Genomic DNA, 72,089 nt, shown 5'->3' on the forward strand with positions numbered 1-72,089 from the left:
GGGGTGTCATTTTTTTCACATTTCTTTGTGATAATATATTATGAATTATAAAGATGTAATATTTATAATCATTTTGCAAATTCTCTTGAAGGATGACAATATTTTTTAGGTCAGTAAGCCTATTCTTATAAAACCATTCCATCGATTTAAAGGATCACTGATAAAGGACTATTCTGCACATTACTTCTAATTTGAGAATACAGCACAACCTAGTAGCTTTATTATATCATGTACCACTTTGGAATGGCCCAATCAGAGCCCCGATCTAAATCTTATCAAAAACCTGTGGAATGACTTGAAGAGGGCTGTGCACAGATCTCCTCAACATTTGATAAATCTTTAAGAATTTTTGCAAGGAAGAATGGAATAAAATTGTTATTGTTATTGTAAGTTTTTTTTTTTCTTGTGCTCTTTCCCCTGTGTTTCTATTTGTTTTTCACCTGAATTTTGTTGGATGGTATATCACATTAAGGATGGAAAGAGATCTGATATGATATAACTTGGATTAATTTTTTGCATCACAAAAACCTGCAGTTTTAACAGGGTTGTGTAGATATTTATATCCGTTGCATATTTAACATATACCTCACTTTTTCTTGAATCTTTTCACAAAAAAATACTTTTTGTTTACCTCCATATTCAGAGCTCTGTTACTTTCTATCATGCCTGCTTATGGAATATTGCCCGTAGACTGTTTTTCTCTATTCTGCCTACGGAATAATCCCTTTGGTAATTGTTTGCCTGCGAAATTCTGGTTCTGACTCTTCACCCTCCTGCCATCTGTAAGAAGGTACTAGAGCATCTGTGCTGCCACCACCAGACTCTGCAACAGTTTCTTCCCTCAGGCAGTCAGATTACTCAACACACTGCTGTCTCCCAACTCTCACCTGGCTATTTAAACACCTAACCTAGTATGACTCAATGCCACTGCACACCTGAACTTTACAAAACTGTACCAGACACTTTTTATTTATGAGACTCTTTTTGCTGCCAATATTGCTGCTACATTTATTGCTGCTACATTTATTGCTGCTACACTACACAATAGTTTACAGTCCATTGTTACAGTAGCTTTCCTGCACAATACTTTTCTGTTGTACTGTCTGTTCATTGTTCTGTGTATTTATCGCTCTGTGTATTTATTGTCCCGCACTCATCTCACACTGCTTTTGCACTTTATGTAGTCTTATGTACTGTACTACTATGGTCAAGTCAAGTGGGTTATTTATTGTCATTCCTCTATATAGCTTGTATACATTGGAACTAAATGTTGTTTCTCCAGGACAATGATGCATCACATAACAGTACATAAGACTCCATAAAGTGCAAATACACAACAGTGTGAGACGAGTGCAAGACAAAAAATCACAGAACAATATGTGCAGAACAATAATTGACAGAGCAGTATATACACAGAACATGGACTGTAACAGTGGACAGACAAAGTGCTTGGTCGGTGGGAGTTGGGGTGGTCTTTCCTGCAGGCATGTTGTTCTTGTGCTTCAAATCTTGCAAAGAAATCATTCAGTGCATCTGGGAGTGTGCTGTCACCATCACAGACAAATGGTGTAGCTTTGTAGTCTGTGATGAGCTGAATGCTTTGCCACATACACTATGTGTCCTTGGTGTTTAGGAAGTGACTGAGGATACTTTCTGCATAATTGTGCTTCGTCTCTCTGATAGACTGGAACAGAATGGCCCTTGCTGTGCAGAGGGCTGCCTAGTCGTCAGACCTGAAGGCAGTGTCACTAGTTTTCAGTAGCGCGCACACCTTTGCAGTCATCCACAGTTTGTGTTTTGCATGTGTGGTGATGGTCTTGAAGGAAATCACATCACCTACTGATGTATTTAGTTACTGATGCAGTATATTCCTCCAAGTTATTATGTTGCACCATGGTCCTGGAGAAACGACATTTCATTGTAAGCTATATTGAGGAATGACAAGCTATATTAAGGAATGACAATAAAAACCTATTTGACTTGATTTGAAATATATTTTTGACTGTGTACATTGGATTTGTGTGTGTATTTTGCCTACCTCAATCTTCTACTACTGTATTTTTATCAATAAATCTTACAGTATATGCATTGATTCAATCGACATCATTTATTTGTCATCAATATGATTGACTGAACAGAATAAAAAGCTCACTTTTTATTAAAGAAAACCAAGCAGTATTTATTAACTGTGTAGAAAAAAAAGATTGCTTTCGCACAATAACTGGCACACCACCAGCAGCACTGATGGTAAACAACATGCTTTCTGAAGTTGTTTATTGGAATCTAATATCCTGTGGCATATTTTTAGTTCGCTCATCCATATCGAAGTAATTTTGCACTGGGAAACTTTGGGTAAATAAGCATGGGCTTCATGTTCAATTCATCTGTTCATGTAAAAACTTTCTTAATCATGGTGGAGCCAAGTTCTGGAGGCCAAAACTTTTTTCTGTATTTTATGCTTCGCTGTTGAGGGGACTTCTGATTTCAAGGTGAATTCAATGTGAATTTCTGAGCTCTGGAAAACCAGACATGGTCAAAGACAGGTTTCTTAAGATTGATTGATTGATTGATTGAGTGATTTAAATAAATAAATAAATAAATAAATAAATAAATAAAATAGAAAGACAGAAAGAAAGAATTTCCAGCATTTTACATTCATTTTGATTGCATTTATTTTAAGGGGTGTCTTTTTTTCCATGTTTCTTTGTGATAATATATTATGAATTATAAAGATGTAATTTTTATAGTCATTTTGCAAATTCTCTTGAAGAATGACAATCATTTTTAGTTCAGTAAGCCTATTCTTATAAAATCATTCCATGAATTTAATGATAAAGGATAAAGGATTATTCTGCACATTACTACTAATATGAGAATAAAGTTCAACCTGGCAGCTTTATTATTCCATGTAAAGGTTTTACACTTATCACATCTTGTTAAAATGTAGTATATTAGAGAGTGTATACCTGCATTGTCCATTCGTAGTTTAAATTAGTGAAGTATAAGGGTGAAAGACCTCTTGGAATACATGGCTATTTCAATAAACATCTCTAATACTAAATTAAAATGAAATAACAAATAACATACTGCTTTAATACTTACAGTGTCCAGCAGGACTTGTATGAAAACTGCTTGTGGTGATTAAATGCTGGATATTGCTGTGTGCATTCACACATGCATATTTAAGATAGCCCCAGCTGTGCGATATCTTCCTCCCACAATCATAATAAACTTGCAGCTATAGTGAGAGGAATATGTGAGCTGATAGGATTTCTTTGCATGTCTCTCTTGCTAGGCCATCATCTATCAATGTAAATATGCGAGACAGCCTGGGCTGGAGAGAGGTTGCTCTCCTTGTCAATGCAAAGTGGATTTCTGTCCACCTGGCTGACCTATGCAGAAAGCAATTTGGTCTTCATGCATTGGCAGTCGAACATTGCATCTCAGCAACAAATGGCCAAAATATAGTTCATCTCAAAAATGGTGTACTCTCGAAATTCTCCCTCTTTCTTTATAAATTGCCACCAAATTAAATAAGTACTTGATCTATGATTTTTTTTTTTTTTTGGTATGTGGCTTCCTGAATTTTTTAACTTATTGTTGAGAAAGCAATTGAAACATTTGCACAGTGCATTATCTATCAGCTCTATCAGATGATACCATGCCAGCTTCCCTTGCCTCTACATGCATTGTTCTGGGTTTAGTCTACTACATTAGCTGGGTTTCTGCCATTCTGCAGCTCTGAGGCTGGAGCAGTGGCTGAATTCCCTGGAAGCTAAAGACAGGCACCAGCAGCTACTGTATGTGTTTATTGCCTTGGCCATCTTAAGAACACAATGTCTGGCTCAGACATTCGCTGTTTTAACTGCAGATAATTCACCGATGTGCCCTTTAGACTCCCTATGGTACACTCACTATTTAGACCAGACAGCAGCCTCAGTCCAACTGTTCATCTGTGAGTGAAGAAAGTCTAAACACAGTCTTACCCAGTGGGTGATGGATATTATGACCAAGGCCTATAGATGGGCTGAACACCCAGCTCATACCATGACATTCCACTATACAAAGAGTGCCTCCTTCTCTTTGGCAATACATAAAATTTGTGCCACTTCAGGAAATCTGTTCTGCTGCCACCTGGGTGTCACTGTGCACATTCTTCAGTAAGGTTCTTCTAGAAGGTTCTACAAGGTTAACATCATCCCACCCAGTGATCACCTATGAAAAAACTGACAGTTGTCCTAAGGTATGCCGGTTCCTCATAACATTGTGGTATACGTTCTCCAGGTGATTCTCAACCCTGGAATTGAGGAGGCTCATCTATGGACTACCAATCAGATGGTTAAGACTTTGAATTCCAATATCACCAAGCTGCCACTGTTGGCACCTGAGCAAGGCCCTTAATCAGATTAAGTCACTTTGGATAAAAGAAGAAGCATTTATTTGTCACATATACATTACAGCACAGAGAAATTCTTTTCTTTGCATATCCCAGTTTGTTAGAAAGTTGGGGTCAGAGCACAGTCAGCCATGATATTCTGCCCCTGGAGCAGATAGGGTTAAGGGCTAGGTTAAGTGTCTGCCAGATAAATAAATGTAGGAGGGTTAAAAATTTAAATTTGCATTTTGGTAATTTTGCTGACATTTTTATCCAAAGCAACTTACAACAGAGACAGGATACAACTGAGCGTTTGAGGGTTAAGTACCTTGCTCAAGGACCCACCAATGGCAGCTTGGTGGTGCAAGGATTTGTACTCACAACCTTCTGGTCAGTAACTGATCAGAGCTACTACTTTCTTTATTGATATATGTAATTATTTATCTAAATATGATTTTATGAACACCAGATAACCACCAGGGTTCCTTGTCCTTCAGAACCAGCACCTACTCTGAGAGAACTTAGAAAGATGGCTCCAGGGGAAGATGGCTGTATGACGGCTGTCTCAGAATGCATATGCATGCGCACATGAAGACAATTCTCATCATCTCTGGGGCTTATCCGGCATTCACAGAACCACATGCGAAACTAGTGCCATTTTCTGTTAAGTAAACTGCAGTTATTTCCTTTGTTTTTTTTTTCACTGAGATTAAATCACGTCCACTGGGAGGCTCATTATTCAAAACAAGTTTTTAACAGAATTTCCCTTGACACTACATAAGGGTATGGTTATGCAAGGTTAACTCTCATCTATTAACCTAAATTAACCTTTAGCAACTATTGAAAAGATTGTTTCCTAAAGAAGTCCCATTCACTCTCAAAGAGGTCTGTGTAGAGAAGTCAAGGTTTGATGAGATTCACTGGTTAGATGAGACTGAACCAGTAAGCATTTCGGATGAACAAAGGGACTTGTTGAACTCCAGGGTTTACCTTGGCTTCTATTATTTTAATTTCCAGCATGTGTCAAGAGTCTCTAACAGAAGAAGTGATGAATTATTAAGTCAAGAAAACTTTTTTCACCTGGGATCCAAAGTGCTGAAAGCTACATTTAGCGCTTTAATCACTAGAGACAGACAGAATGTGATACTATAATGGCCCTCTATTTATATAATCAGACCATTGTAAAAAAAACATGTGGTCTACATTAAACTGAGATCGAAAGAGTCAATTTACTTAAAACCACAAAAAAGACCAAATTGTGAACTGACGAAAAAAAAAAAACACTGGACAGCGCATTCGACCTTGCTGACAGCGCTGCTTAACCCTACTGTAAACACTGAATACTCAAACCAAGTTATCAGAGACAGCGCATAAAAATTTCATTTATTTAGTGTATTAACAAACCCATGTTCTGTACATTTTTATTGACATTACCTCTGTAATATTTCACAAATAATATGTTTATAAATATAAAAGCACATGGAACATATAGTTAGGACATATGTCTTTTTTTAAACAAAATTATTCCTATAGTCATAATGCATTTGTACAAATATCTGAGAAATATTTCTACCATCAAACTCAACTGCTGCTGAAGCAGATAGTTATATGCGAGTGTTACAGGATTGACAGATAGAGCTGTACAGATGAAGAGGTCTGGATTTGTCTCAGAAGGATGGTCAGATTACACTGATTTACATGGGTACCATCTGTTATGCACAAGTGATGAAATAAAAACTATACTGTGAAGGGAAAGCTAAATTCCAATGATTTACATTTAATCTACTCTATTAATCATAATCAGCGGTATGAAAATTAAATTCAAGTACATTACTACTAAAATACTATAAACCATGAATGTAGTTTGAAATGAAAAGGCAACGCATGGACTTCAGTTGTCCACTGAAAGTCATAATTAATGTTCCTGAAGGAAAAAAAAAAGCATGAGCTGAATTCTTCAAAGTGTGATCTGGTTTATGCTTTAGTGTTAGGAACAGCATCAGTGTCTGATTAGCTACATAGTTTAGTGGTTTCATACTCCATTGAATTGGGCTGCTTAGCACTAAAAGCCTGTAAAGCAGCCTGAATTCGGACCACGTCATTCGTGGAGAGTTTGAGGCGATGGCGCAGTAAGCAGGAGAACAGGTCCAGGGGCTGCTGGCCTGGTGGAGACAGTCTGTTAACTCGGTCTCGTATCTCTAGCAGCTGCAGCAAGGCTGAATCCCGGGATCCCTGTGTGTACGGATAGTCCAGCTGGAGGATCAAGTCCTGGATTGCTTCAGGATCAAAGTGCATGCTGTAACCAAACAGCTGCATGCTGTTGATTTTCATATAACCCAGATTCCGTGAGGAGTCCATGTACTCCAATGGCTCATAATAGATTGTGCCGTTTCCATGGGCTGAGGCTGTTTTGATGCGACTCCTCAGGTATATGTGTACAGTCTCGAAAAATGTCTTCCACTTGTTCCCCAGAGTGAGGGTCCAGTTATAACAGTCAAGTGGAATATCTAACTTGGTCCTCTCCCAGTCAGGGTAATTGTTCTGGTCTATGGGCATGATCCAGCTCTCTGAGTGACTCCCTCCAAATGGGTTGATGTAGATAGACAACAAGGGCTCCAAGGTGCTGTTCTTAGTAAGGCAGATCTGAAGGGAAATCCCCAAAAGCATGTGTACATGACTGGACTTAAACTTGTTGCTTTTCAGCGTAAGGAGCATCCTCTTCCTCCACGAAGGGTCAAACCAGTTGTTGAGCCTCACATCATTGCTAATGAACATGGCGTGGATGTTGATTCGGCCGTCTCGCTTCTGCAGGAGATAGCGTAACTCTAGGTCTTGAAGATCCGTCTCAAAACCTATGTAATTATCAGTGGAGTCAGGGATGATGTTCCTGCACAGGCCTTGACTCAGGGTATAACCTGGGTTACAGCTGGCACACCGTGATCGGTTCTCATAGGAGCAGGAAGAGCAAAGTGGCCCCTCACCCACCATGCATGGAATGATACCTTGGCATGATGGGGTCTCATGCTGACAGGAGCAGGTCCTCCTCTCTTCCATATACGTGCCTAGCTGATTATTTTCGCTGCAGTACATAAGGGAAAGGATGTAGTTCAGCCAGTAGATGTAAGACCTGTGGGGAGAGGAAAATTCTTTTAAAAAGTGCCATATTTTTTGCAGAAACACTGAATGAATATGACACATGAATACTACTGAAATAATATAGAAACAGCCAATTAATACTATCTAAATCATTTTACGCATTATTTACAACATACATAACTGTCCTCCTGAATAAGCATAATCATAAATATTCACCATCAAATGTGCCAACCGGACACGATCAGCATAATATTTTTCATGCTGTAATATAAATAACAGCTGATCATCTCCTCACATACCCCTACCCAACCATCAACCCCCTTTTCTCTCATTGCTCACTGAACTGCAACCACACGTGAAAAGAGATTTTGGTATGTAGACAGTGCTCTAATGGGAAAGCTTATGGTTCTTCAGGGCACTGAACAGGAAAATCAGAAATGGTGGTCAGTGTTCTCACAGCACATATATCGCTGACTAGTTCTCTTCTGTGGATGCGCTACTGAATTGAATACATAAATCATTGGGTTTAGCCATTCTTGAGATCAATTAACTAGTGAATACTAATATTTCATTTATCTATTTAACCATGCTTAAGTAGATATGTATTATACAGAGTGTTTCAGTTTCAGTTTAATTTATTTATATAGCACATTTAATAACGACAAAGCCGACCAAAGTGCTGCACAGAGAAGTAGAGTTAAACTAATAGCAATAAAACAAAGAAGATAAAAGGAAACACAAGTAATACACAATACTAAATATACACACAATAAAATTGTATACAGCAGTTACTCCAGCCCATAAGCCTTTTTAAAAAGATATGTCTTAAGTAAAGATTTAAAAGCCTGAACAGAACAGTGTCCCAAAAGTCTCCATACATAGGGGAAATTAACCCTTTTTAACAAAATGTAACTTTATTTACAAAACGTCCTCTACATGATTGCCATTTCGTTGTAAACAAACACAGAATCGTTTCTATATATATATATATATATATATATATATATATATATATATATATATATATATATAGAAACGATTCTGTGTTTGTTTATTTATATATATATATATATATATATATATATATATATATATATATATATATATATATATATATTGAATAATTCAAAATAATTCAAAACGAAGGGTCAGGGAAGGTTATCATACTTATCAAATATACACAATATGAGTCCAGAGACACAGACAAGAGTCAAAACTACAGCCAGAAAACTTTGTATGAACTACTATCTAGACACAGACACCAAGAATAGCAGCTCTAAGCCAGCTTTACACTATGATATTACGCTATAATATGACTTGCTTTGGTGGTCTTAAAATGCACAATACAACTGTTTGAGATGACATGCTCACCGGTCCCTAACGTATTGCCACTGTGACCAACGACAAAGATGAGGCAGTGTCAGAAAGAGGAAATCTCCACTGTCTGTCAGCATATTTCACTCAGAGTGAAGTGGAAATGTGCAAAGCGACAAAACATGGTCTCATCTACTTAATCCAAATAAAAACAATTTCTCCAGAATTTCCTATTTCAAGAGTGTTCAGAAGTGGAATTGTTGCAAGTTAAAAGAACAATAACAGCTTAATCAGCAATATTGTTTTTCCTACTATCTTTCTATTTATTAGAAAAAAAACTGAAAATCCAGTTTTCAGTAAAAAAAATACAGAATTTTCCTTTCATTATTCTGTTGGATAGATTAGCCAATATTATCCTTTTTCACCATAATATCATTTTTGTCAGGGTTAATTTTATAATACTGAATTAAAAAAAAATAAAAAAAATACAGTGCTCGTTCTCTCTTTGACCTAAGGACAGCTCCAGACTTTTGGGCACTCTTGGTAAAGATTGGTAAATAGGTTATCAAAAAATCTATTTACAATTAATTAGCTTAATCTCACACTGAAAATATGAGAGAAATCTTATTTTTAATTGAAGCAAACATAGACATAGAAATGCCCATATCCACTGTTAGGGCTACAAATCAGAAGTTTAAAATAATGTAATGATGTAATGAACCTGACTGAGCAAGTGTATTTTGCGCTCACACTGAGGAAGATATACATTTATATTTTCATTTACGCCCTTATCCAGAGCAACTTACAGAAGTGCTTTGAAGTTTATATCAATAAATACATTCTGATAATGGTTTGCTATGTCACGTCTAAGAATATCATCAGTTCAAAAACTCTGGTGGGGAGGTAGGTCATTAGACTTTGTTTGAAGACTGCCAGTGACTCAGCTGTTCAGACATCTAAGGGAAGCTCATTCCACCACCTAGGTGCCAGAACGGAAAAGAGTCTTGATGCATGCTGCCTTCCTTGTACCCTGAGAGATAGTGAGACCAGTCGAGCAGTGCTAGAGGATTGGAGGGAGCGTGGTGCAGAGCGGGATGTGATAAGTGCTTTGAGGTAAGTGAGTGCTGGTCCGTTTTTGGCTTTGTATGAAAGCATCAGTGTTTTAAATCTGATGCAGGCAGCTACAGGAAGCCAGTGGAGGGTGCATAGCAATGGGGTGATGTGGGAGAACTTAGGAAGGTTGAAAACGAGTCGTGCATCTCACAATGTAGAAAAGCTAAAACTTCCTCCAGGATCACTGTTGGAGATTTGCAGAAGATGGTAGCATTTTGGGGTTGGCTCCAAATCTCCAAAGGGACTCCACCTTCTTGCCAAACTATTTGGAAGACATGGCAGTAGAAAGCCATTTCTTTCATCTAACCACAAATGTAATGCCTGGAGTTTCCTAGACACTACTGGAACCTGGGCAGGAACGGGGTTATGTGATCTAATGAGACTAAAAGAGAGGTTTTTGGCAGCACTCATAGTTAGTTTAGTGTTAAAATAAGGATGGTTATACAAAAAAACACCTAATCCTTATTGGGAAGTATAGTGAAGGATCTGCGATGCTGTTTGTTGTTTTTTCCTCCAAAAGCGCTGGAAATCTTGTTAGATTTAATTGCATCATGGACTCCATGAAATATTGGAAATGTTAAATTAAAATCTATCCACTTCTACCAAGGAGCTACAACTGTATCATTGTTAGATCTTCTACTAGTTGTAATTGCAGATCCAATAATGTCTCCAAGGATAATGTTAAAGATTTACAGAATATGGTAGTTTGGGGTCACCAAGTCACCAAATCTATTTTAAGACTCCACCTCCCGGCCAAACTGTTTCCCAGATGAAAGCCTTTTCTTTCATCTAACTACAAATGTAAGTGCCTGGAGTTTCCTAGTTTGTCCTTTAGTCTCTTGAGACAAAAATAAAGCTTTGTGGCAACAGGGGCATAGGTAAGGGCCACACTAGCATGAAGCATGGCCACCCTTCTGGCCACCCCTGTAAGATATTATTATTATTATGGTTATTATTATTAGTGCTGTCATGATTTGAAACTGAACACCTTGGTAAATCTTGTTGAGATGGCTTAGTTTCAATAATAACGGTATGCTCACTATAACGTGTCTGGGAAATTTCATTGGTTATGTCAACAATGTACAATGGAGAAGATTAAGCAAGTTTAGTTAGCTAACACAGAAGCAAATTATTCCCTGACTCACATAATTATAGTGTACTGCAGCAGTAGCTTAATGAAAGGTTAATGTTATGTTATGAATCATACAGAGTTGGATGCAAATGCAGAGTTTTATTATATATATATATATATATATATATATATATATATATATATATATATATATATATATATATATATATATATAATTGTATATATACAATTTTTTTTATACTAATATAACTAGAATGTTCTAATGAAACAGTAGAATAACTGGGAGCAAAGTTCTAATGAATGTCTGTGCTATATAACAGAGAAGATGACTATTCAGGTGCATGCAATATAGACTTCTGGAGACTATGACTGTGGATATGAGTCTTGTGACTCATCATGTGGCGGTGTTTGTAGTAGTGTATTGTAGGAAATGGTGCTCGTAGCAGTTGTGGAGGATTCTGGGAAATTAAGTTTGTGTTGAGAGCTGAAGATGACGTGACATATGTTAGCTATGCATTTTAAATAGCTTGCTAGATAACAAACAAATGTTGCCTAGTTGTTTGCCTTTTATGCTGGAGGAGGAGCATACCTGGGAAGTACACAGACAGGGGAAGTCACATTATTTCATTTTTTTATAGATGAAGATTAGTAATTTGTTCCACCCTAGATTGCCATCCCAGTAGAGTTAATGGGTCTAATCTGGCAACCCTACTGTAAAGGGTCTGGCTACACCCCTGCAGGACAACACTGAAAGTAAGTTTAATATAAAAGGAATGACACTAGAACCTAATCCCATCTGTTAAGTATTGGAGCATATGTGATGTTGTGGGGCTGTTCGTCCTCTAAAAGACCTGGGAACATTGTTAGGATACATGGCAATGCGTGCATTGTCAGAATGCTTGACATACTCTGCCAAGAAGTTACGACTGGGTTATGGTTGTACCTTCCAGTAGGACAATTATTCAAAAAATGCATCCAAATCCACACAAAAATGGTTTTGTGACTGTAGATTCAACCTTCTGACATGGCCATCCCAGTCCTTTGACCTAAACTCCATTGAAAGCTATTGAAAAAAGCCACTGAGCTGAAGGATCTGAGAGATTCTGTACTGAGGAGTATCATATTCCTTGCTCTGTATTCTCATGAAAGATGAACTGGGTGTCCTCATGAACAGGGTGTCCCAAAATCTCCATACATAGGGGAAATTAACACTTTTTAGCAAAATGTCTTCCAAAATTTTTCATACTTAGTTTATATTATATATTCTTTCAGATAGCCTTTAATAATGCCTTTGGCAAAAGAAGAATGTATTGAAATCATTTTCATGGCAGGATCAGGATACTGTCGCAAGGTTGCAACAGCAAACACATCACACATGACACACCACACATGACACACCACACATGACGCTGATGCCAAGCTTTTTAACAAATCCAAAAAGACTGGAAGTCTGGCATATATAGTCCTCTATGTATGGAGACCTTTAAATGCAGGGGTGCCAATTACTGTAAAAAAAAAATATATATATATATATATGTATATATATATATATATATATATATATATATATATATATATATGTGTGTGTGTGTGTGTGTGTGTGTGTGTTTGATAAGGGATTGTTGTCTTAGAAGGTTAGATTTATCTAAAATTAAGCTAATTGACCACAAAAAACTTTTACCCATCTTTACCAAGAGTGCTAATAATTGTGGAGACGACTGTATTTTTCTGGGCAACATTTCAATCTAGACATCATTCAACAATCAGAGACAGCCGTTCTGTCCACATCTTTTTTTTTTCAAACTTTAATGTGTCCATTGAGATTGCCTTTGCAATCCTGCCTTCTAAATTTGTCCAAATTAATTCTGTCCATATGCTGTTCTCCTGATGGACCAGCCTTTATATTAGGAAAGCACAAAATGCTGTGCAAAAACAGTGCTTGAAATGTCGTTGTGTGTGTGCCAAGTTATATGTGCCAAGTTATACATCAGATCAACTTATATAACATGCTTTCAAAGACCAAGGATACTCTATACACTGTTTACCTATAGCAGGAGGTATTCTGAGAAGGGTTTTGTTTAAGTCAACCATTTTAGTCAGATTCTTAGAATGTATTTAGTGAAACCAGGAAACTGTAATCAACATAAGTTATGTGATATGCTAAATAATGAGATTTTGAATGAAGATAATATGGTCTGTGCTGACTCAAATGAATGAACATGCATCTGAATAGATAATACTGTGCTTCAGTATAAAAGTGAATCCAATTATTTTATTAAGCTTCTGACTTTGAAGGTTAAGTCTTATAATTATTAGCTAGGCTCTTGCGTAAGTATGCTCTTAAAGGAAAAATCCACCCTGGATGACTTGCACATCCATTTCTAATCTAATGAGATTGTGGAAAATATTTATTTAGCTAGTGTGGCACACAACCGCTAAATTCTCACAGGAATAATGAAAATACAGCACCAACCAACAAATTAGCACCAGAATCACTAAACACATTACGAATACACTATATGGCCAAAAGTATTTGGACACCTAATCATCACAATCATATAAACATCCCATTCCAGATTACACTAGATTTTGGAGCATGGCTGTGGGGATTTGCCCATGCTCCCACAAGAGCATTAGTGAGGTCAGGAACTGATGCTGGGCAAGGAGGCCTGACACATAATTGGCATTCCAGATCATCTCGAAGGTGTTCAGTGGGGTTGAGGTCAGGGCTCTGTGCAGGTCAATCAAGTTCTTCCACTCCAACCTTGGCAAACCATGTTCATGGAGCTCACTTTGTGCACAGGGACATTGTCATGCTGGAACAGGTCTGGGGCCCCGTAGTTCCAGTGAAGGGAAATTGTAATGCTACAGCATTGAAAGACAGTCTATACAATAATGTGCTTCCAACTTTGTGGCAACAGTTTGGGGAAGACCCACATATGGGTGTGATGACCAAATACTTTTGGCCATATAGTGTATTTCAAAATAAACATGTCTAATGTGTCTCAGGATGGATTTATTTTCTTTAAACTTATATCATTCTACTGGTTCCCAATTGACCTCATTGGATCCATTTAATCAGTTACAATTCATTTAAGCTTAGATCTGATTCTTTCACTTTTACCATCTCCAACCAAGAGCATTCCATTACCTTATCCCGTATTTCAAAAGAAAAGATAATCCATCTTTCCTTCCTTACACTTTTACACACTCCCACTACATCAGTCTTTAGATGGAGAGATAAAACCTACTCATCCAGTTAAACTAGGAATTATTACCGATATCCTCCGTGATTTGAGTGAGACTAGGATGGAAGCCAAGACACAAGCTTTAACATGATTGTTCTTCCCATAACTGACCTTGGATATGACCTGAGCAAAGTGTTTAAACGCATTACCTAATTAATATGTTCAAAGGACTGACCTCTCATAACCTCTGCTATGAATCTTTGCAAAGACGAGAGCAAAAGTTTTTTTTTTTCCTCACAGCTTAAACATATGAATTTCATTTTCACATCAGTCTTTATTCTTTTTCACAGAAGAGACATTTCAAGCAGATTCAGAGGACAGTTAAAAATAGGCGAGTTTAAGCATCCTCACTCCTTTTCGTTACAATAATATATTTATTTCCCTGAGTGCTCAAACAGTGAAAGATAATTACAATCCCTTGTCAAGCAGGACTCATGTGGCATAAATTCATTGCTCTGACATTTCTTACCTCTCTTTGGGCACAGATATTTTGGGCTGAGTTCGACACCTCTTGCTGAGAGTGAAAAGCTTGCTGACAATCCGGTGTGCTTTGCCAAGGAGCTGTCGAGTGCTAGTCTCCAGCAGCTGAAAGCGCTGGTGTACAGCCGGGTCCATTTTCCAAAAGTACCTTATAGCAGATGTGTTGAGAGCGTAGAATGTCGGTAATCTTCGCACAAAATTCTGGAACTCTTCTAGAAACCAGACAAGTGAGGAGAATGAGTGGCTTGAAGGATTTCCACATGTTAGAAAAATGGAATCAATCTCATTTAAGGAAAGGAAAGAGGGTATTTTTTTAAGGCAAGATATCACAATTAATCTTTGCCAGTTGGTTGCTGACATTCTTACAAGTAATTTTTGCATTGGAAATTTGTCAACAATTTGCACTTATTCACAAATGAAGCTTCATCTAATTAAATGTGCTTTAATTTGCATACTTAAAAATTCTAGTCTCTGTATGGTGTTAGAATATAAATAGTATATAAATAATATAATATAATAATATATTTAAATGCACTAAATAGAAAGACTTCTGCAGAAAAAAAGAATACAATTTCTTTATTTATTTCTTTATACGCTATTTTTCTGTATAAAATCTAACTGCAATAAACAACATTTTGTGAAATTCCTATGTAATAACATTTCAAATTAGGGATAGGAATGAACATGTAAATATCATTAATGCAGATCATCTCCAAACAGATTTTCGCTTATAGATAAAAAATATAGAATATAGACAAAAAAGACTTTGCGGAAAATGGTGTAAAAATACAATGTGGTTTAAAGTTCATCCACTCTAGTCAATGTAGTTTATAAATGAAATAGACATGTATATCATAATGACACAAGAATTCATACATATATCAAGAAACAAGCTTTTCAGAAATATATGACATTATGTGATTGGGCAAAATGGGTGGAGTTTAAAGTCTACTTTAAAACTGATGTGTTTTGATCATTTTATTACTACAGTTAGAGAAGACATGTTATACATGCAATTAATCCAAAAATCTGAAAAAATTATTGTCAACAAAACTGTCGTTTCTATCTGTAGTGTCTTGTCTTGATAAAATAAGTCAACATTGAATTGGGCAATTGGGAGAGCCTTTTCTTTTTCAATTGAACAGTGGGGTATTGTCAATAAATAGCCCAATACTGTCATCTCTTAGATAAAATGTAGTCGCCCTTGGGCAAAAAACACTCAACATTAATACGGTGACAAGATGTATGAGTAAACACATTTCGGTTGATGGAAATTTATTTCCATTGGCAGCAAGAAAAAAATCAATAACTGCATCATATAATATCCCTCGATCAATGCTAGATAACATCTAAGGAGAAATTTGCTCAATATCTCTAATTAAAATCAAAGATTCTCATAAAAACCTGATAATATCCCCATGGTATCTAATTGGCTATTTTAACCACATCAGGTAATTGAAATAATGATACTTTCCACACTCTGATAGAGATAATCATGCGTAATACATTAAAGCTAAGAAGAAGGGACACAATGGAATGATTATTTTAGTAGAGATAGTAGCTATACATAGAATGAAGTCTCAGCAAAGAAGAAAGAAGTGATGGGTAAATCATTTCACTGTGCTGGGTGATTATTGCTTCTCTGTTAACTTCACAGTCATTAAGCAGAAGTTTTTCCAGCCTGTTGTAGCTACAGGAGGTGGAGCTCCAATGACTAAACCTGCCCAGTTCTGGCCCCATGCCCAGTGCAGGAAAATCAATGCAGGCCGTGTTTAAAATCCTGTCCTACAGCAATGATAATCAATCGCTGGAAGCACTTCCCACCATTTTCCTGTTATATCACAAATACAACAAGGTGACTCTTTATATTTAAATACATTAACAGGACTGAAAACTGCAAATGAATTAGCTCAGTCCTGGAATGGCATTTAGGCACAGTGGTTGCAAAATATCTTTAAAAAAATGCCAAAAATGGATGTTTGAATATTTATTGGATCTCTGTATGCCATGGGCATTGTATAATTATGGTATGGTACAGTGTTATGCACAAGTATTCATTCCCCTTGAACTACCACATTTTGTAATATTATAATTTGGAATTGACATGGCCTTAACTGAGATTTCTTCTATGTAGGATGCACCTATTTACATTTATTTCATTTTTAAGGTTTCAGAATTAATGAGTTTCAGATACATTGTGAAATATTCTTTTTTTTCATTAAAAAAAATCTTGCAAATCTTTGAATTCAGCTGTAACAAAAAGCCATATTATGTATTACTTTATCATGTGGCTAGAGGACTCAATAAACCCCTACTTGCAAGCACTTATTAATTTAATCTAGAGGCCCACCTGACTCCTGAAACTCATGGTTGGCTTGGGCCCAGGACTCTCTGATGTGCCTCAGGCTGTCCTGCATGGCCTCCAGGTTCTCAGTGGGACAGTTGCACTGGGGGAAATCCACACTGCACTCGCACCAGCAGTCATTGTCCTTGCACCTAAATTGGCCTTCGGAGTGGCAGCTGATATAGCTGAGGGCTGCCTGGACAAATCGACTCTTCAGGTACCGAGGCAGAATAGCCTGAAGCCCTGAGGGAAGGACATAAGTGCCTTTCATTAAGGACCAGAATCATGGGCTGTGTTCCACACATTTGCGAGAGCGACTAAACAGGTAAACAAATATCAGCCTATTTAGAGCATGGGTTCTCAAATCAGTCCTCAGGGCCCTCCACATTTTTATCTGAGTTGCATGAGTTGGGATACAGTATAAATGTGGTCCATCTGGATATTCAGTCAATGCAGAAGTTCAAAAGTAAGCTATTTTCTGCATGACACTCCCCTTTTTCTTCAAAACAGACAAGTTTAAAAGAGTCACAGTGTAGCCATTCAATTGTGAATGTAATACCTTGTAAATAAATCTTGTTCTCAGGACTCTGAACCAAAACCGAACTGACAGAATCGAGGTTGTCATAGTTACTGCATCCTAGAGGGCCTGTCCTTGTTTCTGTAACCTAAAGAGAAGAAAAGACTCATGACAATGTTATACATACACCTATAGAGAACAAGTTGATTCAATTTACATACAAGATGATATTAATTTACATTATATGGCAGACCCTTATCCACAGCAACTTACATTTATCTAATTTAACTGAGCAGTTAAGGGTTAAGGGCCTTGCTCATTGATTTGAACTCCTGATCTTCCAAGCAGTAGTCCAATATCATAACCAGTGAGCTAACACTACCCACATTCATGAATAGACTGATACTGTCCTTCTAAAATCATACATATAATGAGCCCATTCAACATTAAAAGAGGTCTGGAGAAGTCAGCGTGACATTCACAGTAGCACTGATGCCTCATAGTGTAGCTCCAGGGTCTCAGGCTCAATCCTGATCTGTATGTCTGGAATTTTAAGTGTGGGTTTCCTCTGGGTTCTACAGTTTCCTCCAAAAAACCTGCCAGCAGGTGGACTGGAGATTATAAACTGTGAATGAATGAATGAATGAATGAATGAAGTGTTGATTGAAAAGTGATTTGCATGCTGCAAGCATTTATTCTGATTACTTAGACTTTAGTTAGAAATATACTAAATGTTCCAGGTGGCGAAAATTAATGTGGAACAGTTGCACACACAAGAGAAAAATGTCAGATTCAAAAGTCACAGTTAATTGATTCATATCCAGTTTTTTTCCAAAAGACCTTTGCATTTTCGGTTCAGTAGTACTTTAACTTGTACAGTGTTGAATTAATATCCTGAGTCAAGAGCTATTACAAATCACAAAGCCCATAATGGTGTGTCCAAAAGAACATTTCAGGCAAGCACATTCTGAAGTGCAAAAAAGCATATAAATAGGATAAATAGCATCTTCTCAGTCAATGATATTACACATAACCTATTTTAAGCAAACTGTCACCAGGCCTCCTTGAATTGATGAAGTCAAGTGAGCTTGTAATGTGAGTTCAAGCTCACTTGCAATCTGAAAACTGCTGCACGGTGCAAAAATAAATTTAAAAAGTGGTTTGCTGATGCCAGGAAGGAAGTGAAGGTGTGCCTGAAAATTTGCATATCTATACTTTGTGTTTTAACTAATAATTTCAGCAGATCCCTTATAGGGTTGAGGGCTGGCATATCTGTAGAGAAAGCACTGGAAGGTAAGAAGAGAGAAACTACTGATGTAACACAATAAAAAACTAGATGAAGTCTCCCACAAACCCAGTGAAGGGTGGGATCCTCTCATCTTCACAGCCAGAGCCTGGAGAAAACAGTGAGAGGAACGGTGCAGCCTCAAGTATGCTCTACACCTGATTCCACTATAGTCTACACAAGTATTCATTCCCCTGTGACACTATTCGCCAGGCTTCTTGTCTAAGAATGTGAAGCAGGAAAAAATGGATGCACCTTTACACAGTGTAAAAGGCATTATTGTGGTGTATTTCTACTTAAAATAATTAACCAGTGTTTGTTTTTTTTTTTTTTGTTCTTTTAGATTTCATCACAAAGTAGGTTTACAGAATCTGGATCTTGATCTAAATCACCAATAAGCAAAGCAAACACAACAGTGGCAAAAAAAACCCCAAAAAAACCAAAAAAACATGGTGACAGTGAATGAAAAGGCAAACATGAATATGATGAAAACAAATAAGATGATGAGTATAAGTATATTGTGAATAAAAGTCTTGAGATGAGCATAATCACACCAGCAGTTCTTCGGATGTTTCTAAAATGTGATATTATCTACATGGTAGGAAGCTGAAGTGCAAATAGCACTAAAGTGAAGAAGGATGAAAAAAAAAAAAAAACAGCAGGAGTAGAGGAGTCAGGATCATGCAGCAGTATCGTCTCTGACAAGTCCAGAGGGGGAATGGAACCAGAGTACATGCAGTTCAGCTTCTGCCTGCACTATTCATTGTATTGTTTCCTCTGAAATGTCCACAGTGACAACCGAGGTCCATGGCTATATTTTGCAAACACAACATGCCAAAAATACCCTGACTTTCTGATGGATATTTTGTTATCTTTCACTGGACATGTCAAGCATACAAAATGCTTTTGACAATATAAATGTAAGCACAATCACAGCGTTAGCTCACAAAAATGAGCTAACTTTCTTTCTTTTATCTTTCGAAGTATATGTTATAGTATTATCCTTTTAAGAGTAGTGATTATGTAACTGGGTGTGATATCAGGTCATGAGGCTTATAGGTCCAGGTGTGCAGATCACCTGCATGCTGTTTGATAGTGACGTGGAACGTGCTATGCAGCGTCCTTCCTACTTGGTATAAGAAACTTTGCTCTATTTTGAAGTTCCAGTAAAGGTCTTCAGGGTAGGTTTATGGGTTTTCTTTTTGTTCCTTAATTCCTGATTCATCTTAATGGTTTTACCTGCCAATTGTGTCATTTGCTGCAATTTAGGATGTCTTTCGGAGGCTCCTCTATCGAGCAAGGGGAAACGGTTCTTGCCTTTCCAGTTGTGCTGAAGCTCCTGGTTGAAACGTTCAGTTAGCATTTGAATTTAAAGGCTTTTTCATAATGATTCAGATTGCTGTATACCTGCTAGGATCATCCTGCGAGAGGAGTTGTAGGGATTAAGAAGTACCAAGTAATCTGCGTGATGCTTTGGATCAGGTATGTTTTTTTTTTTTTAATTATAATTAACAATTGGTTCATAATTTTCTTTTTTTAGAGGCTACCTTCTGCTGCTCTGATGTTTTGATGCTGTGCTGTTTTGATGCTCTGATGCTCTGCTGCTTGCTGCTTCGCTGCTCCCCTGTGTGGCTGTTAGCTGTGTGGCTGCTAGCTGCGTGGCTGCTTTGCTGATCTTTTGCCCGACGTGGCTTCTCCGCGTTGCATTTCACCTGCTTCAGTCACACTTGCTCTGCCGCTTTGTGTACAATTTCTTTGCTGCGGTATTGTGGATTGGGTGTGAGTGACCGTGTTTGTGTTCGCGACATTCTTGTCCAGTTGGGTTGTGCCGTTGGAGGCTACATCCACGGCGTTAGGCCTGCGGCCCTGTCAGTAGCTCTTGAACTCTATTGGTAGCCTTTGTTTGTTTTCCTTTTTTATTCTTTTTTCTTTATTTTTTAAAAATACTTATTCTTTATTATACTTCCATATTTTCCTTTTTGAGTGGCTGCTTGGGCTTCCCTCAATAAGAGAAAGGACAAGTATTTTCTTCTATTATCTTGTTAAATGGAATTATCAAATTTGTAATTATTTTGTTGTTCCAGGAATATCACCCAGTCGGTGCCCTAGCCAACGTGAAGGGTTCTGTTCTGCAGTGCCTGGGGTGACAGTATTGCGTGATTTTACGTGTTGATGTGGTTAGTACATGGTGTGATCAGTGGGAAGTGAAATTTGATATTGGTTATGTATCTCACAAAATTGAGTAGGTAGGAATTGCTAGATTGCCCCCTAGCACGTTGGCGTTAGACCCCTCCACAGGTAGGGTGGGCCACAGCTGGAACTACTTAAGCAGCTGATATTGTTAGACTATAGTAGAGAGATTCCCTGGTTTTCTCAGGGTGGCGTAGTCTGATTCTATTCCAAGTTTGTAGCGGCCATGGCCATTATGGTCCCATGTTCACATATACAAATACAAATGCAGCTTGTCATGTTACCTGAAGACTGTTCTGTGTCAGAAAACTTAAAGAAATTGCTGTACCTCTGCCTGTTACGAAGCAATGACACTGGAGACTAGTTTCAAAAATGTGAAATTATCACCTGCTCGCAAAAAAACATCACAATACCAACACATATTTTTAAAATATGTTTATGTGTAGCAGCTCTTATCAAAAATTAATCAACACCGTCTAACCAATTAGAATAAAAAATTCAGCAGTACTGTGATATAAGGCCTAATAATAAGCCACATGTGTAGTGGATAACATTGTCTTAATAACCAGCGATCAAAGCTGCAGCTCCATGAAGGTTTCAGGAATCAAGAATGCATTGTAAATATGACTCTGCTCTGATAGTCCATGTACAATCGATAATACTTAAGACTCTGAGGAATCAATTGTTCTCATCCGTGTCTGATGAATAACTGTGATGGGAAATCAGTAAATCCAAGGCGGAGCTCAATGCAAGTATGAAATTCACAGGCTCGGAGATAGTGCAGAGGAAATGCTGAGCAGAACAGTTTTTATCTGCACAACAATGAGGAAGACATCGTGACCTGGAGTGTCTTTTTTTGAACTGAGGTTCCAAAATCAGGCATGTTTCTTTTATGGTGTTCTGTGGGAAGCTTATAATGTACTGGCACTCCTCCTCCTCCTCTAAGTATAGGAGTGACTTTTTGCCAGGACACACTCTTCCTGTATCTGCTCCTCATTTTTCTTGCATTTTTTTTCCATTGTGCTATTTGGCTACAACAAAGTACGTATAGTCATTCACCAGAAAGTAGAAAAATTGGGTGTGTGCAATGCAATAAAAATCCTTCTTCTTCTTCAGGATTTATTTATGTTAAATGATGCCACATGACACTAAATTTGCATAACTGCAGTGTTTTTCCTGTGAACAAAAGTTTCCACTATAGTTTCACATATCACCAAAAAAAAAAAATTCAAGTTAAACAGAAAATGTTTTTGCCATTTTTATAATACCAATTGATTACGTTGGCAAAAATCTCAAATAACATATAACATCAGCAAACATTTTGCGCATAAAGCCGGTTTGATGGAAACCTGGCTGACATTACAAATTTTCAAAATGAGTCCTTTCCTCTAACAATAAATAACAATAAATGTGTGGCAAAATAGTCAACACCCCTAGAAGATACTTAAAAATAAATACAATCAGATGCATAAGTATTTGTTCAGTGACACAATTTTCGTAATTTTGCCTCTATACACCACCATAATGGATTTTAAATAAAGCAATCAAGATGGGATTAAGTGGAGACTTTCAGCCTTAATTCAAGGTGTTTAACAAAAATATTGCATTAACTGTCTAGGAAATACATTTTTTACAGAGCGCCTCCATTTTCACAGACTCAAAAGTAAAGATTATTTTTAATACTTTGACTGCAGAGGATTTGCATCAATGACTGCCTGAAGTCTGGAACCCATGGACATCACCATGCTGAGTTTCCTCCCTTGAGATGCTTTGCCAGGCCTTCACTGCAGCCGCCTTCAGTTGCTGCTTGTTTGTGGGTCTTTCTGCCTTCAGTTTTGTCTTCAGTAAGTGAAAAGCATGCTCTATTGTGTTGAGGTCAGGTGACTCTGCCATTTAAGAATATTCCATTTCAGAACATTTCATTTCACTGCCTTAAGAAGCTCTTGGGTTGCTTTAGCAGTAAATTTTATCCATCTGTACTGTGAAGCGCTATCCTATCACTTTTACAGTAGTTGACTGAATCTGAGCAGATGGTATAGCTCTATATGCTTCAGAATTCAGCCTGCTACTTCTATCAGCAGTCACATCATCTATAAACACCAGTGACTCATGTATGGCAACCATACATGCTTATGCCATAACACTGCCTCCACAAGTTTGACAGATGATGTGGTATGCTTTGGATCATGAGCCCTTCCTTTCCTTCTCCATACTCTTCCCATCATTCTGGTACAAGTTAATTTTTCATCAGAACTGGTCAGGCTTTTTTTTTTTTTAGAGAATTTTTAGCAAAGTTCATCTGGCCATTCTGTTCTGGAGTGTTACCAGTGGTTTGCACCTTGTTGTAAACCCTCTGTATTTACATTCATGAAGGTGTCTCTTGATTGTACACTTTGACAATGATACACCTACTTCCTCGAGTGTTCTTGACTTGGCTAGATGTTGTGAAGGGGTTTTTCTTCAACAAGGAAAGAGTTCTGCGATCATCCACTTTAGTTGTCTTCTGTGGTCTTCTAGGCCTTTTGGTGTTGCTAAGCTACCCAGTGCATTCCTTCTTTTCAAGAATGTACAAAGTTGTTGATTTGGCTACTGCTAACATTTCTGTTATCTCTCTGATAGGCCTGTTTTGTTTTTTCAGCCTAATGCTGGCCTCCTTCACTTGCATAGACACCTCTTTGGACCACATTGAGAGTTCCCATGAATGGCTACCAAATGCAAATTCAACACTTGGAATCAACTCTAGACCTTTGTCATGGAATAATGAGGAAACAGGCCACACCTGGCCATGAAACTGCTTATCAGTCAACTGTCCAATTACCTTTGAGCCTGTGAAAATGTAGGGAGTCTGTGAAAAAAATGACTGTAATTCCTAAACTGTTTGAAATACAATATTTTTGTTAAACCCTTTGAATTAAAGCTGGAAGTCTACACTTCAATAACATCTTGATTGCTTCATGTCAAATCCACTGTGGTGGTGTACAGAGGCAAAATAAAAAAAAAAATGTTACTGTCCAAATACTTATGGACCTGACTGTATATTAAGCTCAAAATATCACTCAAGTCTGAATGTGTTGTTTACTCTGTATATTCATTTTTGTTCATGGTGATGAAAGGAATTTGAAATAATGAAATATGAAAAGAAATGTGCTTTTCAAGAGATCTCAATACTGAGTTGCCCTGCTAATAAAACCAGATCAGTGCATTGCGAGGGAGTGATCACAGCCCAATCACTCTTGACAAAAGCTTGATTTAAAGCTCCTTTATGTCAAGGCTCTGACATATGGGAAGACAAAAAGGCTGCCTGAAGGCAAATCCATCTTCTTCCCTGACACCTAAAAATGATTCTTCATAACATAGAAATCTCTTTTAATATTTTCCCTGACGGCAAATAAAAGTAACCATGCTTCCTTCAGAAACTCAGTATGAATGATATTTTAGTAACTCAGACACAGACATGTTTTGACATTAACTTTTAAGTCAAGTCATAAGTATATGTAGAAATGGACAAAAAAATGTTTTTGATGTAATTGTGATGTGAAAAAGTGATTCTAGGCAAACCACTGAACAATGGCTGAGAAAACAGAAAAGTTTCAGGGATCATGCTAATAAATTAAACAAGCAGAAAATCTTCATTAGAGTTTATTTAATTTCCGTTCAATGAATTGAAATAACTTTCATAAGTGGGAAAGCAGGGAATCGGGGGGAAAGTGTTCAGCAAGCAGAGCACTGGCATTTAAATTCCTTTTATTGATGTGCCCATGCAATTAATTAAAATCCAAGAAGCTTCTACAGGGATCAGTAGATTAATTTTTAACAGAGACAGATGTCCGACTTAAATTGAAAATTGGCTGAATGCAAATATAAAGATGGGTTTTCTATGCATAGCAATGAGTGAAACTGCAACAAGGGCAAAGTGGAGCTCAGAACATTTAGAAGCTGGCCTTAATGTAAGGAAGAAGAGACAGAAATTATACCAGTCAGGTTTACTTAGGTAAATCACTCTGCTTAGTTTAAATACCTTGGTTAAAACCATTTTGCATACACATAGTTACCACTAAAGTATATGCTCTGGGGGAAAAAAGAAAAAATTCACTTCAGACTAAATGTGTTAGGCAACAGCTTCACAGATGCACTTATACATTCCTGCTAATACACTATTAACAACTTGACACAAAACAACTTTACAGAAATCCATAGGTAGATTTAGAGCTCTGATAAGCAGGCAAGAAGCGACAGTGGTAAGGCAAGACTCCCTGAAATGACATGAGAAAGAAAACTTGACAGGAACCGTACTCAAAAGTGAACCCATCCTCTTCTGGGTGACATCAATCATTACATCACTGCACAAATTACTAAATTTGGGGGGAGGGGTGTGGTTTTGTTAAAAAAAAGTATATATATATATATATATATATATTTCAATTAAAGGTTCAATTTCTCTTGTATCTTCAGTGTGAGATTAAGCTAATTAACCATAAGGAACACACATTTTTCATAACATTTTTTATCCATCTTTACCAAGGGTGCCAATAATTCTAGAGCTGACTGTTTATAATCTTTGAGAATTAACAACCTGCCTTGTCAGTGCAAAAGTAACCCAATTCTGCCAGGGAAAATATATATACACTGGAGCTATACTGCTCCGAAATTTTAGACACATCCTTCTTTTGAGGAGGATGTCACTTACCTTCTGCTGAAGCCATAGATATTATGCTTACCATAAGTATTATTTTTTTATACAACCTTCATCCCAAACCGCATGTTCCAGTAATCACTGCTAATGTTCTGTTACATTGTTCAACTTTATGTTACAACTGTATGTTTTGACTGTAATTGGCTGTTGCTTGCTTAGATGTAGCTAGACTAATACTTCTGCCAGAATAGCACAGTAACAGTAATAATAGTGTAGCTTTAACCACTGGTTAGAAGGACAAGAGAGAAGAGATGGCATCCTCCATATTAACAAAAAGAAAAAAAAAAGACTAAAATTATCCTGAGGGGGTGGTCAGAGAAAAAACGTTCACATCTGCAAACCCTCAGCAAGTAGTTCCTGCTTTTATGTTTTTATTTGTATTATTTCTCTTGCCCATAATCATAATTAAAGAAATGCTTTTTGAGATTTGGGCAGACAACTTTTTTTATTTCCATTTATTATTGAAAGAAAAAAAGCAGGTGAGATAAACGCTGTTTCCTAACTAAAGTGCTGGCCATTATTAATGTGACAATAATATAATGTATATACATATATGCACTCCTGGGCAAAAAAAAATGGGCCAATCGAAAAAACGGCAAAATATTAAGCTTTTAATGGTCTTAACAATAAACCCTTGGTCATAAAATTAGCAAGAATTAAACAAATGCACTCCTGACAGCTCCTGTGCCACCATTTGCTGGTTTACTTTTGCTGCAGTGAACTGTTGGGGGAAAAGCTAGAAACAGAGAAATTCACTTAGATATTCTTCTTGTACGCAAAGCTAAAATCATGATAATGATTAAAATGTCTGATGTAAAATTCAAGCTAACACATGTCTGGGTGTATGAAATTTTCCAAAAATATCTTCTGGGATTTTTTTTTTTCTTAAAAGATTAGCCATTATTTGGTCGAGGACCACAAGGTTTAAACATTTAAAGAAATCAAAGGAATTGTTATCCCATACTAATTTCCTTTATCTATTTGTTTAATTCTTGCTAAATTCCTGACCAGTGATTAGTTGTTAAGACCATTAAAAGCTTAATTTTGCTATTTTTGGCTAGGCCCATTTTTTTTGCCCAGGAGTGTGTATATATATATATATCTGACCCAGTCATCTTGCAATCACAATTTGGCCCTTGTCAAAGTCACTCAGATCCTTACACTTACCATTTTTCCTGCTTCTAACGCATCATCTTCCGTTGCTTAACCACAGTATTATGGTTTGATGGTTTTTTCATGTCTAAATCCTTAGTGGTTAAATCCCTAAATCAGTGGTTCTCAAACTTTCTGCAGCCCCGGACCCCTTTAACCATAAAATAAATTCCACTGACCCCATTTTTCTGTCATATTTATTATCTGTTTAATTAAGTGTTCTTTTTTTATTCCTGAACTTTTTCCACCAACAGAACTCATTAGGTCCAAGTTCACATTAATTTATAACCCTGCTTTTTTCAGTTATTGGTTTGGATTTAACTCTTTTCAAGTGACTAGTAAACCTGGCTGATAATTATAAGAGCTCAATATTAAACATAACACCTTATGATAATGGTGGGTTGTGATTTCCACCACTGAAAAGAAATAAAAGAACACATACTAAATAAAGGATCATACCTTAAGTATAGAAATAGAGCATTATAAAGCATAAAGCAGGGGGGGTGCAAGAACTTAAAAATTCAGTTCAGCTCTGTTAAGTATTTAACATTGTTATGTATCGACATACATAACAATGTTAAATTAACACCCAGAGTGAAGACCAGCTAGACAGTAATTAATGCTGCAGGCATTCACTCAACACTGGAGATTTATCCTTTGTAGCATTCTATATAGGAAAACTAATTATCAGTTTTAAATGGTGTTGAGTTTTACACAAATGGCTAATGAACAATGCTGTGCTCCCAAATTGTCTTAACCTGTAAACTGGGATGAGAACAAATGCGCTTAATTCTGTGCACGTGCCCTGAGTAATTATGCTATTCAGAAATTTTCATAAAAGCGCTTGTTAGAAGAAATAGTTCCTGGGTGTGCCTTAATATATGCTAATAACATGAATCAGTCTTACAGTCTGCTAGAGTGCATTAATATGGAAAGCATATTAAAAGGAGTATTGAAGCATTCTTGCCCAGGCTGGGATAAAGCCTGAATAAGGTCTTTGTGCAGTTTGCTGGTAGGAACTGCTCAGCAAAGCTTTCTATAGATTAGCAGAGAGCTAGTGAAACTTTGCATTTCAGATGCTTGGCTCATAATATGTAATGAACAAACTCAGAATAAATGTGCAAGTTGGTTATGGATGTGGTCCTCCACCATGAGGATGATTGGTAGCATTGTAAAATCTGGATCAAACAAACATACACACTTTATTTATGCTAGTCACGATGTGATAATTAAGCAGAAAGTTTAAGGTCCTGCCTAATTTCTCAGTGCTAGAAATAAAACTGGCTGTGCTCTCTGGGTGGGAGGGATGGCATTATTCTCTATTCTGTCAATTATTGAAACACTCGGCAGTTGAGGGTGTCTGTGAGCTCATGTACTGTATGTGGAAGAGGGCAGTAAGGGTTTTCCTCAGAGTATTCAGCTGCCCTCTGACACATATTCACAAGCCTTTGAGCTTCCCAGTTGGGTAAAATTCCAATAAATAAATAAAAAATAACGAGTGTGTGGCTCTTGTGAATGAGCATACATACGGCATACCACAACATGTACATCAATCAATCATCAGCATACAGTATATGTAGTTGAGGATGGATCCCCCAAGGTTTCTGGCTTCAAAATATGTATCTTATCACTGTTAATAGTATTTCAGCATTTATTTGCAAAGCAAAAACAAAAAGAAATGGACTGCAAAAAGTCAAATAAGACGGTCAACAGCAATGAAAAAAAACAACAACAAAAAACAAGTTTGAACCGAATCAAAGGAAATAAGTCAATTTTAAAATCTACCATTCTACGCATCTTACAAACTTTTACCCTAAACTGTACATCTCGAAGTAGGATATAAAGCAAAACCAGACTTGTTTTGTGAAAATACACTGAATGCTGCTGCAATAAAAATAATAGTATTATTATTAAGACAGCTCTACATTTTATATAAAGGAAGCAATGGTGCTAATTTTGTTGTAAGAATGACACAATGATTTCAAACGGTTCCTTTCTTTTCTGGTTAAAAGCATATATTCAGCAACTGATCCCTAGTCGATAGTCATATCCATATTAACATCACATATACATATATTTATGCATGTTGCAGTAGCCTGAGAGTACCTCAGCAGTTGCTAGAAGTCCTATCATCTTTGCCACATTGTGTGTGTGTGTGTGTGTGTGTTGGGGGGGCTTTGTGTTATGTAGAAGCTTGTCACTGGAAGGAAGTGTGTATCAGAATGAGATTATATTCTGCTCCATAGAATTTGGAACCTTATTGAAATCAGCAGGAATCCTCAGCGAGCGGGAAGTACTGGTTAATATGTTCAGCTTCAGCTTAGCCTTTTAAATGAAATAATCATGTGCTCTATACAAGGGGCCCCATCTGCTAGTATTAAGCAGAACATTTCTTTTGATTTCCTAGCGTTCTTCCATCTCTGGGATGAATTCAGAGAGTTCTTAGTTGGGCCGAATCCAAAAAGCAGAAAGGAATCATAGAATTGGGGTCATTCAAAGATCTTTCACTCCTCCCAGTTTTAACAAGAGAAGTTTGACTGATGACCCAAAAAGAACTAAAAGAGCCACCAAAAGCAGGCATCTGTCCTGTTTTTTTTTTTTTTTTTTATCCCTAGCATGCTTCCACAGTGACATGCACATACAACAGCTGTCAATTTATTAATTACTAGATTCATATATCTAATTTGCTATCAGTGTCTACGGAGGATTGTTTCTTTCAAATGAGCAAAACTAATACATCTCTGTTTTGCATGTTTGCCTTATTGATTATGCAGTGTGGGGTGTGTAGGTTTTTACCTAAGGGTGCAAAATGCAGTGTGGCATACATGCAAATGTATTAATTTTGCACATGTAGTGTGATTTACCAGAAAAAAATTAACAGATTTTGCCTTAGTAAAATTATCAAATGTTTTTGTAAAATGCTGACATTATTATTGTTGTACAGTCAGTTTTATATTAAATATTCACCATATATTCACAACTGACACTAGAGACTCCTTCCGTAAGTGTTAAATGGACACTTTAAAACAGACAGAAAACCTTACCTTCAGTGAGTATACTGTAGGGTTTTTTTCCCCTTTAAGTAATTGCACATTTTTAGTCCATTTACTATTAGCATTAGATCAGGCAGATAGCCCACATTAATACAAACCTTTGATTTGCCTTGCAGCTGGAACTACTTTCAGAGCTGCTGTTATAGAAAATTTTATCAACAGTGAATTCTGTTGTATATGTATATACAGCATGTACATATGCAGTACAATGTTGCCAGTTCCTCAGAAGTGCTGATCTAGAACCCAATAAACTGGGTATGAGTCTTTGTTACCCAAACAAATGATTAGAGATGACACCATTAGTAAAATGCCTCTGCCTACTCCTTTTAACACAGGTTCCAAACTGCAATGCACTTTGCAATCTCATAAATTAAAATTAATAGCCACAATTGATGTCAACTGTCACTTTCTTGGTATTTCCTGATTCAGTACCTCAGCTCACCGTTGAGGTTAAAAATCCATTTATTACCAATGGTGCAGAAAATACTCCTCATCTGTCTCTTGCTCATTAGAGAATAACACCTTCGTTATATTGAAACGGGTGACAAATGGGCAAGGTGCTCAGAGAAATATTGAAATTGAAAGATAATTCCTCATGCTGATGCATAATTGTACCTGCAATTTCCCATTTATTTATTTGATATATGGCCACTTATTTCCAAAATAAGTGCAGCCTCTCCTCTTTATGCACAAGCCACCCCTGATGTTGCATTATGGTCTTTAACCAGGACCAAGTCACCATTTCTTTTACCTTTGTACTCATATCCATCTTCATTCATTTGTTTAATTAAGGTTGCTGATGCTTAGGATAATTTCCATCAATCACTTGAAGAGGCCAAAAAAGTAAAAGCAGCCAGAGACTTCTGTCTATTCATCTCAATCAGCACACTGCGAAAGTCCTTCAGCCCAAATTGTCAGAAAGACTCTGAGTTCTGTTTCCTATTACTGTAACAAATTACTTATGAAATGCTATTTAGACTATATTTTGTAATTAAGCCAGCCTTAAAACAACCAACACAACACAACACATTTATTAACATCCAGGCAATGTTTACTGTGAAAAACTGCCTGCCATTCCACAGTACTGGATCTCCTACCAATCCTGCTACTATGGCATGACAGGTCAGTGAGAAAAACATGTTCCAGTCACAACTGGACTGATACACACACCAGCTGCAGCATTCATCTTTTTAATTTTACCTATAAAAAAAAAATCAAACACACAGAATAATACGACACTGCTGACCAGAAATAAACCAAACAACTATCTATATTCAGCTAAGCAGCACTGCACAGTGCTAGTGTGATACCAGGAAAACCATGATTTTTTTAGACTAAGTTATCATACTATGAACATTTCAAACGGTAATACCCATTTTCAGTTTTTCTTTTTTCTCTTTTTCTTTTTTTTCTTATTTTTTTAATATCTATGTTCTTTACCCTAGGAAAGAATGTTTAGCAAGCAAATATTATTTACTCTTTGATTGACCACGCCTCATGTGTTACAACATACATGATTACATGATTCACATAGATGTCAGATTTCAAAATCCTCCTCTATAACAACAAGCTGTTTGGAATATTACTAGAAGGACGCTCTTCTTGGCAAAATTATTGGAACTGTGTTTCGTGGTTAAATGAGACCAAAAGCGAACTTTTTGGTCCTACACACCTCTCTATTGCATTCTCTATTGCCCAGAGGGTCCAAAATTATGCTTGTTAGACATTACAGGTGCTGTTACTCTCACCAAATGTGTCAATCATTTTAAACCCAGTGCTTTTCAGGTTTAAGTAACACCATGGCTCATCCCTGTATGTTTGAATGAAAAATATCTCTTGTTGCATATGCTTTTTATAAATTAATTTTCATGATACTGTACATGAATAAATACACATCTCAATCTGCTACTATTTCTTACATTCATCCACCATGCACTTGACTAAAAATGATGCAGAAAAAGGCCTCCTATCCTCCAACTGCCCTCCAAAAGAGGCAGCTGCATCCTCTAAACAATAGAGATGGCCTAGCTTAACTGTAGCTCAATTCTAAATATAGCCACTGAAGACCGGGGTCAAGTCCCCAGGTCTGTGTGCATCTAGGCCGGAGGGTTACCTTGATGGCAGTCGAGGCGATCTGGAGGTGGTGCAGTTTGCGCAGTGTGCTCTCTCTGTCTATAAAGTAGGAGGCAGCCAGCTGGTGGAGTGCCTCCAGAGTCACAGCTGTGCTGTTGGAGTCAGTCGGGTCGGCAGTGCGGCTCAGTCTCCTCTTGTCTACAAAAATAGTTAAAGCCTCTTCACCTGCAACAGGACAGAGATCAGTGAGGAGGGCAAAGGAAGGGGGAAAAGGCAGGGCAGCAGAGTGATTTATTATATTATAGAATAAAAACATAATTTGCTCCATTTCCCTGGCAGATATAGGGTTGTATTTTTTTGCTGATATAATGCTAGTGTATTCTGCTCAACCAGTTGTTTACAGTTTATTTTTTTCATGGTCATAAAAGGATGTGCCCATGCTGACATGGGTGGAGTGGCACAACATGGGGTGTGACATTCAAAATCCACCAGCAGTGGGGTTTTCATATACACTCCAAAAATTTCACCTCTCTGCATAAATGTGGTGTCAAAACAATATCTTCCTGACCCATTCTTTATGACATGAAGTATGTCTTTCCACACTTCAATTTGAAAATATGGGTTTTATGTTTCTTCACAGGCTTAAACATACAGGGGTCACAATTTACAAGAACTTACCCACAATTAATATTAATTAGCATTAGACAGCATGACCTTATCTTGTCTTCTGGGCATTTCCTTTTTTCATTCCTTTATATAATCAATTATTTTCAGTGTACAGAGCAATGAGTTGGTAATTTATGTGTCAAAGAACGGTTTCTTTTTTGTGCCATCTACGGAAATGGTAATGCTATGCTAATTAGAGGAATATGGTAATTTCCAGTTAGAAAATAAGTAAATAAGTAAATAAATAAATAAATAAAATCTCAAAGCTTTGAAGAAACCCATTAATGCATTTTAAATCAGATTTAGTTAAGCCTGATTCAACCCAAATATAAAATGATTCGGGGGTAATTTTATTTATTTATTTAACATTTTGTACACACCACATTAAGCACTTTTCCCAAAGTAGCTTATTTTAAGTAGTTTTTCACAAAATCTAACCAACATGGTCTTGTACTTGCAAATCAAGGTCAAGGTTTCCAATTTTGCTTTGCTGTTCCCATGTGCTCATATTTTGGTTTTTGTTTCATTCCTGTCTCCGCCCCTGTCCTGTCATTGGTTTGTTATTTTATTGTGTAAACCTGCTGTTAATCATTGATTATAACCTGTGACTCTCTCTCTCTCTCTCTCTCCCTCTCTCTCTCTTACACTCACTATACACGCTACTCCCAAGTAACCACTGATCCTGACTTCTGCTGTCTGGACCTGCCTAATCCATCCTGATGCCCTTCTTCTGCTTGGAGTTTTTGTCACCTGAAAATCACTCGCTGCTACTGTGGATGACTCAGCATGGACTGCCTAAAGATCACCATGAGATTACTGTGGATGGTACCACACAGAGACCCCAAAGACGGCTGTGGATGTTCTTCCTTGGATAGCCTAAACACTGCGATTGCTAAGAACACTTTGCACTCAAGTCTCCATCATGGAACAGTTATAACTTCAGTTTGATATGACAGACTTAAAGTTAAAGCTCTATTGATACTAATAGTCAAATTCCTGTTAATGCAATTAGCATTTTTTGACTCTATAGTATACAGTTATAGAAAATAAACTATTTATAATCACACTATCTGGTGTCACTCACGAGGGGATGGGTTCCATTTTGTTTCTTCTCAAAGTTTCTTCCTCATGACTTCTTGGGGAGTTATTCCTTGCCACCGTCGCCTCTGGCTTGCTCATTCGGGATAAATTTATGAATTTCAAATTTAAAATTTTATGTGGATTTCTGTAAAGCTGCTTTGTGACTTTGTGCCCATTGATGAAAATGTTATATAAATAAAATTGAAGAGAAATTGATTTGTATATATATATATATATATATATATATATATATACCCTGTCATATGAATGTATCTTCACAAATGGTTCATAGCTAGTTTACATACTTGTCGACCTTCCTCTTTACAATTCACATTCACATACTTTAATTTGTATAAAAATGCCACAAATCATAATGTATAATGTAATTTACATCTAACCTAATCAAATCTAGTAAAATTACATCCCTAATTGCAGAGGTGCCAACATTACTAACAAGAAAATCCTAAGGCAGAGAGAGAGAGAGAAAAAAAAAAGAATTTTCCATAAAATCCTAGTTCCTTTTTGGTGGATGAGACAGCTTTTTTCAATAGGAAAGGCAACAATTAAAAAAAACAAAAAAAAAAAAAACTGCAAGGCAAAAGTTAAGTGTGACCACTGCTCAATAATAAGCAGCTCCTTCATTTGTTTTTGACCCCGCAGATCACTTTTCCACCCACTTGGTTTCTATTGGATTAGAAGACAGATGCTTGTGAATTCACAGGTCAAAGTTCACTATCCCTTATCAGAACCAAATGTCCTGTGTCTTTCCCCCTTCAGTGAAATGCCATTTTAGCCAATTTTATTAATGTTTGGTCTGACTGCTGATTTGGCTCAGAAAGCAGATAAGCATAATTTTTTAGGCATCTCCTGTAGCACTGTAGCAGTGGGTTAAAAAACTTCTACTGCTAAACAACAGCAATTAGTGTGAATTTTTAATGACATCAGATCCATCCTACTGAACAAATACACTAGGCATTGCATAAAACATGAATATTCTTTATTGGCTTCATATGTACGGTATATTACTTGCTAGATAAGGATTATATTTTAGTTTTATTTCTATACCTCCCAATGTAGCTGAGAGCAGGAAGTGTGTTCCGTATTTCTTGATGATGTTCTCGGTGATGGCACTGAGGGTGGGACGGCGGCCCAGCTGCCTGATGGTCTGCATGAACTCTGGGTCGAGGGGCAAAGCAATGCCATTGTCTTCCCTTTCCAGAGCCAAGCTGTTCACCTTCCAGCGTCCGAACTCTCTAAAATGTCAAACACACACAAGCACACACACACACACACAGTTAGAAAACAAACTTCAATCCCACCACAGAGGGCGTAGTGGTAAAGCAGTACAAGACATTTAAACCAGACTGATTGACTTGTGTAGCTTCAGATGTTTTGAAGAGGCTAGGGTCTCTTTGAAAATTGATCTCTTTCTGCCACAGGAAAAAAAAAATCACGAAATGTGTGGCAAAATAAATCGTCACACAGCTTGTGTCTGAGGGTGAGACTCATTCAGATAAGACCTGCTGGGGAGAAAATGTGATGACTGCATGACCGCAGTGGCTGCTATTTGAATCTCTCTTGTGTATTTTTTTTTTCCAACAAAAGTGCCATTATGTTTGAACTCTATTTCTAGGCATTGCTCCAACCTCCAACTGCTCCAACCCCCATTGTCCCGCCCCCTACGGTTTTACATAATGGTGCAATCTGGGGTTATTTTGTCTGACTTTTTTGTTACTGCCGATAAACATTAGCTAGACTTTGTGGCATGCGGCGAGAAAATCAAAGCTATTTATAAAAGGACAGAGTCTGATGCTATCACAAATAAGACAGGTGCAGAAATGATAGGAAGGGTGGAGTTGTAGGGCGGATACAGAACAGGAAAAGGAAAAAGGAAGCACTGTCACTCAGCTGAAGGAATCTGGGGAACATCTGCATAATGAGAAGTGATAAATATTCGTGTGGTAAATGCAAAGAGACAGCGAGGAGAAAGTGAGAGGAGGGAGAGAGATGATCAACGTTGTGTCAGAGCATACAGAGCTGATGGACAGTTGTGGTTGGAGCCGGAGGCTAATCCAACACTGTGCTGGTGGTGCAGGTGCACAGCAGGAGAAGGATTACTGAAGAACTACCTGCTATGCTTCCCCACTAAGAGCTGTGACTGCATGAAGTCAACAGAAAAAACACACTCCGGTGAAAACAAGGAGGCCACTGTAAAACTGTCACTCATCGGAAGCCTCTGAGACAGCCTCCATTACATTCTGAGAACGGAAAGGAGCTCTGAAAAATGAGCTACTTGGAAGATTGTGACATTGTTTAGCACTCGTTTTGACTTTCATTTTACTAAACAAATTTTAGCTCAGAATGTCACCACATACAATTTTTTTTAATTTCACAATAAAATGAAAAATCAATATGGAATTATGCAAGAATAAAGTAAGAATGGTAGAAATCCAGCCAAAACAAAGCTATCCGAACACATATTATTTCATTCTGAATTAAGTAAAGCTACGGCTAATAACGCTAACCTTAAACTAAAGGAATTAAGTAAAGCTACAGCTATTAAATCTTTATACAAATTGAGTCGTAATTTTTTACAAGCTTGCAAATGAGACCATTTTCTTTAGCCATATCTCTCAATACATTCTTAGTTACCAAGGTACCAAATCAGTACCTAGACATCTGGCACAAGTAGATTACATATCTGAGCACTGTATTATTTGCTGTTGCTCAGCAGACAGGACAGAAAGGCTTTTGATATTGTGTGAAATGCAACATTGTTCACCAGTGCTGCTGATTGACACTATTGTCGTTGCTGGTGGGAGGGGAGGGGTTTAAAGATGTGTTGATCTCAACACAACATCCATTGAGATCAATGGAATCTGATACTATCAGAAATTCAAATCTATCAGCAGTTGATATAGTGCTTTTTGATATAATGCTCTATAGAGCTCAGCTTTTTTTTCTTCAACCAGCAGAGAATGAAAGAAAATAAAGAAAATTAATTTTCACAAAATGTTTCCACACATATGTTCGACAGCCTGTCAAAACCCTTCACATGTTGAATTCAAAAATAGTTTTAAAACTACATGCTTCCTACAGTGACATATGTTTCCGTTTCTTGTACTTGTACGTATCTCACTGACAAGTAAAGTTAGAAAGTGAAAACGAGGGAGAAGATTACATTTAAAGATTACATTCAGACTCTGGCGCAGGAGCATCACGGACATTTTGACATTCGGCATCTGATTACAGACTGAATCAATTCAAGGTTTATATCCATTTCGTTATGGCACGTAGCTATCCATCAACTTGATCAAAATGTGACATTCATTGTGTAAGGAAATCACAGTTATAGAGTAGCTACCACATTTTTAGACATCTTTACCACCACGTTTTGTAAGAAGTTAGTCTAGGCAAAATTATGTAGTAAATGTAACCCTGAGATTTCATCATTTTTTGGCTCTTTGCCAGAATTTAGTCACAGCAACATCAGATATATTTTCCAATACTTCCACATATACGCTAAGGATAACACATTCCAGTCAATTCATATAATTCTTTGTGGCATGACACAATTTGATGCTGTAACTGTAACACACACTAGTTCTTCCCACCTGCTGCACAACAGACTAATGACGCATTCTATGTGATTATCTCACCAAACCTTTGGGCTAAATTGCAGTAGCTGACACTTTATGCCTACTTTAATTATGTCTTTGCGCAATCAAAACATAGGACTGGGAAGACACATAGCAGCTTACTTGTGTGGTGGGCTAGCTAATACAGAGGTACTGTATCATTGCTAAAGAGAAAATCAGACACTGAGGGGAAAAAAACCCAGAATTTTTATATAGTGTATGTTGGTGGATGAAATGGATCATTGCTAACAGCATAAATGGTAAACATGCCATTTTACATTTTTCTTGTTTTCTAATTGTTCACCAAACCAAGGTTCATGAATTCTCAGATCAAAGTTAACCTTTATACCTAGCTGCATAAAGTAATCGCTACTAATGCAAGTCTTCAGTGAATTGCCTTTTCCACTTGGTGAAGTTTATTCTCTTTCGGTCTGACCTCTGTTTTATCTGAAAAAGAAAAAAAAGTCTAGTTTTCAGGTGTCTCCTTAATTGCTGTAGCAAGGGGTCAAATATTTACAGATAAACCATAGATTTTTCACCTCTGCAAATGAAATCCTTATTTGTCCTCCTATTTTCAGCTCCACACATAGACGTAAAATATTATATCTTTCATAAGTGACTAAATCACTAGACGAAAGGGAATGTTTGATGAATTGTACAGAATAATATAAGTGTCAGCTGTTTCAAAGGAAGTTTCCTGCAATAGACAGCAAATATATGTAACACTACATCATTACAACACTACTCTATGTAACACAGTTAACAGCTGTCAAGACACGAGACAGGAGTCTGTGTTGAAATGTAATGTGACACTAATAGAGAAATAGATTTCCACAAAACTACTTAATATGTGTTTTGCATAAGTTATAAACACAGATTCTTGATGTAAATAAACATTAATCTGTGTAGGCCAAATTCACCCAGGGCATTATCACAAAATGAAGGTCCATGTAGTGGACATAAATGTTTAGCTGTGAACAGCTGTGAACTCCTGACACAAAGTGTGCTAATGAGAGAAAATGGCTTCATGGATAAACACAATTATAAAGCCCTGCAAAACTAAGAAGCATTAAGACCAAGTGCTTGCAAATCAGTAAAAATGTAAACAGACAAGACATTTTGTATTTAAGTAAGGAATAAAACACTTTGGGGCATGCCGCTGTAGGAAAATAATCAATATCAGTGTGGTGTGATGCAGCCTGGAGCAAAGCGAAGTTACTTTCACTTCCCTGAAGCTGGGGATTTTCCAATAACTGCATGCCCCATAGTGTTTTCTTCCTCTTATACCATAGCAATTTGCCTGTGATTACCATTTGTATTTATTGAACATCATCATTTGTATCCGTTTAGAGTTACTTAAACTCTTTTTTGTCTCTCTTGAAGTTAAAATTCTAATAAGAACAAAATGCAGGTTGTCACATAAACGAGAAACTTCAAAGTGCAAAGACCTCTCTACTGAAGATTTATGGACACATAATGAAACAGCTTTAATATAAAGCTCTGACGCTGACTGAAGTCTCCCCAAAAGCATTTAAATCTGTTTTTTTTTTAATCTGTTTACTAATGGTCTTAGATTATGTGGCATGTCCACCTTGCACATACCTGTGAATGACTTGTTACTATGGAAATGATAATGTATTAAAACGAGTCTATTAATATAAATCTGTGATTTGCCTTGAAGCTGGTACTAATGTCAGAGCTGCTGTTATAGAAATTCAACACCAATTAAATTTGAGACTGTATCAGCACTGTGATATACTTTTTTGTACCACATTGGATTTCAACTTGCTTATTTATTATATAATCAGCTCACATACTTAATAAAAAAAGCAAAAGGTGTGTTCGTTCTAATGATGACATAAAGTGCAAAGTCTTTAAATTGGGGGTAATTCTCGTAATCTGCACACTAATCCAATGTCAAAGACCATTCAATAGTACAATCATTATGTCAGAATGCTATCTACAATCATGAAAATGCAAAAAAAAAAAAAAATTAGCTAAGTCAAACAGCTAATGCATTAATAAACAGTTCTGTGTCTAACTTCTGTCTCATGTAGGTGATGATAAGAATGTCAGAAGACAAGGTCAATGCGAAGCTATTATTCAGAGCCATGATACATTTCTCCCTGTTCACCTTGTAGTCTGATAACTAGCCACATTGGGAGAATAATAATTTTGCGTTAGGAATAAATTTGCAGATAACAATGAGGATGTCATCTGTAAACAAGAAGAATAAATATTCAAAACCCTTAACCGTCAAGAGTATAATAATGGGGTACAACCAGATAATGATAAATGCTTATAAACTGAACCATTGTAATAATAAAGCATTATTAAAGTGCTCAAACTGCTGGAGCACTTTCATTATTGATACGAGAGGACAAAGCATAAATTCATTAACTTGCCCACCTAGGATGTCAAGGCTACTATGTGCTGCTCAGTCCCATGTTTTGGTTGCCTGGAAGTCCAATTAACTAGACTAAAAGGCATTAGCTTTGTAATTTATCTCAGAAAATATGACAGGCTAAGTATGAGTATTAATACAGACTGTGGAAAACAAGTGAGTGCTTTAAATGCCTTTATGTAGCTAGAAGGCTTATGGGTAACCTTCTGGTTTCCTCGCACAGTAGATGTTATTTGAGTCTGACTAGCGTTTTCATTTTCACTCAGTAAAAGCGTTTAAATGTGAGATGCTTTAGAATTATGCAACATTTTTTTTCTGCTGCATTGTACTACTTTGCTTGGTTTAGTCACTATTTCCACATCTCATCATATTCCTGATTCTGGAAAGATTATCTAACATCCGTTCAAGCTAAATAATATGCCTCGTACAAATTCCTCCTTACAGTCAGACCACACCCATGTGCAGGTAAAATGTGAACATATGTAGATGTATGTAGAGCACATGACTTAATTTGAAAATGAGATTAGCTTCTGTAACATGTGATCAGATGAGATCAGACGTGTGTAAACTCAGTGTGTTGTGCATATCAATAACCAATATCATGCAAGGGATCAGAGAACAGGCAGGCAAACTAAATAAGAATAATCCATATTTAATAAATTAGAAAAGAAGTGAGATACAGAACTAGAAAACCAGTACACAAAAACAAGACAGTACAAAAGCATGAAAAGACTTCGCAACATGACAAATGAACAGAAGGGAAATACTGTATAAACAGACAAACTAATCAAGAGTTGAGAACAGATGAATACAGTTGGGAAACAAACCAATGAAAGAACAGGGGCAGAGACATGACCAGAAAGCAAAACAAAGAACACGTCATAATAAAAGCACAGGCTGAGAAACCCATCATATGGGGAGAGGATTTGTTACAGCTTCAAATTCAGTTGAAATGAAAAATGAACCTTTCATTCGCAGCCTTAGGCTGTAATTTTATTTTTGTATAAGAATAGCAACAGCAAATCTTCACTTTAATGTTTACTAAATCAAATTTTAGTTTATGACACCATCTTCTATAACTAATGAGAATTTTTATCATTTCAAGATTATTTATATTAATGACTTCATGGTTATATTATGCTTTTAGGTTTTTATATTTGTATTATTCAGTGGGCTACTTGCACTCAGGGCTATGATGTATTTCCGTTTTGAAATAGCAGGATCTCATGTCTCTGGTAGCTTTTTTCAATAAAGTCATACTATTGGGCTAACATTAGCTTGAGCGTTCGTTTCTATTAATAGGTATTTTCTTACCTTCATAGTAGTTTATGTATGATGATGCATACAGTCAGATGCCTTTCTCCAGCTTACTAAAAGGAGCTTTCCAAATGTTCTTACATATATGATGAATGTCGTTGACGTTTATTTTGACAACGGATGCAATATAGCGCCATTGCCATTATAGTGGATAGCCAGAAGTGCCGTCTTGGGTATCATGTGGAACTGTTTCTGCAAATAGCCCATTGGGCTTGAAACAGCCCCGAAAGACGACACTTTCCTGATATTATGAGATCACTCAGGAGGTCAATTTATACAAAGCAGACTCCAGATTCTTGAGTCTTGATTCTCTTGGGAATGATTAAAATCAGGTAAATTGGTGTAAGATTTACCAGTCTGTATAATACATACATTTGTACCATTTCCATTTGTTACCAGTCTCTATATAGTACATGTAGCTGATAATCAAGGAAAGAATTATACTGGATAATTCACAAGATATTCACAAGGCCCAACTCCATCTAGAGAAACATATAAAACCATCAGTAATGGAAACCTATCAGTGCTATATCCTAGACAGCGATTACATACACACTACTCCCCTACTATACAACAACATGTTTTTTTTGTTGTTGTTTTGATAGACAGCATGGTCACAGGCGAGCTGAAGAGTAACATGAATGCAATCTGATAAGCTACATAAGATTTTGTGTGTTATTGTTGCTTGGCAAGGTCAGGGTATGACATTCTGCAACATTTCAACCAAAAAGCAACAACACACCCAAGCCAACAACCACTCGCTTTTATAACAGTCATTAAATAGTATGTAAGATAAGAGACACATTTGAGACCTGAAAAATTTCTGATGTACAAATAACACATGTGCAAAGTGCTACTTTATATCACCATGACAGTATAGAGGTGTTTTTTTTTAGCTCAAAACCCTAACCAAAACATGCACACCACTGCAAATCTGTCAGTTTGCACTGCCTCCTTCCCTTCCACGTCAACACATTCACTCAACACAAGGGAAAAAATTGCAAATAACCAGATGCTCAGCACACTTAAACACCAACTACACTTAGTGCAAAAATTCTCTCAGTGTTAATCAGAATCACCAGTCTTAGTCAATGACAAGGCAGGAGCAAGCCAGAGGCAGTTAAATGTACATTTGGCCATCCTCACACAAGGGCCCTTCATACAATTGGTCATCTGTATCAATCTACAGTATATCTATCTGGCATGTGCAATCCTTCATCTCCTCGCAGAACTCTTAACACGTCTAACGCACCTGAAATATAATTATAATATGGAACAGCAGGTCAAACTCCAAGATAGGGGAAGATTCAATGCTTGAACAACAACTTAGTCACATTTATTTCTTTCCTAATACTAATCAAGAAGAATGCATTGACAAAAAAAAAGGTTCCTTCTCACTGAGTTTATATAATCTAGCAAGTGCCATGTTGTGTCATGAATGCCCTCAGTGGACAATGCATCTCCCTAGACGGTAAGTGCAGCATTTCATTTTGCTTTCTGGTCCTGTCTCCACCCCCGTTCCTTCAGTGGTCTATCCTCTAATGTGTGCACCTGTTCTTAGTTTAGCCTTTGATGAGTTTGTTGTTTTTGTTCCCTCCTGTTCCTTTGTCTTATTACAAAAAGTCTTGTGTTTACTTGTGCATTTCCAAGCCTTATTAAAAAATCGGGTTTTTACTCACACCAGCCTTTTTATTCTGATTATGGATTGTCCTGTTGTGACACTCATATTTTTTGACCCCCACAATTATTGGATTGCTCTTAATAAGCAACACACTGGGTTTATTCACTTGTGTCCTGACTCATCAGCTCGCACATTACATGTACGCTGCAGTGTGCTTCCCAGTCCCATGTTTTGGTTGCCTAGAATCCTAAATGACTAGGCTAAAATATGTTAGCCAGCACAATGTAATAACATATGGTGAACTAGGTAGCTAGCTCACAAGTATATAAATTGTCATGTAGGGGACAACTCAGCCATAGTCATTATGCTATTCGAATCAAATGACTTAGTCTTGGCCAACATTTTTTTATAGGCTGTGGTATTTTCACATTGCACATAAACATATTATTTGAGTTCAGATAGAGTCTTTATTTATCTTGACATTTGCTGCATTTTATTTTGCCTGTTTTTTTTTTTTATTTTTGCCTGTTGTTGCCTGTTTCCATGTACCTATGTGTTGCTAATTCTGAAGTGGTCATATGTCATTCTAGCATGCTGAATAATCTGACTAATAAAAGCCAATGTGTGGGGGGCAGCAGATGGTGGGAATCAGAATGTGTAGTACACTCATGTACATGTACTTACACAAGTACATGGTAAGTAAAAACCTTTGTTTTGAAAAAGTTAGATAGTAAGTAGGGTTTCTTCTTTCTCTGGTTGATGGAAAAGAGAAGAAAAAATGTTGGTGCCTGCTAACCTAGTGAGACTCCTTGTTTGCCGGGCAACTATGAATAAAAAAAATATATAAATACAAATTAATAGCATAGTCATGTAAGCTTGTCCTAGGCACACGGTTATAGATTTGTCCACCTCTTGTAGAGAAAAAGAGAATGTTATTAAAGCATAGTACATTATTCTTTTTTAAAGTACAAAATACATAATCCATATGGCATTTATTGTTCTCTAACCTTTTAGTTTATCTTAGTATTAGCTTTTATACATTTATTTGTTTCATGTCACCTTTTAAATTTTTTACAGGCTTAAAGCTAGTCAGAAATTTTAGTTATTTACATGCCAATAAATGGCTCTGTATGGAAATGATTACTCTTTTTTTGCTGTTACGCTAATAAGAGTAGGATGAAGTCAACAGAAGAGTCAATAAAATCGTTAATCACAAACTATGACAGATCTACTTTAAGCTACAAACACCAGCTCACATACTGAGAGTTCTGCTCACATTCTTATGCACAGGACACTTCATTTTCATGCAAAGTGTTCAAACTAGATGTAGATACACCTTTTTGAATTCCATAAACTTGCATTTCTTAACAAATATACTTCAATGCTGAGGTTTCAGTTTTGTGACATCCGAGACTGACTACATAGGAATTTTCTAGGGATGCAAGGCAATGGAGGAAAAATGCCTCCATATTGTAACTATTACTGATTGGTTTGCACAGGGATGGCTGGTAGCTTGATCTCATTCCTTCAGCCCTCTAGAAACAAGATGAAAGCTTAGCTGCACCACATGAAGAAAGCAATTCTCTCCCCAAATAGAACAATTCAAGCTTTTTTTTTTTCCCTAGATCATGAATCTAATCTGCAGCATCAAGTTGCTTTCTAATATTAACAAACAACAACCTACAACTTAAAAAAAAAAAAAAAAATGTTGCTTTGTCCTTCTTGGCAAACTGTTAAATGTTTTACAAACTGAACATTAGAAGATTTCAACCATTAAATATAGTATCTAATGTATAATAATATAGAGTATTATTTTTCCTCATTTTTAAAAATAAAATACATAGAACCGCATAATCTCACAAAATCATCTCTCACAAAATCATTTAAGCTATCTCTTAGGAGCTAGACAAGGGAGAAATATGCAGATTGTCAGTAAATAAAATAAAATGTAGAACGTACTGTACAGTTTCTCCAACAAACTCTCACACTTCAGGTTGCTGACAGATACCGGTATATTCTGTCCCATTTCAAATGTTTTGGCTCATTTAGTTACACAGTTTGGGATCAGAGCGGAATAGTATTTAAAACATACCACATTTCAAAGGAAAACTCCACAACCACCCACCCTAACATCACTCAAATCACATCAAATCACCCCATCCTGGCCTCCCCTCAGGTTTACCTCAGACGTGTGGGAAACACTGTCTTCCTGAAGGCATTTGCAATATAGGACATTGCATATGCAAACAGGGCTGAGAGAAATGCTAAACAAGATCCTTCACTCTGTACCACATTTATATGGGAAAGATATGCCATGGCTTAAATAAACCGATTTATTAATGTAGCGCTTTTGCCTAAAAGCTAAATCATGCAACTATTGATCAAAAGAACTTTGATTCAAAGTTGAGATGACATTTATAATTCTTCATAATTTGAAACATCACTTCTGTTTATAAATAATGGCTGTTCCTCTAATATTGGCTAAATGTACAGTCTGAGGCGTAAATTTCATCAAAGCCAAGAAAGCCCTAAGGAAGTACGGAATACTTATGGGACATGCTCATAGGAAAATAACACTTGCCAATAAGTAAGAATGTAAATAGCCAAGTCAAGATATTTTGCACTTAATTAATGTCTTAAACATGAAAAGACATTGAAAATAACCAACGAAGGGGGGTGTGATGTGGTTCGAAGTGAAGCGCAGATACTGTTATCACCCAGTTGATTATTTTCCTATAACTACACATCCTTAAGCTTTTCAGTCCTCTTATACCACAGCCAAACCTAACATTGTTTATGTAGCAAGGAATAATTTGTTGTATGTTTTCACCATTCAATGTTGTGGAATGTCCGGCTACAAACAGTCATTCCCTTACCAGCCTCTCTTTTGTTTTCTCTATTGAAGTTAATTTAAAAAAAAGAAAACACAAAGTCCTCCATCCTGAAGACTTGCCTCAGACAACTTAAAGTTACAGCTTTACTGTTAAAAGTTGCTCACATTGGATACTTATCACAGAGAACACAACTACAATTAACAATTACACAAGATTTTTTTTAATCCGATTATGTGACTTATCCAGCATACAAGTTCCTGTGTAAGTCGTTACATATTAGAACATATTAGAATGAGCTCATTAATATAAACCTTGCAGCTAGAACGACCGTCAGAGCTGCTGTTATAAGAAATTAATCAACACCTGACAAATCAGATTCGAGAATTCAACACTGGTGTGTTATAAGTCTACAATAATGTCTGGATTCCACATTTTTCCTTCTGGAAAAAAATGATATCACCATTTGCAAAAGGAATAGAAAGTAAATCCAATGTTACCTCCAATGTTATAAATAATAATATTATTAACTATAGTGATGTATTTCTCTGCCCCAGGTTTGAACTCTATACCCTATTCCTGTATATTGACAGTGTAAAGACGAAAATACCTGAATATAAGGAGCACATACTAGATATATATCGTTATTTGTATATATATATATATATATATATATATATATATATATATATATATATATATATATATATATAGTGTGTGTGTGTGTGGTTGGATACAACAGTGCACTAAGTAATACATCTGGATTTCAATTAGAATAATGAACATGGGTTAAACACAGATATCCATTATTAAAAATAAACAAATAAATAACAAACACGACACTGATAGTTTACAGCTCAGAGAGCACCATCTGTTTTAATTTTAGCTAGTAAAGTACCAATCCACTACCCTTTCCATTAAGTTATATAAATTATTCTTAATATTCCAAAAGGTTTGTTGGACGTTTCAACTCATTGCACCTTTAACAGCTAATGCATTTTACATCCCAGAAAGGCCTGGATGGTGTTTTGATACAGAAAATGATTAGTCAAACATGCTGTGAGTGTAAATCTGTGATTCTTGGCAGCGGTGTAGAAAACTGTGAAATGTCTGTTCTTCTCCTGTCAAAAAAGTTGTTCTGTTATACAGAGATTAAAGGAAAAAAAAAACTGAGTCAGTTCGGAAGACTTGATTTGTTAGATCGGTATAGTATCACTCAACAAAACATGGTAACAGAGTGCTCTTTTGCTATATGCTGTATGAACCAAAACAATGTATCTTAGAAATGTGCGGGCCTAGGGACCCTTGGGACTCACAGGACCCAACAAAGATGCTGTGAAAGTGTGTGGCTTTTACGTTCATGTGGGGGGAGCAGGTGGTCAAATACGAAGCTCACGGGATAAAGAAAAGCCTCGTTTGTTAAAGTAAGACTGTGCTCAGTGCTGTGTGACGCATTTACTGAATTCATGCATTCATCTTCAGTAATTGCTTGAAGATGGTCAGGGCCACCGTGATTTAAATCAGGTAGGTGCAAACAAAAGCAATAATTGAGGGAGCAGGTGGGATTTGTCAGTATTCCCTTGGGGTAAAACAAACAAACAAACAAACAAAAAAAAAAAAAAAAAAGAAAGAAAGAAACCCACACCTCCAGTTTGTCTCCCAGAGTAGAATAATGGCCTTCATGGGATGAACTGGGTAAACAGTCTCACTTCAGTGGCTAAAGAAAGAGTAAGTGTTTCGTCCTTGTTCAGGCTGTGAATGCAAGTACAAGAACACTCCAGAGAAACGCATGTCTTTAAACATAAAAAATGAGACAATTAACTAGGGCGTAACTCCACTACCCTGTGTACCCCCTCTCCCTTCGGCCTTGTAAATAAATTTCCTTTTGTGGTCCCTCTGTATTGAGTAAAGCAAATGGCAGTTCTAACCCTTATGGGCCAATCAACACATTACGAGTTAATGAGATTTAGATTACCACAGAGGATGTTCTGTACACACCAATGTGGGAGGATTAGACTGGCACAATTGTCATGTTGATATACTTAATTTGAAAATGTTGTCAATTTGGTCCACAGAGAATTGAAAATGGAATCCTTAAAAATTAGGGATAACTAAAGCAGCAAGGTCAAAAAAAACCAAAAACTGTTCATTCAAAAAGATCATTCAAGTTACCGCATTATGTCATGATCTATGTAATCACGAGTTGTTGCTCCTGAATGGACCCATAAGAAAGTTAACCCATGGAAGACTATGCCATTTTTTTCTAGCTCCTTAATTATTAACTAATATGTAACACACAATTGTTCATGTCATGGAACCAGCTGATGTGATATTTAAATTTTGTACTTAATCCTTATAATCATAACATGTTAGAATTCTTACAGATTTCACTATTTTTGCTCCTTTTCAGTGTTAAATATTTGTATTTATTCTTTTATAAATCAAAAATGTACATTAATATTGTGTAGGTTGCCCTTGTGCCACCAAACAGCTTTGACCCGTCGAGGCATGGACAAGACCTCTGACGGTGTGCTGTGGTATCTGGCCCCAAGATGCTGGCAGCACTTCCTTTAAGTCCTGTAAGTTGCGAGGTGGGGCCTCCATTGATTGGACTTGTTTGTTCAGCACATCCCATAGATGCCCGAATGGATTGAGATCTGGGGAATTTGGAGGCCAAGTCAAATCCATCAACTCTTTGTCACATTCATCAAACCATTCCTGAACAATTTTTGCAGTGTGGCAGGGCGTATTACCCTGGTGAAAGAGGCCATTGCCGTTACAGAATAATTTTGCTATGAAGGGGTTTACTTGGTCTGCAAAAATGGTTAGGTAGGTGGTATGTGTCGAAGTAGCTCTTCTGTGGGATTGGACCAGATGGGCTAGCCTTCACTCCCCAAGTGCATTGATGAGCCTTGGACGCCCATGACCCTGCCACCGGTTTTCTGGTTGTCCTTCCTTGGACTATTTTTGGTAGGTACTAACCACTGCATACCGGGAACACCCCACAACACCTGCTGTTTTGGAGATGCTCTGACCCAGTAGTCCAGCCATCACAATTTGGCCCTTGTCAAAGTCGCTCAGATCCTGCATATTTTTCCTAGTTCCAACACATCAACTTCGAGAATTGACTATTCAATTGCTGCCTAATATATCCCACCCTTGACAGGTGCCACTGTAATGAGATAATCAATGTTACTCACGTCACCTGTCAGTGGTTTTAATGTTATTATCACATTATGATATTTTTTGTCATATTGCCCACTGGGAAGTCCCTGATACACTTCTAACAGGACCTAACCGGGGCCATTCAGGCAAGGTGATGAACCATCTCAACTGGAACCATCTTGTGGGCTCAACACCTACAAGATAAAAGGTGAGGGTCAGGTGCAATACCAGTCAGACAGGAGAGCTTTACAGTAGATGGGACTAGACCCTTGCAGTGGAATTCCCAGTGATGCCAAATTCATCTGTGACCAAGGCTGGCTGTACTCTTCCTGAACTGGAAAGATGGCTTCCTTCCCTTCTCTCTATCAATACAAAGCAATGCAATTCAATCAAGGTCATCTGGTAGGACATGTGTACAAAATTGGATGGTTAATCCCCTCCCCTGGCATTGCATGAGTATCAGCTTGGAAAGATGTAATGAATAGCTGCATGTGTTCCAATGCAATGTTACACTTGTAGCAGAGAATGCCCTGTGGAACTCGATTTGAGCCACAGAAAAATAAAAAGACAGACTCCTATAAGTGGCTGTTAACTAGGCGTATGGTATATATTTTGGTACTTTCACATGGCAACATGGATGCATGGTACTGGTTATTTTTAAATGTAATTCATGTAATTGTAATTTAATGTGTTCCATAATAATCTCACAACATTAAACTGAGTGAACACCCTTTAACACCCTTTCACCTTATTACAATGTATTCTATCATTTCATTTCTATCATTTTTGGAATTTTTCTGTGGAATTTAAAGGTACATAAAAGTTACATATTCCTTTTTTAATTCAAAAACCATGGGGGATGCAAACTTTTGCCCCAAAATATATATTTGTGCACCATAAAGCTCTTTTCCCACATGAAATACCAATTCATTTGGCCATAAAGTTTGAAAAACCTGTTTGAAAAGATTAGCTTGTGTAAAATGGTATCTTAAGCACGTGCAGTGTAACATGCATTTTATTGCCTTTTCATATCTAGAGAAAAAGAAAAATATCACTGAAAAGGAATGAGTCTGTGTTTTGCCCAAATCCTTCACTGCATAAGATGACCCAGTGTAATTAATATTGTTTAGTAATTGTTAAAAACACAAAGAAATTAGATTGAAAACTGTTTTTTGTGCTTGTTTTAATTTTAAGGTTCTACATTGTTTACGCTTGTCTTTTTGTCTTGTCTTCAAGTAGTCTTGTCTTCAAGTAGGCTTGTCTTGCCTTTTACAGTGTCGTTCATTTTAAGTAAGTAATACAGCATTGAAGCACTACCTCATTTCATTGTGCACTGTGCATAATGATAAACGTGACCATGCCTTGTCCAAATTCATTCCCTTCTAAACTGCCAGTGATTGAGTGATCACTGAATATAGAAGGGTCTGTATTATTGAGGAATGCATAAAATATGTTAAACCATGCAACATTCCTATGAGAGCCATGTACATAGTGTATATAATAATTCAGTGAAAGGGTAGTTGTCAAACTGATGTGGAATATGTGATGGGAAGTTGTTGATATATGTGTATTCATTAGCTCAATCTAAACAGTAGAACAGTAGAAGCTTGAATAGTGACAAATTAGCCAAAGTGTCTGTAAATTAAAGTAGGTCTGATTGCAATAAACATTAAACATAAGAGTATGAAAGCAGAACAAACTGAAACATCGCAATTTTGTTTGTGTTTCATGTGAGTATTTGCAGAATAGAAATATGTGCAGTTCTAATGTGAAATTTCAATGTAAATAATTAGAATATTATCTTCTTTACCATAAATACTAGGCTGGAAAAATGAGAAATCTATAAGCTAGCCTACCAGGCAAGTAAAAGCTCCAGTGTGCCACCCAGTCCCATGCTTTGGTTGCCCAGAAACCTTATTAACTAGGCTAAAACTTGGGAGTTAATGTAATGTATAATGCATGGTAAGCTAGTTAGGTATGTACTTGTATTAATACAGATTGAGGAAAATTAACAAGTATATGTTCAAGAGGGATTTGGAAAGACTAGTGCATACTATAGTTACAGCATGTAGTAGCGTCACACCACTACGAAGGATTGGTAAGTTGAAACATTGCTACATAAAACATCTGTTTTGTGACAGTCTAGTTGTTAAACATATTTGTCTTCCTGGCAAATTAAAACAACAAATTAAAACAACAAACTACAAATTAAAAACTAACAACCCAGATAAGAAATCTGCTTGCCGGGGTGCCCAGGATACTGATTTGTCCACTCCTGACATCCCATGACATAACACACCATAATGTATACCACAGTGCTGTTAAATTCTTGATCTGATTGTTGAGAAGGTGTTAAGTAATTTTCAAAACAGCAGCTCAGACAGTAGTGCCAACTGTAATTCAAATCAAAGTGCTTGTTCTAATGGTTTATCTTTTCTATAGTAAGAACTAATTCACAGGGACTCATAAGATGGATGCACTGCTTAATCTAAACCTAATAACAAATGGATTTTTTAAAAAAATGTTATATAACAAAGAAAAATGTATAATCATTAACATGGTGAAGCTTTCTGAAATGTTTAACACATATGAAAGGAGTCTCTAGTGTCAGTACTTTGTAAGAGATTGAAGTGCTTTGCACTTTCCAATTTCATGTTAACATGACAAGGGCAGAGTAATACACTCAGAGGCGGAGTAACACACTCTGACGAAAGAACTGTCTGTCCTCTTCCGCATACACGAGCTGACAGATGCCCATGATTGGCTAGCGTCGCTGTGATTGACAGCGGGAGAGAGAATGCCATCCCTCCAAACCAGAGAGACCAGTTTTGCTGTCTGGACTCCCAGCCACAGAACGCTGTGGCATTATCCAGATTTTTTTTTTAATTATTATTCAAGAGAGAGAAAAAAAAGAGAGGCTGATGAGGGAACAACTGTTTATAGTGATAACAGGAACTAACTGGTTTTGCGGACGTTCCACAACATTAAATGTAACTATAGACGGTTAACAAGCACAATGTGTCTTTCATTAATAATTAAAAATGTAATTATTGGCAACCTGCTGTTGTATAAGAAGAACACACTTCGGGACATGCTATAATTGGGAAATAATCAACTTTAGGGTGGTAACAGTAGTTCCTCTTCCCGTCGGGACGTATCGTATCACCTTGTTATTGACTGTTTTCCTACATCAGTGTTTTTATTCCTTGCATAATGAGCCAGTTGCTAGAGTTGAGATGATGAGCAATGCATACTGAACTCTGTGCTTTAATTAAGGTATAAAGGCTCAGCTTCTATTCATCAGTGACTGTTTATAGCCTGACCTTTTCAGTGCTTTCAACAAGGTGAGGCATGAAAGAACACTGACCAACTACAGGCTGACATATTTATTTTTTATAAACATCTTCCACACTTGATGGTTTTTGCCACAATCCATTGTTTTGAGCTGGGTTTTGAGTTAATCTGTAATGAATTGTGCTTAGTGAGAAAGCCTTTGTTAGTGCAGGAATGCATACTCGGTTGTATAATATGACAGGGACTAAATATTGCTTAATAATAAGTTGCACGTGTGTGTGTATATATATATATATATATATATATATATATATATATATATATATATATATATATATATATAAAGTCAGTGTGTTTGCTGCATGTGAGAAAGTTGCTGTCAGGTGCTAATAGCAAAGCTCCCTGCGTGCAAGCTGACAGCGCTTGTCAGCTTAGCCAGCGCTTCTTAAAGACACAATGAATATCAGCAGTAATTCTCTACAGAAGGCGTTGTCCTGCTAATTCTTTCCATGCTACCTCGGTATAATCCTGTATACACACTTCTACATGTCAACAGCTCTATAATAATTGTAGATTTGCATGCTGGGAATAAAGCAACAAGGAGTGTACGCTAATGCATTCATTACAGTAAAGAACTACATTCTCAAGGGTGCAACTGCTAAAAGATTAACTGTCACATTTCTAATTTGTATGTGTCAGAAAATGAAAGAAAGAGAGTATGTGATTTATGGAATAGAGGAATTTTCTCCTTATGTATGACGAGGTTGATGGAAAGCAAACTGGCTTTACAAAGCCACACACTGCGGCATGGTGGTCTCTCGGGGAGCGTATGCATTTCTTGCCCAGGAGACATTTGAGGACAAATCTATACTGCTCCATATAGGTCTACATGTTTTCAGAGCAATGCTCAAGAGGAATACTAACATTCACAAAAAAATTCAAAAATGTCAGACATGTTCTAGGAATGTAATATAGGTACAGCAATTCAAGGGTGATTCCACGATTGGGGTGTTATTTCTGTCCCACTGATATTTCATTTATAGATGTGTATGTAAATTAAAGGTAAAAGACATTTTCAACATTTAAACAACCTATGTTCAGGTTTCAGAGAAATACCTTATAACAGCACTACAGTTCATTATGACTACTCTTTACCCTGAAATATAATCATTAAACACTTCATGAAGAAAACCATTATTATTGTGTGTGTGTGTGTGTGTGTGTTTGATTCAATTTAACAACTCACTTGAAACATCCTTTTCAATAAGTCATTCTAGGTTATGAACATTTACGTACATTTTAGTTCCACAATATTCACTTGTACTTGTTACCTAAACACATTAAACCTTATGAAATATATGGGATGTTCAAAAGGAAGTTGCACCATCCAGATTTCCGGTTGATCATACGACGAAGAATGTGCACTTTGAACATACAACATGATTCCCCAAATTATTGCTTGAAAGTAAATTATTAATTATTAATTAAGTCAAAAATAATTTGAATGTCCTTAATTCCATTAGCATGGATGAGAGTTAACATTTTATATGTTTGCTAATTCTAAAAAAGGAAGAAAAAAAAAAAAAAACTCAAAATGCAGCCACTATCAGAAATAGAAAGGCTGTAGGAAATTGGATTTTTGAGTGATAGGGGCTAACAAACTGCTGAATGGTTAAATGCATATTTCCTTAGATTCACTGTTGAAAATGAATAAATAGTAAAGTATAATTTTAAGAGTAAGAAGGGCTAAATGGTACACCAATCATGGAATCACCCTTAACTTTTTAAACAGCATTGAATAATTGAGAGGAATAAAGAATATAAGGAGAAGATAGAAGGAGCCATGATGCTAACTCATTATACAGCCTTCAAATCTTTGTTGCATATTTGTGCAATATGAATAAATATGAATATGAATAGGAAACAAGAGCAAGTGTTTCTGCTGCAGGGTGTTACTCGATTCGGCACTGATCCTCAACCCACATCTGTAAACCACTCTCTTACAGATACGTCATGGGAAAGTCATGTGAATAATAATATGGCATGTTTTTAGACACTTACTGTAGTGGACTTTCTTATGCATTTATTATTATTATTATTATTATTATTATTATTATTATTATTATTATTGATGTGACTATTTTACATGATTAATTTATTTTAATGTGTGATTATACACATGGTTCATTTATTGTCACATGATTTTTGCATCATTCATTTATTTTGGCATGATTTCAATACACGATTCATTTATTTTTATGTAAGATGTTTTGTGATTCAAATGTGATTTTCTCAAATAAATAAGCTTTTCATATGCGATTACACGTTACTCACAAGAAGTCACATGGGTACAAACATGTTAAAACACACGTTCACATGTTTCATTGTTTTTTCACTGTCATCAGATGTGAAAAACTTAGCGCACACACACACACACACACACACACACATGCACACAAACTCATTCACTCACTCAATCATTGCTTCAGCATCCCAGCCCACCAGCAGGGGGAGATCCGGCTTAACACCAATTTTATGTGGTTTAAAAAAAAAACATTCACAAATGTGCCGAGCTGTAGAGGACAGCACGTCTGTCTAACCCCAGTGTTGGCATCTCCATCTGTGCCGGGCTGCATGGGCACTGAGCGCTGCCAAACACGCGTGTCACTCAGGCTCATTTTCAGCCGCCTTTTGTGCTGCGGTTACTTCATCTAATCCACCATGCTCAAACTCCGCTCAACTTCTGTCAATGCTTCAGCTGTCACGAACCACACGTAATCATCTGGCATTACAATTTTCAGTCCACAATGCTGAACCCCTGAGTACAGAGATCACCGTTTGCATTGCAACACGCAGCTTTCCTTCACACGCTCGCCAAAATCACGTAATTTTTCTAAAGCCGTCAATTTGTAACAATGCAATTGTGGGTTTTTCATAATTAAAAAGAATCTGTACAAAAGAATCTGGCCACTTCATATGACTCACCTGTAAATTTTGTACCTGGTGGTGAAGCCCTGTTGATAGCGCTCCACAAACTCCGTAAATTCCTGCGACTGATGAAAAGGCCCTTTGTCTGAAAGGAGCCAGCCGAAAGGGCCAGCAGCATCCCGCGAGCCTGTGGCTGAGGCTACAACCCAGCAGTGGAGGCTTAGTAAAATACACTCCCATGGACACATGAGACACGCCAGTCTAAAAGCAACACACCGGCAGCTCATGCTTCACCCCACGACTCCACATTCTCTCAGGACTTTCTTCACCTCCTGAAAGTGCTAAGAGAGAAAAAGCTGAGAGTTAGGTGGCATCTCAGGCTGGCTAATATTCGACAAAACAATCTCACTAAAAAACTATATACCAACCAATACACGTCATGGGTATGCTCTGATCTGATAGTACTGAGTATTGCTATCAGACTGATATTGATGAGATATGCTGGCTCAGTATGAGGAAAGATATGACTTCTTATTCTGGTCGACTGACATTATATATATATATATATATATATATATATATATATGTTAAAGAAAATAACGGCAAAGGAACATTTGAAAACATTTAGCATGAACAAAGCTTCACATGGCTAAATGTACCAAAACAATGATCACACAACACCAAATCTCTCACACACTCACCATGTCATAAACACTATCCAACACTGCCATTTTCCCAAAGGACAAACCACTACTCCATAAATAACACAATGATCATCATATTAAACATGTTTTGCTCAATAGAAGGCCATTACCTGTAAGGAACCATCTGAAAGTGGCTTAATGTCTTAAAATAGTGACCTAGAAACAACAAATTTATCCCCCATGACTACTAAATATGAACCATTTATTTTTTTTCCTCATTATACACTTATTATATTGAGGAACTAAATGGCTAAATGTGTTAAAACATCAACATAGAAAACAAAACCCTACATTTTATTGATTATAACTTCTGTCTACTATCCAAAGAATGGTAACATAAATATAATGACTTGGTTGTTATATGAATAAAATATATATAACATAAATATAACGACTTGGTGTTGATTGATTGTTCTTTTGATATTTTAAGCAAAATTTTTTCTTCATGTTAAGCATTTTAGACTGTCCCATACCAAAACCCAAAACAACATCTAAGCAGTTTTTGCACTTAGTGAAGTCAATATCAGATCAGTATTGGGTATCATGTGATATTCACCTCTGATATAGATCTTGCATCGCTAAAAAAAAAAAAAAAAAAAAAATCACATCGTTGCATTCCTATCCTTTGAGAAAAATCACATGAACTTCACATGTGAATAATTACACAATGTGCTTTTTAGACACTAGACATGTTGGGTTTCACATGTAGAACATGTGATTTTATTTTCACATGTGATTTTTCCATTATTCATTTATGTTCACATGTAAATTTTAAAAACAATAAAAACAATTCAGCTATTTTCACATGTGATTTTACTTACACATGGGTCAGTTATTTTCACATGTTATTTTACTTACACATGGGTCAGTTATTTTCACATGTTATTTTACTTACACATGGGTCAGTTATTTTCACAAGTGATTTTACTTACACATGGGTCAGTTGTTTTCACATGTTATTTTACTTACAAATGGGTCAGTTATTTTCACATGTTATTTTACTTACACATGGGTCAGTTATTTTCACAAGTGATTTTACTTACACATGGGTCAGTTATTTTCACATGCGATTTTACTTACACATGGGTCAGTTATTTTCACATGCGATTTTACTTACACATGGGTCAGTTATTTTCACATGTGATTTTACTTACACATGGGTCAGTTATTTTCACAAGTGATTTTACTTACACATGGGTCAGTTATTTTCACATGCGATTTTACTTACACATGGGTCAGTTATTTTCACATGTGATTTTACTTACACATGGGTCAGTTATTTTCACATGTGATTTTACTTACACATGGGTCATTTATTTTCACATGTGATTTTACTTACACATGGGTCAGTTATTTTCACAAGTGATTTTGAAACATGGTTAACTTATTTTCACATCTGTACACTAGTATTAATTTGAGCCAGTGAATCAAACTGTGATTTTTAAATATTATGAATGTAATATCACATGTGATTTTATATGATTTATTCATTTTAACAAGATTCATTTATTTTCACATGCGATGTTTATACTATTAATTTATTTTCACATTTGATTTTACACACGATTCATTTATTTTCATATTTATTTTCAGCTGTAATTTTATTTACACATGATTTATTTATACATGTGATTTTTTTACTAATTTATTTTCACATGTGATTTTTATACTATTGATTTATTTACACATATGATTTAACACTACTTTATTTTCACATGTGATTTTTCATAATTCATTTATTTTCAGATGTGATTTTTACACGATTCATTTATTGTTGCGTGTGTTTTACACAATTTATTTTTTTCAAATGTGATTTCTTACAGATAGTGTATTATTTTCACATGTGATTTTTAAACAATTTGTTTTTTTCACACCATTTTTAAAAACATGATTTATTTAATTTCACATGTGATTTGTACATTGTTCATTTATTTTCACAAGTAATTTTTTTTTAACATTGTCTGTGTATTTTCACATGTGATTCGTTTCATTTTTCAGATGTGATTTTCTCGCATGATTCATTTATTTCCACATCCCCCAGCCCCCCCCCTCCCCCCCCCCCCCCCATGTGATTTTTACACACTGATCATTTGTCAGGTGTGATTTTTATTTTATTTTTTTTACACATATGTCATTTGACTTTTCAGACCTGATTAACTGACATGTTCACATTTTAGTAGCATGATGTCACATGTGCAGGTTCATGGTGAAATGCACCTGCACATGAATTTCACATGTTAATCATATATATTCCTCACCTGTGCAAAAAGATCCCATGTGAAACGTATGTGATTTTTCCGTAATGCAACACCACCAAGTCATTTGCATTTCACTTCCACAGAGGCAGATTTCTACAGTAAGTGAGTTTCTTTACCTTCTTGAAGTGCTGGGCTGTTCAGGCACTTCCCAGTCAAATCCCAGGTTTGCAAATCGAAGCGCTCAAAATAAAATAAAATGCAATAAATCTTGGATCAGTTGACATGCATCTTCGGATGACCTTCCGCTCACTTCACCTCAGTGTTTTGGAGAAGTGCAAACGGCGGCGGAAAACCACGGCGCGTGACATCAGTCAGCAGTCAGCAGTCCGCGCGTGCACTCCCGGACAGACACACACACACACACACACACACAGACAGACGAGGCCAATATGCAGCACTATGCAGTCCGACAAATAGCATTTAAAATTCAGTTGATAAAGAAAAGCTGTCCTTGTGTCGACTGACCGTGCAGACTTCCCGTCTTCTCCTTCACTGCCCGTGCCTCTCTGCAGGCAGAAAGAGGGCTCACGCGGGTGAAATTAAAGTTTGAAACCCCTACAGCAGTGCAGGAGTTCTGGGTTTTGCTTGTCGATGGGATCCGGGGTGATCCTCGCCTGGGTATACTCCATGGATCTGCACCTCGTGTCTGTGTTAGTGTGTGTCGGATGATGCTCCTGTGCACCGTCGGAACGTGCAATTTATTTCGGAGGCAAGCCTGCTCCACTCCTGATTGGCTGCGCGGAGTGTAAAGGGGCGGGGCTCTGAGGAGCTTCTCAAAGTGGGGTCCATGAAGCACAGGAAGGGTGTTTGTGATTTTTTTTTTTTTTAATGATTTTTTTTAGTCACGATAGTAGAAGTAACAACACCTAATCATCACACATCTGCTTGTTGATCATCCCATTCCAGATTTTGTCCCCATTTGCTGTTCTATTAAGCTCCACTCTTCTGGGAAGGCTTCCCACTAGATTTTAGAGCGTGGCTGTGAGGATTTGTGATCATTCAGCCTCAAGAGCATTAGTGACATCAGGTACTGATGTCAGGTGAGGAGGGCTGGGGCGTAGTCAGCACTTCCATTCATCCCAAAGGTGTTTAGTGGTGTAGAAATTAGGGCTCCGTGCAGGAAACTCGCGTTCTTCCACTCCAACCTTCACAACCATGTCATCATGGAGTTCGCTTTGTGCACAGTGGTATTGTCATGCTGGAACCCATTTTAGTTCCTGTGAAGGGAAATTGTAATGCTACTGCATACAAAGACATTCTACACAATTGTGGCAACAGTTTGGGGAAGACCCGCATGGATGTGATGGTCAGGTATGCATAAATTTTAGCCATATAGTATATTATTATCATCAAATTATTATACAGGGCACCTGGAACCAAGAACCAATGGGAATATGCCGAACTAAATCTGGAGGGAAAAAAAAAACCAGAATGATATAGCGGCTGAGAAAATGCTTAAATGTAAGAGTGACCATGTAGAACACATGCTGAAAATAATAAATATGAAATGAAGTATATGTAGTTTTACTCTCAGTGGTTCCTGACTTTTCGGACACCCTGTATTGTATTTCATACTGAGTTCTTGTTTGGCTGGTCAGTTGAATCGAATGAGTTTAATTCAAACCTCAATACTTCAAAAGCAAAATGAAATCAGCTTGGACATTATGTATTGTGTTGCTAGAAGGTACAGGAATAAAAAGCTCTAAGGCTCTAATAAGTCAATGAAAAACTTATCATACACATTTAAATGTATACAATTAATAATCTGTACTGAGTGGAATTTATTTTTACAGTTAAAGGGGTCCCTGGCTACAAAAAGTTTGAGAACTCAATCAATATGCATTGAATAAGAGCATCCTTATTCAATTTCATTCATTCATTCATTCATTCATTCATCTTCAGTAACCAGTTTATCCTGGTCAGGGTTGTAGTGGATCTGGAGTCTATCCTGGGAACACTGGGCATGAGGTGGGAATATACCCTGGATTGGAAGCCTGTCCATTACAGCACATCATACCCACACATTCACACCTAGGGGCAATTTAGCATAACCAATCCACCTACTTTAATAAGTCATAACTGTCAGCAATATGTCATTAGCAATGTTAATAATTTCATTAACAGTTTCATTAACTAACTGATATCTGAATGCAAATAACATTATGTCAATTAACCCCCAAGAACATGATGCATTATTTAAAGCATTAGTTCATATTAGTCACTGTTGACTTATTGTTAGACATGGATAGACTGAATAGTAGTTAATACAAGAAATGTAGCGTAGCCAATCCACCTAGTGGCATGTTTTTGCGAGGTAGGAGGAAACCCATGCAGACACATGGAGAGAATGAGTGAAACTCTGCGCAGACAGTAACCCAAGCTCAAGACTGAACCTGGAACCCTGGAGCTGTGAGGTGGCAATCCTACTCTCTCCACCTCCATGCCACCCTAAATACAATTATGAAGTTGCATTATATTCAAAATGACAGGTTTGTGTTGCCGCCATCTTCACTGTCATGACTATTTTAACATTTTAACACCAATTAGTAAACTATTAGCATGCTGTCCTACTGGAGAACACATTATAGGTTAGAAAACAAATGGATTTTAAATAAGGAATAAAACACAATGTGGTGTGCTGTTATAGGAAAATAAACAAAGGCAGGATGGTGTGATGCAGCCTGGAGTGTAGTGGAGATACAATTACCACCAAGAAGTGTTTCTGTTGTGTTTCATTCCTCTTATGCCACAAAATATTTGCCAATTCTAACATTTTTTAATTTTTAAAATGTATCAAAGAACAACACGTACACTGCATTCACTTCCCGCTACATTTAATGGTGTGGGATGTCCATGAAACAAGTTCATTCCTGTTATCACTTATTATAAGAGCTAAAAATAGTTGCTCTTATAATGAACTGAATTTAGAGATAAAATACAACTTGTCATGTTACATAGAAACTCTGAATATGTTCCTGTGTCGGAAATGTTAAAGTTACAGCTTTACTTCTGTCAGTTACAAAGCGTTGTATCCTATAAACAATTCCTTTGTGCATACACCAATATCATCTGTTAGTGAAGTAATAATGAATAAATACACCTTTTATTCGTACTTGTTGTCATGGTTACACTGTACATGTATGGGACCTTTTATTTAAAACTAACATTGCATTTACTTTAAAGGTGTTCTCATATGTGAGAATAACAGATATGAGCCAGCTAAAGAGAAACAACTATTTTCTTCTTTGATGTTTCATAAAGAACAAAGAGTTGTTTCTTTTCCTTTTGTATTTTAAGAACATTAAGTTGTAACCTAATCTGAAAGAGTTTTACACAGCAAAACATGATTGTTTTATTTGCTGAACAAATATAATATGATAAAAGGAAAGGCATTAAGAATGTGTCTGTTCTGTATGAACAAAATATTCATGTATTTGTGCTGATAGCTTCAATTTACAGGATGTTGTGTAATTCTCTTTAAAGTATATTGGCGACAGCTAAAACCCAGTGCGTCAAATAGAGGATTTATTGTAGGATAGGCACTGCAGACATTTTTTTGGGAGCAAATAAGAGCAGAAGCATTACTAATTCGGTTAGCTGGAGAAAGTGTTGCAGCGACAGGGTTCTCTATGAAAGAATATAAATCCATTTCAGTCAGTGGTGTAGGTGAAATCATATCACAGCGTGTGATGTAGAGGAAAATTTACAGGTTATAAATAGTTTTACAAGCCAAAGCTGATTTTCAGGTTGTGTAAAAGTCAGTGATACTATATGCACAAGATGCATGCATGATAAGGGAGGTATAAAAGGTCCAAACTGATGCCAGGTGTGCAATCATTTATCCACACGCAGACAGCATGTCATTATGAGAGGTAAATATTCACATAAAATGCAGTCAGCTCAACGATGCCATGCAAGTGATGTCATTGTGAAGAGCGATCTGTGGGAGTAGGGTGACAATAATATTTTAATAAGCCAGAACCTTGACAGCTTTGTCAGCATATTTGGATGTGCTCTTTCTCCACTCCTTTCATCTCCATGCAGACAGACCTTATCGGCTTGCTTGGCCTTTTTTTTCCCCCTCTTCTCTGACTAACAATGTGTTTTTCCAAAAATAGACCCGGCTGAGAAAATGTAGAAATGCACTCTTTGGAGACTTTGTGTATATTTGAAGCAATGAGCAGTGTACATCTAATTGTGTTTCATCCACTTTTTCAATTTAAAGTGTGAAACAGATGTCAGGTCTTTGACTTTGTGAGTCAACCATGTAAAGAAAGTGAGATTTTCTAATCACTGGAACATTTTAGTACCATAAGCCAAGTTTCTTGGATATTTAATTAATTCTGGCAGCAATGAGCATAAGCATTTCTACTGGCTATATGAATCATCTGAATATGATGTAGCCAAGTCTTGCTGTTTTCCTCTGATTTCTCTGCCATATGTGTGTTTTTTTCACTGAAAGAAGCACCACATTATAGCTGCATAAAGAACTGTAATGATGATGTCCAAAAAAAAGATTAAATCCTGCTTCTGAGCACTGCACATAGTTATCAGCAGGGCTGTGATTCAGGCTCAGGGCGAGTACCATAGAGCTGTACCGATTTTCAGACACAACTGCGATATTATTTTTATATAATGGTTCTATAAACAAGAAATTAATACCGAGTAACTGACATTTTGGACACAATATGGCCAAATGTTCTGTTTATTTTTGCTCCATTAGTGAAAAACTGATAGTGTATCCGCAGGTCTAGCTAGCTAGCTGGCTCACATTGATTTGTACATTCCCATTAAAAGGTGCTTCTGGTAAAATTGTTGTCCCTCCTTCCTTTTCATTTTCATCTGACAAGCTTTTATATTTTAAGTCAGAAGTTGATGATGATGTCACTAACACTACTGTAGTAACGGTTTCGGTGGGACTGTCACTAGAAGTGGAATTTTACATGAAGAACATGGACAAGTGGAGTGATACAAACAGTGAAACAACCCAGTGCTGTTATACTAAATATAAACACTCTTTGTACGCCGCTAGTCCAATCAAATCAGTGAACCAGAACTAACTGTTGTGTAATGTACAATGAAAAATATGCACAGAGCAGTTCATAAGTAACTTTCCTTCACCCTCCCAGCTCAGCTTAATGCCCTGACTGTATATGGCCTAACTTGTAATTTGTTTTGACCAAAGATTTTTGGTCAAATGAATTAGTTTGACAATTATAGTCTTGGAATAGTAGCAATTATATTAAAGCCAACAGATTTCTAATACTGTAGGTTGATACACTGTATTTTCATAAGGTCAGTTTGCAGAGAGATTTTTCACTGTCAAGAACACTTGCAAGGCACTCACAAACCTGGAAGAATAAATCTCAAAATGGTAAAGATAAATGACTTATCTATATGAAATGTAGTGCTTTATTAATGCTTTGTGATAACAAGCCATAATTTGATAGTCATTCATGCAAAATCCAGTAATTCCATCAAACTGCATAGAGACCTAAAGGATACAAATGTATGAAGTATTACAATGCATTATTAATTGCTGTTTCATAATTCCACAATATTAATAAGCACAGCATTATTGTGCATAAGTTCTAATCACAACCAAAACAGATTTATCACTGCTGACAAAGAGCCATTATTGCTCAGTTTATGAAGTCTTATGCTTTTTTTCATGCCATAGAATTACTAATTAGTGATTAATTATGTGTGGAGCAGTGGTGTATCAGGTAGTGTTGGTGCCTCACAGCTCCAGTGTTCGATCTTGAACGTGGTTTGCTGTCTGTGTGGAGTTTCTGTGCATAGTCTCTCCGTGTCCATGTGGGTTTTCTCCCATTTCCCAAAAACATACCAGTGGCTTAGATAAATTGTCCCTAGGTGTGAATGAGTGTATGCATGGTGCCCTGACTTCCCATCCAGGTGTATTCCCACCTCTTGTCCAGTGTTCCAATGATAAGCTGTGGATAAAACACCACCCTGACCAGGATAACATGGTTACTGAAAGTGCTGAGTGAGGGAGGAATTATACACTTTAATATTTCATTATACACTTTATTATTTCATATAGTATGCACAGGCTTTAGGTTGTCTATTTTGTTTGGCATTCTGATTATGCATGAATGATTATCTATCTGTGTGGCAGCCTTGGAAAACCCTTCATATAGTGACAGTTTGACATCTTTCTACAAGCTTTCCTGAGTTGAAATATGTTTCTCTGTAACATATTACCTGTAACATATGCAGTCGTGGCCTAATGGTTAGAGTGTAGAACTTGTAACTCGAAGGTGAACCTGAAGGTTGTGGGTTCGAGTCTCATGTCCAGCAGGGATTGTAGGTGGGGGGAGTGAATTAACAGCGCTCTCCTCCACCCTCAATACCATGACTGAGGTGAGACCCTCGAGCAAGGCGCAGAGCACAAATTCTGAGTATGGGTCACCATACTTGGCTACGTGTCACTTCACATGTTGCACAACCAGGAGTAAAGCTCTAGCATTATAAAAGCTGATTATTCCCAAAAGTAAAAGGGATATTCAAAGATTATGACAGACAGTATCTCTGATAACAGACTCAACTCATTAGGTTCATGTGCGTTCTACTTCAGCGCATAATTCTCCAACAACTTGATTAAAGTGTGACATTCACCGTGTGAGGAAATCACATTTAGAAAGCAAGGTTCGAGTCTTTTGGTAGACAAACTGTTTTTACTGCTGTGTAGGTTAAAATGGCTGCTTACTCAACAGGAATTTAATAAAAATAAAATAAAATAAAGCAAAATAAATAAGGTGTCAGTGTATGTTATATTGGGTTGTTTTCCAGCATTCTGCCACAACAAATCCTACAGGTTTTCCCAGAGTACCATATATAGGTATCGAGGTCGTTAATCCTATGGCATTAATAAAGCACCAGATATTTCACATAGAAACAGTTTTGTTTTCTCAACAGTGTATGTGGATCACTGTAGATTATTATAGATCACTTTATAAAAATTACCCCGAAATTGTGCAGTCCATGTCTCTGAGGTTGTCAGATTCCTTTATGTAGATATACTGTGACAAGAGTTCAGTACAGGTCATTAAAACATTTATTTTATTTTTTGCACAAAGGTATTACATTTAGAATTTAGTTAAGTTTAATTTAATGTGGCCAAGTGACACTACATTGAGGTCATTCATTTGTAACATGGTTTAACAGAGATGCTGATGAAGTACTGATGAAGAGCTTACTGTAAGGTTATATGCTTCTATTTTAAATAAATAAATAAATAAATAAATAAAACTATTGTCGTATTAATCTTAATTTATTTCTTAACATTGCATTTATATATTTAATATTCCTCTTGAATGGTGTTCCATAGTGGTTTGTGTGTATTTAACTGCACAGAACACGAGTTTCAGTGTGAACACTGGACTTAATACAGCTAGTGCACAAACAACTGACATACATTCAAGGACAGACTTTGTAGTATTTTTTTAAAACTAATAACAATATAATAATACATTTCTACTGCTAAAAACATTTATTTATTTATTTATTTATTTATTTATTTATTTATTTATTTAACTTGTATTTTTTTTACTTATATTCGGAAAGACAATATACAGCTACCTTCACCACATTACAGTTGTATAAAGAACCTTTTTTTTCTGCAGTGTTTACCACCCCTGCATGCCCCAGTCAGTAGTTGTATATCTGACAACACCAGAAGCGTCTTCCTCTGTATAAGTATGACCAGAACTATAACATGATAAAGGTTACAGAAAGCACATTACTGACTTTGAACTGCTGTCCTTTTTGCTTTCTGCCTATAAATCATTCTGTGAACAAAAAAAAGGTAGTAGAAATAAAAAAATAAGAAGAACAAAAAAACAAAAAAAGAAAAGATCTGAGCTTGGTTTGATGTGCATGGTTCTTAAAAATACAATCATCAGTTGTAATAAAATAATAATAATTACCCTCCCTAAGGAACAGCAACAGCAAATGTCAAGCTTTGAATATTTTAATAAATGTTCCAGCTTGATTTGGGCCAAACAGATATAATTATAATCAAATTAATTCTGACACATAACATGGAAGTTTGCATTAATAAGAATTTTAATAATGTTTATTAGTTCAGAAATAATAAATATAGTATGTCCCACTTTATACTGTATATCTAATACCAGTGTAGCTACACGTAAAATATACATGATGCATGTATCAGGTGTATCAGGTATAAAGTAGCAGTAGAAGGGGCTATTGTGAACAGAGGCACATTTTTTACTTTTGCACCTACAAATCTAATGTACTGTTTCTCTAATTTGTGGCACACTTTTAAGGTTTTTAATTAACTCACCCACGTACAACCAAATGAATGTGAAATTTGACAGTACTTACTCTGCAAATGCTTTTCAGGGGATTTCCATGTTTCAACCAATATTGCACACTAATTACATAAACTGTTTCACTTTAAAATAAGTGTACAGTAGTTGCATTATAGTTGTAAAGATTATTTGTAGCTCCACAGGTATTAGTAATGCTTAGTATAAAATGGGAACAAATATGCATTGGTTTCTGTATGGCTTAGTCAATGTCTAGACCTGAATCACATTTTACATAACCTGAACAAGACCTAAAATCTGTTATTTAAAATCACTATTTTAAAGAATCTTGTATCTTTAAATCCGACTTTCCGACAAGATAAATTCAACAAAAGATATAGATTTGTAACAATTCTACAAAGATGAGCAGAGGCTAAATGTTGTAAACGTGATAAGTTATGACTGCTGATCCACAATAAACACAGTGCTGTTGAATTCTTAATTCTGATTGGTTCGAAGGTGTTGATTAATTTTCTATAACAGAGCTTGGACAGTAGTGATGGCTGAAGGATAAATCACAGGTTTATAATCATCCAGCAGTTCTGTTTTCAGTTCTATAGTAACAATTTGCATAGTGACTTGTATTGCAGACATTCCTCATAAACAGATTCCCTTCTGGTGAGGGAACAACTGTTTATAGCTGTTATGATGTAAGTGATAGCAGGAATTAACTTGTTTTTTGGTAATCACAGCTACATCCATATTCAGTATAACCGCACGATTGATAGTGTGATACTGCTTTTATACAACAGTTCTGTAAACAAGAAATTAATACCAGGTAAGTGACATTTCAGACCAATATGACCAAATGTTCTGTTTTTTGCTCTGCTAGAAGAAATGGATCCTGAAGAAGCCACACCCTCTTAATAGCACATTGGCTAGCTGGCTCGCTCATGTTGATTTGTACATGATGTGGAGGCAAAGAACCTCAGCAGAGTGCATTAAAATCACTTAATGCACACCTAGCTGTGGATTATCCCGGGTATACCATGGTCACTTGCCTGCATTGACAAGTTAAAGCTGTCATTGATGTTTTCAGTGCAAAATTTGACGGAAAGGATAAAAATAAGAGTTAATAAGAGAGAGATTGTGTGCTTTTAGTATGGTTACAATTTATAGGCAGAGCATTAATATAGAACAGTGATTAATCTGACTGAAAGTACCTGTACTTTAAACGGTTTGAACTCACACCTTCCAGCCAATCAGAATCAAGTATTCCGACAGACCATGGTATAAGAGGAATAAAACACTTTGGGACACCCAGTAATGTCTTATTCCTTATTTAATTACTGATTTTTCTTCCATTATATTCTTTGTTGTAAGCTTTTTGTTGTCTCAGGGACTCCAACTCACACAAGGAAGAGTTTCAAAGGGAAGTAGAGCAAAGTTTTTATGGCTGTTAGCATGATATGAGATCTCAGAAATCATACTTCATCATGTTTCATGGCAGACCTGTCTAGCTTCTACTGCAGCATTTTGTCCTCATATTCACATAGTTACATGGGAGATGTTGCCTAACATATATCAGATTCTGTTTAACATATGTTATATTCTCACTCAGGATTGTAATAAGTGCATTTACAAGGAGATGTTTTTATTGCTTATGTTAAATCTTCAGTGAATATGTTCAGTGAATATATCTTATTGTGTGTCATATTTCGAGCTTCCCTCATGCACTTTAAAGGTCTAAAAAATTATCCATTGCAATCTCCAAATCTTTAGTCACCATGGGAGCAAAAATGATGTCGTTAGGGTGTATGTTACCCAATTTCATGCTAAATTGATTTTATAGAGTAATTTAATTTTATTTTGCAAAGATTTAGTTGTAAGAAATGCTATGACTGGTAATCACATTCCCTGACCTTAACCTTAACCATTTGTAAAGCTGAGTGCACAATGCTTAAGTTTAGCCCCAGTTTTCTTCTTACGGACACATTTTCAGACCAAAGAAAAAAATCGCTGAAGGACTCCATCACTGTTGTTTGTTATGTGTGAAAATCACTGAGACATGCTTTGCAGTCTTTGTGGTAGACACAGAGACTCTGACTTTCAAGCTTCAAAATTGTGACTCTAAGGTAATACTGTAATGCCTATAGTTATAGTTCAAGGTCTACACTTCAAAGGTGCTTCAAACTTACATACTCAAAATCTCAAGATATAGTGATTTTTTTGCTCTGCAAGAACAAGCACTGGTTCCTTTTATAAATGTTAATCAGTTTATCTCTGAGTAAGTTTTCTTTAATAGCAATGAATCACAACGTGAGATTAAACTTTGAAAAAAAAATTTCATGGCCCAATTAGAAATCCTATTTCATATATTTATTTTATTATTCACCAAAACAGGACAGATGAAGATGGAAAAATGTTGTCAAGCTGTCCAGCTTTTGGTAAGCCTGTGCCTAATATAGCTTCAGCTTCCTGAATGGTGTGGATCCTGATGTGTTCCTCTGTTGTTGTACGTCAAGGGTCACCATGTTGTGCATGCTAAAATGCTTTTCTGCTCACCACGGATGTAAAGAGTGATTATTAGAGTTACTGTAGCCTTCCTGATAGCTTGAACCAGACTGGCCATTCTCCTCTGACTTCTGTCATCAACAAGGCGTTTCTGCCCACAGAACTGCCGCTCACTGGATGTTTTTTTTTTTTTTTCTTTACGCCATTCTCTCTAAAAACTCTAGATTTAACTGCGAAATAACACTATCCAAAATTCACCAGAAAAATGTTTATTCCACTGTTTTTGTCAATTCCTGACCACCACATTTTCTTAAACTTAACAACTTAGGTGATGTCTCTAAGCTCCACCCACTTGGAACAATCATGTCATTTCATATCCACATGAAACTAGTTCCTGATGTATCAATTTATGTGTTATTATGAACCACATTATAAACCATATTTACTAAACTGCAAACACATCAAACAACATTGTTTTTTTTTTTAATTATTTTTTCTCCATATTTTTTCTATATTCAAAACAAACAAAAAAAGTTTCTACTTTCAATTTTGTTGATTGTTGGACTTATGTTACATTTTATACTGAAAAAAGCATAGCAATGTTTTTTTTTCTGTAACACTCTTTCTCTTGAAAGCAATTTCACATTTGAAATAAATTTTAATTCTAATAACATCCAAAATACTAAATTATGTAAAGTATGTCAATTTGCAAATATAATTAGACAATGCCTCATTTGCACAAATATGTATGGACTGCAAGGTGTGCTAAATTTTTTTTAATGGCTATATAATTTTGACTTAATATCTCATCATTTTGACTTACTAAATTGTTACTTTGGCTTATTATTACGAAGTTAAGTCAGAGTGAATTTTTTTTTCAAATGATATATCATTATTTTGACTTACAAAGTTGGTGTGATTTTTTTTTTACAATTGCTGTGTCATTATATTGACTTGCTCTTTTTTAGCTGTTATTTTTACCTAGTATCTAGTTCAAAATAATGAGATACTAAATCAAACTGAAGACATACTGGGTCAAAATAACAATGTAGTAAGACAAAATAAGGACTTAGGAAGGTAAAATAATGACATAGCAATTAAAAAATTAAAATAATTAAATATGCAATATGAAAATATAATTTAAAAGAGTTTAGCACAAAAAAAGTAAGAATAATAACAACTGGCAAAGATTATTTGTGCTAGCTAAAAATAAATAAATAAATAAATAAATAAAATAATTCACCTGTAGTGTGTTGATTATCTGGGATTATAAAACATATTTATTACAGGCATGGTTTTTGATAAGACACAGTTAGTTTCCTGAAGCCCACTATGACACCACAGCAATAGGTAGCCACACTGGTTTAAGCTGAAATATTGCCAAGAGCAGTGCAAATGTTAGGGCTGCTGATTAGAACCGAGCTTTTATGTAATGCGGCCATCACCTTTGGCAAGAGGAGAGGTCTTATAGGACACATTCCGTTCACGGCAGGAAGGCAGCAATAAATTAACCAAATCCCACTGCTCAAGTGTCAGGTAATGATTTCACTAATTACACTTTAATTCAATTTTAAAATATATAGACACCCTTCAGTGGCTCTTAAGCATCTCCCACACGCTCTCCCTTCCTATCTATCTCTCGCAAGAGAATGAAAGACCAGATACTTGATTTCCTTCTGTGACTGCTGTGCATGTTCTTTTTACAGTTCATAAAATATAGCTGCATTACCTCGTTTGCTGCAATGCAATGATATATTTATTCAGACAAATTTCAGGAAATGTGCCAAGTTGTAATCTAGCCTTCAGAACTTTTTTATTTAATTATTATGTGTGTGTGTGTGTGTGTGTGTGTGTGTGTTTGTGTGTGAGAGAGAGAGACAGATGTGCCAAAGCTTTATAGATCACAACAACCCAGATTCAACACAAAGTCAATAGAAGAATCCGTGCAGTTAGCTGCAAAGCCGAATGAAAAGTCATTGCTGGGATAACAAGCAGTATGTTTTCTTCACCTAAGAAGGAGGGGATTAGCATAGCGCTAGGCTGACATAGGGAATCTCAGAAAGAACGAAGGCACTGCGGAGACGGATCGAGCGTCCAAGAATTCAGACCTCAGAGCTGGAACAGGTGCAAAGCCAGAGCACAAAGAAGGCAAACAGAGAAGTCAGTGTTCTGCTCTGACGGAGGGATGAAATATTTAGAGGACTTGGTAGAAAGGGGGGTTCTGAGGTCCTCTCTGACATCACTAAAGCCTGCTGTGCTTAGGAAAAAAACACACTGAGAGAAGGGGAGAATTTGGAAGAAGGGGAATTGTGTATCCCCCAAGCAAGATCTTATGTTCACAACACAAACACAGAGCCGAGCACTTACTAATGTGCAATGTAGTCTTGGATGAAATTTATAAATAGCTTTAATATCCACTTACATCAGTTCCCTCTGAATAATGATTCTGGATTCAACTTGATCTCTTAATTCAGGTGATGTGGTTGCATTTCATTGGAAATTGTAAGAAAAAAAAAAGACAAATGCTAACTCTGTTCCTGATCCTGCCTTTAATCTTCATCATTTTTTGCAAGTTTACAAGTTCATTAACAAATACGCTGACTTATTAATTAACTGCTGCAAAACATGAAATGAATATGCACTATGTGGCCAAAAGTTTGTGGACACCTGACCATCACACCCATATGTGGACCTTCCCCAACCTGGTGCCACAAATTTGGAGGCATACAATTATATATGATGAGCTCATTTTGTTAGCTATAGCATTACAATTTCCCTTCACTGGAGCTAAGGGTCTAGCCCAGTCAAGTGGCCTAAAGAAAGTCCTGCCCTCAACCCTACTGAACACCTTTGGGATGAACGGACAAGAGCATTAGTGAGGTCAGGCAATGACATCGGGTGAGGAGGCCCGGGGTGCAGTCAGCGTTCCAGTTTATCTCAAAGGTGTTCAGTGGGGTTGAAGTCAGGGATCTGTGCAGGACACTCAAGTTGGCAAACCATGGAGCTCGTTTTGTGCACAGGGGCATTGCAATACTGGAACATGTTTGGGCTAGGCTGCTTAGTGCCAGTAAGCTGAAATAATATGGTTAATGATGGTGTTCACCTACCATTTGGCCATGTAGTGCAAGTTGTGTTGCTTTTATAGATCGTTGTAATAATCATGTTTGTTAGATTAAGATCTCCAAAATATAATGTTTAATTGAAGAGTGTCTCTGTTTCTTTAAAGGGGGATTGAATTTGCTTGCTTATTTGCTTGTGTTGAGATTGAATATGCTTGTTCATGGTCACAGCACAGAATGGTCAGTGACCACCATTATGTGAAGAATGCAGGACAACAACACAATCCTAG

The 72,089-nt window shown here is 36.6% G+C and overlaps 1 protein-coding gene across 2 annotated transcripts; it reads right to left on the reverse strand.

Annotated features, from left to right (window-relative positions):
* Positions 1–5,634: 5,634 nt before the first annotated feature.
* brinp3a.1 (bone morphogenetic protein/retinoic acid inducible neural-specific 3a, tandem duplicate 1) lies at positions 5,635–58,603 on the reverse strand. Of its 2 annotated transcripts, none has more exons than XM_034310289.2 (8): positions 58,049–58,603; positions 55,043–55,311; positions 34,838–35,025; positions 32,067–32,251; positions 17,623–17,728; positions 17,070–17,306; positions 14,709–14,931; positions 5,635–7,502 (listed from the first exon to the last, which is right to left on the reverse strand). In XM_034310289.2, the coding sequence occupies exons 2-8, from the start codon at positions 55,255–55,257 to the stop codon at positions 6,386–6,388; spliced, it is 2,271 nt and encodes a 756-aa protein (XP_034166180.1). In that variant the 5' UTR covers positions 55,258–55,311; positions 58,049–58,603; the 3' UTR covers positions 5,635–6,385. The 2 variants fall into 2 exon arrangements, with proteins under 2 accessions (XP_034166180.1, XP_026788900.1); XM_026933099.3 differs by having other exon boundaries at positions 5,637–7,502; positions 55,028–55,311.
* Between the last annotated feature and the right edge of the window lie 13,486 nt (positions 58,604–72,089).

The sequence above is a fragment of the Pangasianodon hypophthalmus genome, chromosome 2 (genome assembly GCF_027358585.1).
Source record: "Pangasianodon hypophthalmus isolate fPanHyp1 chromosome 2, fPanHyp1.pri, whole genome shotgun sequence".
In the NCBI taxonomy this organism is placed as follows: Eukaryota; Metazoa; Chordata; class Actinopteri; order Siluriformes; family Pangasiidae; genus Pangasianodon; species Pangasianodon hypophthalmus.

Excerpts from the sequence above, each read along its gene's own strand:
- brinp3a.1 (XM_026933099.3), bottom strand. The coding sequence starts at position 55,257 with ATGAGCTGCCGGTGTGTTGCTTTTAGACTGGCGTGTCTCATGTGTCCA. Across the intron at positions 17,307-17,622 it reads GAACAAGATTTATTTACAAG|GGCTTCAGGCTATTCTGCCT; the intron begins GTATTACATTCA and ends TCCTTCCCTCAG. Across the intron at positions 7,503-14,708 it reads ATATCTGTGCCCAAAGAGAG|GTCTTACATCTACTGGCTGA; the intron begins GTAAGAAATGTC and ends CTCTCCCCACAG.